The 72089-nt window shown below is 31.1% G+C and overlaps 3 protein-coding genes, 1 long non-coding RNA gene and 1 pseudogene across 9 annotated transcripts; 2 read left to right on the plus strand and 3 right to left on the minus strand.

The window, feature by feature from the left end:
• The first annotated feature begins 12367 nt into the window (after positions 1-12367).
• Positions 12368-13895, plus strand: LOC123214419 (transcription factor bHLH61-like). 2 transcript variants are annotated; one of them, XM_044634182.1, is made up of 4 exons: positions 12368-13035; positions 13144-13314; positions 13404-13571; positions 13660-13895. In XM_044634182.1, exons 1-4 carry the CDS (start codon positions 12427-12429, stop codon positions 13744-13746), a joined length of 1035 nt encoding a protein of 344 aa, XP_044490117.1. In that variant the 5' UTR covers positions 12368-12426; the 3' UTR covers positions 13747-13895. The 2 variants fall into 2 exon arrangements, with proteins under 2 accessions (XP_044490117.1, XP_044490108.1); XM_044634173.1 differs by having other exon boundaries at positions 12372-13044.
• Positions 13896-15898: 2003 nt separating this feature from the next.
• LOC123220873 lies at positions 15899-18792 on the minus strand (annotated as a pseudogene).
• A 12583-nt stretch (positions 18793-31375) lies between these two features.
• On the minus strand, positions 31376-32368 carry LOC123214876 (uncharacterized protein At5g65660-like). The gene is made up of 2 exons (XM_044634887.1): positions 31825-32368; positions 31376-31746 (listed from the first exon to the last, which is right to left on the minus strand). Exons 1-2 carry the CDS (start codon positions 32056-32058, stop codon positions 31579-31581), a joined length of 402 nt encoding a protein of 133 aa, XP_044490822.1. The 5' UTR covers positions 32059-32368; the 3' UTR covers positions 31376-31578.
• A 14399-nt stretch (positions 32369-46767) lies between these two features.
• Positions 46768-53094, plus strand: LOC123220955 (auxin-responsive protein IAA9-like). 5 transcript variants are annotated; one of them, XM_044643588.1, is made up of 6 exons: positions 46768-47012; positions 48052-48723; positions 48834-49060; positions 49183-49324; positions 51281-51342; positions 52423-52699. In XM_044643588.1, the coding sequence occupies exons 2-6, from the start codon at positions 48056-48058 to the stop codon at positions 52458-52460; spliced, it is 1137 nt and encodes a 378-aa protein (XP_044499523.1). In that variant the 5' UTR covers positions 46768-47012; positions 48052-48055; the 3' UTR covers positions 52461-52699. The 5 variants fall into 5 exon arrangements, with proteins under 5 accessions (XP_044499523.1, XP_044499532.1, XP_044499548.1 ...); XM_044643597.1 differs by having other exon boundaries at positions 46815-46960; positions 48031-48723; XM_044643613.1 differs by lacking the exon at positions 52423-52699 and adding an exon at positions 52915-53094 and having other exon boundaries at positions 46838-47012; positions 48031-48723.
• Positions 53095-54027: 933 nt separating this feature from the next.
• On the minus strand, positions 54028-54796 carry LOC123220974. Its single transcript, XR_006503189.1, has 2 exons — positions 54587-54796; positions 54028-54509 (listed from the first exon to the last, which is right to left on the minus strand). It is a non-coding gene; the product is annotated as an uncharacterized LOC123220974 (long non-coding RNA).
• Between the last annotated feature and the right edge of the window lie 17293 nt (positions 54797-72089).

Raw genomic sequence — 72089 nt, forward strand, 5'->3', positions numbered from 1 at the left:
ATGGTCACTTTTTAAATTTCAGGTGAAGAAAAATTATTAGATTTTTTAAATTTAGAGAGGGAGACAGAGAAAATGTAATAAAATTTTAGTTTTTTTTAATATTTATAACTAAATGACATTTTTACTTTTAACTTTAACTAAAAATTTTAATAAAATAATAAGTATTTGAGTTTTTGAAATTTTACAAGTAGGAGTTTGAAAATATACTAAACCTTGGGTAAGAATAAGTCTTTTGGCCTTTCTTATTTGGATGTTATGCTTGATGTGTGGGATTGATTAGTTTACACGGTTTTCTATTAATTAAACTTTGTATTACTTTGAAAGCATTGTTTTGATGATGTATGAAATTATAATTATTTATGTTTATTTTATTATAAATAAAACGTATTTATATAATTAGAGAAACAAAGTAAGAGATACCAACCATTATAAATGATGCATGATGCATAATTATCACATAGACTATTCAAAAATAGTAATTAGATTGTCCTCATTTGATTTTTTAATTTATTTTAATTAAATAATATTATTGAAGATGGGCACTTGTACTACTTTTTTTTTTATAAATTTTGAGATGATTAATTTCAATTTAAGCATTCATCTACTCATTTAATATTGTAACTATGAAGACGTAAGATTTAAGAATCTACTTCAAAAATAGGAGTTGGGATGATTTCTATTTAAAATTGTGGTAAAATCCAACATGTTTTCTATTGGGCCAATACATGATCCACAAATCAACTGGGCCTGGCCTACTTTCCTACCAAAACTTGAAGAATTTTCCACATGAACTAGATTCTAAAACACGAAGATTAAGCACAACTAATTAGACAAACCATCGGCCAAAATGAGCACTCTATTTTTAATTTAAAAGATAAGATATGGACGATTATGGTTGGACTTGGATGAGAAGAATCTTGGGGTTGAATGAAGTCATGCTCTTAGCCATATATTATTCAAAAATAAAACCATGCATACAAATTGTGATTAAGTGATGTGATTATTCACTTTTTTACTCGCTTCAAAATCACTTAATCAGAGTTATCATCTCAGTTTATACATATAGTATTACGCATTGTTTAATTATCTCATTTCCTTGTGGTTTACTATTGACTCCATCTTTAGAGATTGTTTCTATTTCCATCGTCTCTAGTAATTTTTATTTTTTTGTTACAAGTAACTTTAGTTGAACCGAACGATCTTTTTAGGATGAACTAATCGGTTTGAATAAATAAAACCTCATGTCCAATTTTGGCTTTACAATATTTTGCCACTCAAGTTATCTTTTGAGAGCTCACGGTCTCTAACTTCGCTGAATCTAAAGCCTCGCATGACTGCAGTTTGAAGGTAAATGTCAAAATGTCCTCACTAAATCAAAGTTTTTGTGCAAGAAAATGGAAATTCCCCATTCATCATGACGCATCAGCCCATATGAAGAATAAGCTTTTACAAGATTCCATAACAACAAATAATTCAATACGACCAGGTCATCTGGATTTTAATTCTTTAATTAAAAAATCAGCAATCTCATAACAAAGGATAATATATATAACTAAACCCACAGCTGATCCAACAAGCCCAAAAATATAAAAACGCCCAACTTTTCATAAAGAAAAGGAAAATGTTCACTTTCGGCATTGTAGGACACCATGAATCAATCATTTAGGAAGCCATAAGGGCCACGCATGCATCCCCAGCTACTTCAAAATCTAAAATCTTTTTCTTCAGCTAATATTTTTTGCGACTAGAACCTTTTGGAAGACACTTTGAATATTTATTTTCTCAATAGCTTTTTTTTGTTATTTTACTTTTGATAAATATTTAAAATTTTGGGTTGATAGTACTAGCCTGTAAACAATAATTAAAAGTGTTTAGCAGCAAGACCCCACGCCACCGCCGGAGACACTCTTCACATGACGATTGTTGGTATATAAATTCCAGGGATTCAACTCTGAAACCACAAGTGCTACTTCTCAGAGCCATTTTTTTCATTATTCATGTGGGAGACTTAATTCATTAAGGGAATTGTCATAGAATAACACTAAACCTTTATTAATTTAATGATTGAATATGGGGTATGGTTGATTTTGCCACGTGAATGGAACGAAAAAGACATGGAAGTTTCATCAAGAATTGACAGAAAGTTTTTATATGAACAGTATAAAAGATTTGGCAATTTGCGTGAAGTTTTTTTAGGGTTTCGATTGCTGCTTGGTGGCTACCACTCTAGGAAATTCTCAACCACAAGAGATGGTGGTTATATATTCATTTATTCACGAGGTGAGGAAAGTCTTCTCTTTGTTAATAAGATGTGTCAAATGAGGAGTAAACAACAAATTGAAAAAGGTCGTCAGACAAGTATAAAAACAAATTTACAGTCGGGGTTTTTGCGGACATAGTAATGTGTTTCATGAGTACCCCCATTGAAAATTTCTTTATTTTTTATTTTTTCTCTAGAGCTGGCTATTGAAATTGTCGCTCAGGCTTAACTTAAAAGCAATTCTGAACACAATCTTTGATTATCTTTGTGAGCACATTCCAAGGCCTCCAATGAAGAAATGGGTTCAATGTCCAAATTCCAATTATGAAACCCACGGAAAAATAAAGTATTAAGGTCGATCGCAATAAGAAAAATTATGTTTAAAGGAGAAAAAAATAGTGGTTAATTTACAGTTGACTTGTAAATGGAACTTTAATTTGGTATAAAAAACTCATACTTTGACCTCTTTCCTTTTTAATGTACTGTGATCAATCTTTCCATTAGAAGGTTGGTGTGTCAATGCCCCACAAGATTACATCAAAATTCTTCTCATCATTGCTAAGCATATAAGAATGCATGATGGATTCATTCTGGTTCTTCCGAGAATTTCATAATAATTGCTCCCACTTCATCATCCATCAGAATATAAGAGCCTGTTCGATCTTTGAAAGCCTATGGGTAACCTAAAAACATGATAAGCGTTTGATATTTGTCTGGGATGTTTAATTAGGGTAATTAATTAGCTACTATTCGTCATCTAAAAGTGAAATAAGCTGGCGAGATTTGACAGCTCTCCCCTTTAAAAGAGCATGTTTAAATTAATAAATAGGCCAAAGAACTATTTTCCACCCAAAGTATTCTCCAATTTAGTGTGATCCCTTAACTTTAAAAATCTAATTTACTCACCTATAAACTATTAAAATTAACGTAACTTTAACCACTTAAAATTTTATTTCTTTTTCCTCCCTAAACTCTAAAAACTAACCATTTTCCTCATAGGCCAAATTTTAAAAAATGACATTCCCCCCTAATGTTTAGTTTTCAAACTTTTACGCTATTATCAACTGTCTCTCTCTCCCAAAGTTTCTTCTCTTTCCTACAATCTCTTTCCTCTCAGTTAGATGCACGACCAACATCAAATCAAACTAAACAGAGGAAAAGCTTTTGTCGAGAAGATGAAGCTCTTCGTCTTCTCAAACATCTTCTTCTAAGAAGACGAAGAGTTTTATCTTCCGACGAAACTCTTCATCTTTTTAGTTTGATTCGATATCGATCAAGCATTCAACTGAGAGGAGAGAGATCGCTGAAGGGAGAGGAACCTTCAAGAAGGAGAGACTGTAGGCAATGGTATTGGAGTTTGAAAACTAAACTCTAAGAGGGAAATGTCATTTTTTAAAACTTTATCTATTAGAAAAATTGTTAGTTTTTAAGGTTTTGAGTGAAAAAAAAGATTAAATTTTAATTTATTTTTAAAATTACAGATAAAATAATAATTTTGTTCTTAAAACTAACAAACTAAACTCTTTATAGGTAGATATTTGAAATTTTTATAATAAAAAGGTAAAAAATTGGGATTAGAAGATACTTTGGGTGGGAATAAGTACTTTGGCCTAATAAATAATACTACATTGCAGTGTGATTGCTTTCTTGATTCTCACAGCATTACTTGTTTTTTAGTGCAATTATAGCTACTGTTTTTATACTTAAAACCAAAATGGTCGGTTCTTTTTCAAATAAATAAAAGATTGATTCTGAAGAATTTTCCAATTGCCCCAAAAACTCTTTGATACATATTCATAATTCAGGTCCATAATTCAGACATAACATAGACCTCAAGAGATTACCAATGATCAAAAAAAAGAAAAAAGAAAAGCTGAAGGAATATCATCAAATCCTGCCAGGTCTTATCATTAACATCAATAAACTGCAAATTCAGATTCTGCCCACATTTCCATATTTTCTATGCATTCATAAGTACCTATACCCTCTCAAATCAAATCACTAAACAAAACTGAATCCTTTCAATTTTCAGTTGTGTTATGATGATGCAAGAATCTCTACCCAAGCTCTGTCTCTTTAATGAAAATTGACCAAAATCTCAAATGTTGATAGCAATCAACTTCATAAAAAATTTAACCTTGTGTTGTACAAGGATATTCAATTATTCAATGAAAATCAATCACTTCAATTTTCAAATTCTTTGAAAATTTGCATAAATTGCACACTAGTAATCTTACAAGCCAACTACATTTAAGAATCAATGGCCTTAGCACGAGTTGAACAAAAGACGAATAAACTAAAAGTACAGCAAATTAAGTAGGAAGAGTGGTTCCCTTTTTGAAGTGGGAGAAAATGGTAATTGAAGGAATGGGATTAATTACGAAGAGGAGTTTGGTGATAAGAGTAATAGTAATTTACACGCCTTTTGATGGAGGTGGGGTTTCATATGGAGTCCCCTCGTTTTCTTGTGTTGATTATGACTGATGAGAGAGACATCCTTCCTTTCATCTCTCACTTCTCTTTCCTTTTCCTCCAACACCTAACCCTCTCTTCCCATCCCTTGTCTACGTCACCTTCACAATATAAACCCATCCCCACGCGCACACTCAAATAATTTCATCGCTAAACAACATAAGGCATTGCCATTATTAATAACACCATTACGAATCAAACACATGGACGAATTTCAGTATCATCATTTTGCATTTTTCAAGTAAACTGTTCCCAGAAGTTACAGATTATTCTCATATTTACCCAGAACCTAAAATACGCTTACCAATTGAGATGAGTGAAGAGTTTCATAGATTATATCAAAAATTGTGAAAAATCGTAAGAAAAAGACGTTGTAGTAGCAGAAACACTTCGGACCCCTTTCCATGCAAATTGAAATTAAAGAACAAAATAATAATAAGAATAAAATGAGGTGCAGGGGTGGGGTCTTCGTCATGGAAAAAGAAAATAAAAAAGTGAATGAAAAGCGGTTTTGAAGAAGGAAATATAAATGTTAAAAATATTGTGGGCTGCTGCCTGCAGGATTCATGCAATGCAAATTGAACTAAATGACAACTTACGTACGAATAATTTTTCACATCATGCATTATTTATATATATATAAATGTAGAATTATTGTTTACTGCCAACTTCGCCTCCATCTTCACAAAAGGGAAGCTCACACTCTCTTTGGTTTTTGTTTGTGATTTCAAATAAAATAATTACAGCTTGGCTTTATTTTATATATATATATATATATATATATATATATATATATATATATATATATATATATATATATATATATATATATATATAGACACACACACAGAGACATATATCGTAGTCTTGTCATCTTCTAAAATCATGGGGCGCCAAATACTTGGCTCTGTCAGACCATGTTACGCAAACAAAGGACACTGTGAATTGATTTGATTAATTATATATCATATAAATTACTTGAAAATATACCCAAGGCATGCTACTGCAGCCCTCTAATTTTTATGGCCTGGTTTAATCAGATGCTTTTTCTAGGAAATTAGGTAATTTCAGTAAAACAGTAGGAGGGTTGGATGATAATATTACTAACATTATTTTTTCTTTTCATTATTATTAAATAATATAGCCCTGTTATACAGTGTACAAGAAGTTCAACCTGGGTGAACAAATAAGAATAATAAGAAGAAGATGGGCAAATGACTATTTCCCACCCAACATTTAATAAAATGACATATTTTTTCTTGTTTTAAATTTGCAAAAGCTAATTTCTCATTCATTTATTAAAATCAACTATTAGTCATAATAGTAAAAGTGTATTTATGTCATTCTATTTAAATATTATAATTAAAATATAATTAAAATTTATTTTATCCCTAATATTCAAAATATTACAATAACACTTATGGCAAATTGTATAGTAAATAATATTGTAAAAGAGCAAATTTTTTTTTTTTTTAATATAAGGGGAAAATGAATATTTTCCTCTATCTTGATTTAGAAACATATTCACTCTCATAAATTTTGAAAATATAGTTCCAATAGTCTGTAATATGACATTTGCACCATAATATTTATAATATTCTATTTGATTCTTTAGGGTGAAATTTTAATTTTTAAAACTTATAGCATAAAATTGATATTATGTTTAAAATCAGTACCCCTTAGAAGATTTTTTTTTTTTTTTAAGAAAAAAACAAAGCTTAGAGTATAAAATAGTCTGAATGTAAGATGCAATTGTCATTGGATCTCTTGTGAAGATTATGGTTGTAGGATTTGCAAGATAGATAAGATAGATTTATTTTAGAAATATGATTTTGATTGAAGATGTCTTTGTCTTGTCACCATCTCTTGAAGAATTAAAACTCCAATTTAATAACAACATTACTAATTGAAAGAAAGGCATAATGTGAAAATGGGTTGGGCAAAACCACAATCCAACCTAAGTTTCTCTTGGCAGCTATGTCAAATCAACTAAACAACATCACTCTTTAGATTTTTCTTTTTCTTTTTTTGGCGCATTAGTACATCACTATTTTGTTAATTGTGAAATTAATTTGGCTTTATATATATATATATATATATATATATATATATATATATATATATATATATATATATATATATATAGGTTGCAATTAAGGGATTTAATTCTTTTTCATAAACCAAAATAACTCTACTAAAATACATCTAAATTATGAAGTGAAATCGATTAGTTTGATTGCAACTGAATTATAATTTTTCATGTAATTGTGAGACATTTTTTTTTTTTTTTGGCTTGATGAGAAACCCTATTTAGCAAGACCGATCATCTCTTTGAGGCAACAATCTGTTAATTATCTGAACCTCTCACTTCAATAAAGATATATAAAAAATGCTAAAATATAAGTTTAACTTTATTTGAAGAAGTATAAAATCGAACCCGAATCCTTAATGTATAAGTTCGAAATTGCACACCTTTAACGAAATGTTCTACAAGTAATGGGTTAGTTGAAAAGGATATTATTTAAGTGCCTATATAGTTAATTATCTAAAATTAGTTGGGATGATTAATTACTTCTAAGGAAATAAATTATGGAATGAAAATCTAAAGGATTGCCTAGTGTTTTTAGTGATTAAAGCTTTGTTGGTTACAAATTTGGCAGATATAGAAAATTGATGTGCATAATTAGATGGAGGATTCACGTGGTCTAGGGTGGGCTGCTTTGTCTCATTTTAACTTGATAACCGTGTTTAGTCTTTTGCTTTCATTGCATTTCTAAATAAAATTATTTGAAATGAGTGATTTACATATTCCAAATCAAGGTTTCTCTTAAAAACAATTTTTTACATCTAACATTTTATCTTCCAAAATCAAACTTCGTTCATAAAACATATATAATAAAAGAGTAAAATAATCAATTTATTTAAATTTGACATGTCTAAAAATTAGATTAAATCAATATATATAAAAAAATTAGAAAAATAGAAGAGAAGAAAAGGAAGTCATTGTTTCTCCTTGTAAATCAAATGGTAGAGGCATAGGATAAGAGCTGGATAGGGTAACTGTGTCAAATAACAAGGGTAATGTAGTAATTGTAGGCTCTATATTATGCTATAACCCATTTTTTGTTAATAGATTTTAATTTTAATAAGAAAAACCATCTCCATAGACCTTCTTATCGACTTTTCTCAGCCAACTTAATTTTTCTCTCTTCACCAAAATGCAGTCATGCAAGAATTTATAAAGAGCTTCACATGCTATCCGAAAATTTTTCCTTTCTTTAACTTGAGTTGCTTCCAACAACTTTTTGGCATAATATGCGAGAAAAAAAAAAAAAAATAGTCCCCTCTAACTATTTTATTTCCTTGGTAGGAATCTAATAGAAAGGAAAGCAAAATCAGATCCCAAAACCAATTGACATATATTGTCAAAGGTGAAACGCTGAAACACTTCTTGCAAATCCAACGTGTTTTTTCAACTCTGAGGCATGGTTAATAATTGGGAATAAAACATTTCCCATCTCTTGTTTATGGTTCTAACGAACACGGACCGTACTTGTTGTTCTTGATCATATCAATGAATAGAGTACTTTCCTCTGAATTTTCCACATTTTGTTGTTGGCATTGAAAATACCATCTCCCAGGGTTAAAAAATCTCCCTAAATTCAGGGTTAGGGTGATGGAAATGGTGTTCATTATTGGGTGATGGAGATGGTTCCTGCATTGCAAGAACATAGGGCAAGGAGAGATGGGGTTGTGAAGAAGCAAGATGAAAGAAAGGAGGAAGAAAAAAGTAAAATTACTCTTTTGCCTTTTTCAAGTAAAGATTGTTAATACTGAAAATGAAAAACGAATAGATAAATAGATTTTTTTTCAAATTAAAAGATGAAAAAAAAAAAGTTTCATCAATGTTTGGGTGAAAATAGTCCTTTGGCCAACGAATTAAAATCTAAGAAGAAAGTAGAACCTCTAATATAAATAGATTGAAAAATTTATAGAATAAAATAAATACATAAGTAACAAGAAAATTAGTAGTATATATAATCCAGTTTAGTACGGTTTAAAGATTTTTTCAAACCAAACTGAAGAAAGCAATTTAAAAAAATTTTAAATCAAATTAAAAAAGTATTATTTAGATTACAGTTTGTACATATTAAAAATCATCTATTTTAAATATTTTTTACTTAATAAATAATAATAAATTTTAGTTATTTAAGACATGAATTAAAAATGTAAAATAGATATGAAATTTATATAAAATAAACATGCAAAGGAAATATCAAAATAAATACAAAAAAATAAGTGACACCAACCCCTAATTTGTTGTATTTCTTTGGGATATCTCTGTTATTTTTAAAAATTTTGAAAGACATATTAAAAGTTAAATTTTTTTTTTTTGAATTTCTAAAAATTCTTTGAAAAAATTTTAATAACCCTAAAATTTTTAAAAATTACAAAGCACCCCCAAATTTGATAAACCAATTTATTAAATAGGTTATTTTGCACGCGATACAATGCATTTAATCCATTACTAAACAGGTCTTAGCATTTAATTTTTTGTAATTATTTGAATTTTTTATTTATTGATTTCTTTTAATAATTAAAAGCATATATAAATCAAATCATGTTAGTGTATTATTGTATTACATTGTTTGGGTACTTAGCATTGCTACAATATAATATCAATCTATAAATTTTAATTTTATTAGCAGTTAAATGTTAATCAGGCATTTCAATTTAATAATCAAAATTTATTGATAATTCAATTTGAAAGAATTAGATTCTTTCATTTTATTATTGATCAAATTAGTCTAATTATTATAAATATTTTTTAAATATTAAACATATTAGTGGGTCATTTCATGTATAATTATATTAAGAGCAATGCTATGTGTACCTATTTTTGGTACACAATTCATGTACACAGTGATGTGTCATCATGCAATTAGGTGATTTTAAAACATGTGTCACAATATGATAAAGAAATATTCAATCACATGATGACACATCATCTATATACACAAATTGTGTAGCAAAAATGGGTACATATAGTTTTATTGTTATATTAAATGGGTCCCTTCACATATAATTAGATTAAATAGATTCGAATCAATCTGTTAATCCATTTAATTAAATCGGTTGCATGTCTAAATAGATTATATGGGTTGATCTATCAAAGAAATGTTTTTTTTTTTTTTTTTATCGTAAATGGTTTGCCCTGATTATGACCTGAACATATTTAGGCTTATGATTTGGGGACTTTTAAGCCCTAACTCTAGTTTTCAATGTGTTTTTCAACTCCAAGGCATGGTCAAGAATTGTGTATAAACCATTTCCCACCTTTTTGTTTATCGTTTTAACTAATGCAAACTTGTACTTGTTGTTCTTGATTAATGAATGGACTAATTTCCTTTAAATTTTCTACATTTCATTGTTGACATTGAAGATACCATCTCCTAGGGGTTCGAAAATCTCCCTAAATTCAAGGTTTAGAGTGATGGGGAATGTGTCCATTATTTGGCGATGGCGGGTTCATGCATTGCAAGAACAGAAGATCAGGAGAGTTGCTTATTGGAAGAGAGATTTGGTTTTGAAGAAGGAAGGTGAAATTAAGAAGAAGAAAGTAAAAAATGGCCCTTTTTACCGTTTATGTAATAATTTTTACCAATTGAAATAGATAGCGGTTTGACAAATAAATTTTACAAATTTACAGGATAAAAAGTCATTGTTTCTTCATCAGAGTTTGGGTGAAAATAGTTATTGGGCGAATGATATAAATGTAAAAGAAAGAAGTTAAAATGGTCATTAGGCCAATAAACTAAATTTAAGAAGATTGAAAAACTTATTGAATAAAATAAAAATATAGGTAACTAGAAAATAACTAAAAGATGATCAATTTACAAATTCAGAAATGATTACAGAATCTTTCATTAAACAAAAAACATTATGAATGCGGGAAAATTTTCTTAAACTAGGAATTTTAAAATGCCTAAATAATGAAAAATTTGACCCAATACAAACGAAATGATCAAAGACAGTTCACAGAGAAGAAATTAGGGAATATTATTTCTTGAAATAGATTCTCCAGTGTCGTCATCCTCCCCAAAGCTGCAAACCCTTCTTCCCCCGCCATTATTGCTCTGACAAATGGGACTCTATACATTAAAGGAATTGCCTTATTTACCAATCATAATCTTAAATTATCCTGCTAAAATTAGTTGATTAAAAGAAACGGAAAGGAAAACTCTTCAGTATTTTTATAGTCTTTTATCTTTTCACATAAATAGATGTAACTTGTTCACAGCCATAATAGAGTAGGAGATTGCAGCTTTTCTCTGAAGGTGATCACATGCAAGCATCATCAACAGTATTCATGCAGAACCCAAGTAAGCTTTTAAGGACACAAGAAGACATAGTTCCACTGCATTGCCGCCAAAAATTACTTTGACCCAGGAGATTAAGACTTTAACACAAGTAATTAAATTAACTTCAAAATCTTCACAGACTTCTCTTATCAAAGCTTTCGTTATCAGTTGTCCGCAAACTGGTGAATACAGCTTAGGGTTACTTGGTTATTTTGTTTTATGCATTGATTTGGTCTCTGTGGCATGTGGTTTGTGATAATTATATTTTGTAGGCAATGTGGGTAGCTCCCCCTCAACTCAAAACATTTCATGTTTCTTTGTGCAGAAATCATGCGCCACTGTTTATGGTTTTCATATAAATTTTTGTGTAGGTAAGCCCTTTTTTATTAAAAGGTAAAAAGTAGGATTATTTAATTTACTTGTTTCATTTTCATCTCTATGTATGTTTATATTATATGTGCTAGGTTCTTTGTTGTCTCACCATGTCAAGTATGAAAAGATTTTAATCATTCATTTGATGATGTTCGTGAATAGTGGTAACTCAATCTCCATTATTTATCTTTCGAATCAACATAGGTCACATAAATTATAGTATTAAAATCAATGATTAAAAATCTATCATATGTGACTGTTGAAAGGCTAATACAAATTATTTCTTTAGTTCATATTCATTTATTCCTTAGAACAGACAAATGAAGAGAAGTATTTCTGTACAGGAAACAAAGAACTTTATGTTTGATTTGATGTCTTCTATCTTAAGTTGGCCTTGTATCTGAGCAAGTCGTTTTTAGGGTTTTCTTTTATATAGAGAAAAAGAATTAAAAGGGTATTAGCAATATTAATTAAATAAAGAGGTAGTATAACTATAATAATAATATATGAAGCAAATAAAAAATAAATAATTCTTGTTGGGATGAGACAGATTTGTGGGTCAAAGCTTTGAGGCAATGGAGATTAATTAAATATTAAGTTTGTCTGATTGGTAATTTCGGTGAAAACGACATAAATTCACCTTGAGAGAGGAAGAAAGAGAGAGCTAAAGCAGATTCCATTTCCATCGGTTTTTATATTCTATAATTTTATAATAAATATTTCTTTTCTTTACACTTTTATACCAAGTAGAAGTAGAACGCTTATATGGTACTTAAAGTATATTTACGGTTTTTCTGAAGAAATATACGTAGTTGTAATGAAATTGGGGTGTATTTCTATGAGTGGATATATTCCTTCAGCTTGGTGCAACTATATGTTAAGATTAAGCTTGAGACTCTTTCATTTACAGACAGAAAGAGAAAAAAAGAGAGAGAGAAAGAGAGAGTGAGAAAGAGAGAGATGGAGCTGAGTCCACATGGTTTCTTGGAGGAACTACTAGGTCCAAAGAGAGACACATGGGCTAGTTTTCCTCCTGGAATGAACGATCAGTTCTTCTCCAGTGGATGGAACTTCAATTCTCTTGATGAAAGTCCAACTTTGGCTACTTCAAATCCTAATTCATTTCTGGGATTCTCATCTCCCGCACAAATACCAACTTTTGAATGTAGTCCTTTCGTTGATCCTCAAGCCTGCTATCCTTTTGTTGATGGATTCACTATTCCGGAGATTGACTCTTCTTCATATGTGAAGAATGAGACATCTGGTGGATTCCCAGTTTCAGAAGATCAGCATTACGCTTCAATGGTGGAGAATGATGAGTTTGGCCTACCACTCGACACCGATCATCATCATCATTATAAAAGCTTGGAAGAAAGGAAGAGTACTACTAGCTGTGTTGAGATGGAAAATCTTGACAACCTTCAGGGTTTCAACATGGGCTCATGTGCTGAGAAAAAGAGCAAGTCTAAGAGGCAAGAAGGGCAGCCCTCAAAGAATCTAATGGCCGAGAGAAGGAGAAGAAAGCGCTTAAACGACCGTCTTTCAATGCTCAGATCAATAGTCCCCAAGGTCAGCAAGGTAAATAAGGAATAGCTAGCTTGATGTTTTTGACAGTGTTTGATATTTCAAGTTTTTGTTGGTTTGATTATTAACGAGGGAAAATGTGAATATTAACAGATGGACAGAACTTCTATACTTGGAGACACTATTGATTACATGAAAGAGCTACTGGAGAGGATCAATGAGTTGCAGGAGGAGGAACCAGAAGTTGGTACAAATCAAATCTTGGTGGCCAATAACTTCAAGGAGGCAAAGCCAAATGAAGCATCAGGAAGAAATTCCCCCAAGGTACAGTTTTTTTATATCAGAATCTTTGAAAATTTAACAGAATGTTTAATTAATAGTACTATTGTCCCTAATTGCTCAACGATATGCAGTTTGAAGTGGATAGGAGAGAGATTGATACCCGGATAGAAATTTGCTGTGCGCCCAAGCCCGGCTTGCTGCTTTCTACAGTGAACACATTGGAAGAATTGGGGCTTGAGATTCAACAGTGCGTTATAAGTTGTTTCAATGACTTTTCAATGCAAGTTTCATGTTCAGAGGTAAAGTCTTTTTTAATCTTAAATTTGTTGATATAATGTCGAAGTTTTTCTCTTTGTAATGAATTTTTATGTCATTAATCTGATGCAGGCGGCTGAACAGAGGACACTGGTAACTTCTGAAGACATCAAGCAAGCATTATTCAGAAATGCAGGCTACGGAGGAAAATGTCTGTAGAGTAAGAAAAATAAGGAAAATAAGCCTCTTCCCTTAACGAATCCTAATGAAAAATTGCGGTTTATTTCTCTGTTTGTTCTTCTAGGAATTGTACAAGCAAGAAGCTGTAATAATATTTAGTGTTCTAAATAAAAATGGTTCATCTATCAGATCCAGTTCCAGGATTATACATTCCCAATTGGGATATCTTTTAATACTAAGTAATCATTTATTCTTCCTTCCCCAGTAGTCAATAAAGAAGAATTTGATTGTGAATAAATTTAATTACATGAGAATGTTTCTGGAATATATCAGCAGAATTTAGGGGTTAATTAGTGTTATATTTTAGAAGTTTAAACAAATAATTATTGATCTATTTTTGCCACATCACATCTAAGATCTAACTACAACAATAATTGAAATTCAGGCTTCAGCAGGGACATAGTTGCCCCAGAATCCAGAAGTAGTCTCTGAAATACCATTGTTAATTTACACAGAAAGCATGACTGCAACAAGAGATATTTTATCTGCTGAGGGAAAAGGACCACTGTGTTTTGACATATTTTGCAAATTGAATATCATAATATATTCGTAGATATAGCAATTAGAATCCCATGAGGGCTCCATGCTCTTGTGAATTGGGTGAGTTTCATATCGTGAAGAAAATTATGTTATCAGCAATATTACTGACAAGGAGAAATTTCACTTTCAAGCAGCATTTTTGTCCACCTTTTAGGCTAACAAAGTGTCATGTTGAAACTGTTTATAGTAGTGATAGGATCCCTTCAGATAAATTGAGGTAGAGAGAGTGGTATCAGATTCAATGTAATTTGATTAAACTACAAAAGAGAATTTGTTGAAATGGTTGAATCTTAGCATAAGATTTTGTTGTCATTTGGAACAAGAATGACGACAAGGCTACTCGTGGACATTTACCATCAAGAGGGAAAGAAAGCTAATCAGCTGAAGAAATAGAGACAATTGAAGCTATCATTTCTGAAGGATTTGCCTGATTAGAATTTTTTGTCTACGCTGTTGGGCAGCCATTGAAACGTTTATGGTATGAGGTATACAAAGTAAGCTAAATAATGACAGAAACTCGATTCCCAGAATCCATTTTCCCCAATAAGAGAACGAAAGGTATAACATTTGCAGTATCATTAGTGGCACTCACTAATGTTTCTTGAATACATTACTGTCTTTTCAAGAGAAGATACTAATCTTAGGATCAACAGAAAACATAATTGCTAAAAATAACAGTCGGGGTTCTGCAGATAATCAACCAGAAATTCTTGCATCTTCTCAAAGGGAACATTGAATCTAAGAGATTATCAACCAGAAGCTTTTGACTGAGTCGCACAGTTTTGAGAAAGAATACATGTTTTGAGCACCACCAAGAAAGGTAAAGAGAGCAACTGAGTTTCGTTTCTCTCTTAGTTTATTTATGCAATCTGGGAAGTTAAGGACTCAGAGATCTGCAGCATTGGATTAAACAGATTATGACTATCAACTTATTGTTTGGATCAGGTTTCTGTATTATGTTTGTGCTGATTTTATTTGTCCAATCAAGTTGATCTTATACCCAGCAAAAGGAATAAACAATTTATTCAAAACTATTAAGTTAGCATATAGAGGTAAATATTCCATGACTTAAAGATAATTTGGTGTTTCACTTTCACGTAATCAATTATATCAAAGAAAAACTTTCATTTTCTTCTATGGCAAAAAGAATGTTTTAAGAGGTACGAGATAAGGCATTTGAGTTTTCTAGAAATTCAACAACAATTCTTTAATCATGCAAATTGATAATGTGAGGACTCAAAATACGAATTTATGAACATTCTCCAAGATGGTGACAGTCACATCTTGTTCTTGCCCATATTTTTGAAAATTAGGACATGAAAATAAGAAAAAGACCATCTTGAACTAGAAAGCAAGTTCAAAAGCTGAATTGCCTGATAAACTTTATCAAGGCTAGCACAACTTCAACCAATATTGTGAGTTCCATAAACTTTAGCCTAAGTCAACAATACAAGCTAAAGCTCTTGATTCATGGTTTTTAATATGTTAACAAAACAACAGTTATTAATCATCATCACTTAGATCATATCAGATATGGGTACAAACCTACAATGGTCATCTCAAATCAATCCAGTTCAAATACAGTGGACAGTGGAAACTGATTTAAATACTCGTAAATTACCAAAGAAAGATCATGGACAAAACTCGCTGGATTCACAATCTCATTCAAAATAATATATACATTTAAGAAAAATAGGACTTCTAACAATGGGTTTAAGCTATGTGTGAAATGATACAGTTAAATGGAAGCTACAAAAGATTGTTATTCAGATTCAACTTCATTTTCATCACAGCTAACACCATCACAATCAAAATCAAAAGATTCTCTCATGGTATTTGCCTGGAGATGCTGGAGCTGATTAATGGCATTTTGTGCTTCAGTAACCAGGGCAAGTTTTGCTACTCTGACAACTTCAAATTCCTGACCAGGGATCTCCTTTTTATTCTCTTTCCCAGTAATGATTCAATCTGCCCTTGCAGATGCAGCCTTTCTCTTAGCTTCCCGGCTATGTAGTTGGTCAATATACTTCTCATGCAATCCAATGTTTTTGACAGGCTTCAATACTGGTGGACTAACAAAAGCTGTCCCACATGAACTAGTAAATCTTGAAAGGGGCTTCTTCTGCCCAAAAGATCTCTCTTGGTATTTCTGAAGAACTTGGTTTTTCTGTAAATGCTTTGGAGTGGAAAGAAAACGGTTCTGCTCACAAACTTGAATAGATGAATAGTGTTGGGCTCAAGGACTGAGAACAAATCAGCTTCATAATTTTTGTCCATGTAACAAATGTCTGACTGTTTTCTGGATAAAATGACTCTTTTGTTTATTGCAACTTGATCTTTTAATCTTCAGCTGCATAGGATTAAGCAGTTTACTCGCAGAGAGTCAAAAGTGTTCAATGGGTGATGAGTTTATTTTGTTTGCTCTAGACTGAGGCCGAGGCTGAGGTGGGGTTATGATCAGAGTGGACTTTATCAAAGCAGTCCTGGGATGACTTTCCAGGCACCTGCAATTGATTTCAAATGATTACAAAAGTTCACAATTGATACGAGGTATAAAGGAAAAACAAAACAAACACATACAGAAAGAAATTGATTCTACATATAAAGTTCAAATTTCCCAACTGACCAAATACTAGGTCTCCAATGACAGTATTCAAATTGTAAGAAACTTAAAAAAACTGCATAATAGTTTCCTTCGCTGTAGGCAACTTCAGCAACTATCATAAAAAATTCGGCATTATGAGTACAATTGTAGCTACATTTTAACATTGATTTTTCAATTTGCCAGCATTGGAAGAATGAAGCTTTCCATGTAGCTTAGACTACTCTGCCACAAAATTAAATGCTTGAACGAATCAGTTATTAAACCATTATCTCAAAGATTTAGTTTTTTGGCCTTCAAATTTTGACCCTTTATAACCTCATGTGGAGACAGCTTCAAATCAAATAACTCCATTTAAATAGTGAGTTTGCTACTGAAAGTCCATTGAAATTCCCAGTGAGTCTTATTTGCGAAAAAACCTGGTTAACCTTGAAGAGAGATAAAAATAAAATTTGTTAAAACTAGAAAAAAACATTGAAGAATGCTAAAGAGCAAGTTGGATTACCAATGAAAAATCATGTTTCCACTTTAATTAAACTTTGTTTTAAGAACATGAAGAGGTGCAGACACCAAACTAGAGTTAAGTAAATACTAATATCTGAGCAAAATAAGGAAGAAAAGAACAAACATCAGTAACTCAAAACCAATAAGTGTCATGGTTCTCATGAAACAAGAGTGCCAAGCTTCTTTACACCCCCTCATCAGGTTGAGTCTGCTTTGACTAAAGGCAGATATAACAAATAGAAAAGCACATAAGACCAAATTGTGAAGACCATTCAAAGAACCTACTCTCGGCATGTTAGTTTCAATCCCGTAATTTCACTCTTAAGCGGATAAAAATACGAACTGCTTAAATACACACACACATCAATATTACCAATGACTCAAATTCCATTTAGTCACCAACAACAAAGTTTTATGACATGAAATAGCTCATGAAAAATTTAGTTCTACATAGCTGAAGTGGCAAACGTTTATTTGCTTTTTCACTATCTAACACATTAGTAGGCAAATCACACGACTTCCAAATAATTTTTTACTGATAATTATTCGAAAGAAAGATATTCATAAACCAAAAAGGAATGACATTAAAGCACAATACCAGCTTAGAAACCTTCTTCCAGAAATGACGAGTGGGCTTCGTAGCGAGATAAGCTCTCTGCAATGCCACCTCTTGTTCTTTTGTCCACCCTTCAATTGTTATTTTACCGCTCTTTTTAACTTCCTCGTCACGGTTTCTTTTTCTCTTTAAATTAATCTCTTTAGTTTCTTCTACAATTTCTCTCTCCCTCATCTCAATTCTTTCAGCTCTAGACGCCTTCAAACCAATCACAGTACTGATCTAGGCGCCCCAATTTCCACACCCAAGTTTACACCCACTCCACTTTTTCTCTTAATTTTCTTAAATTTGGCTTCACTGGACTTCTTCTTCGACTTCTTGTTCCCGCGTTCCCTGACCAGATGTTTGGCAATTGGGTTATTACAAAATCTTGGGGAACGCCTAAGACTATGCGAAGAATCAACCCCATGGTTTAACACAGGAGTTTTTCTGGACCCATTACTGGGTCGAGACGGTTCTTTCGAAGCTTTGACTCTGCGGGTCTGGGTTTTTGGTGTAGAATCGAATTTGGCAAAGCTTTGACAATTGTTTGTGATTTTGGAGTTGTGGGTGTTCGGATCTTGCGGTTGTGGTGGTTGGATATTGTTGATGTGAAGAAGCCTGGCTGATCTGCCGAGAGGGGTATTGATAATGGATTTTGATTTAGAAATTTTTGTAAATGGTTGTTGGTGGTATTTTGGGAGGGAAAATGCAGTTAGGGTTTGAGGATTCAAATTTTGAGAAGAGGACGAAGAAGGTAAAGTAACTCCGGGAACGACGTTTGAGGCCCAATTCTTACTGTAACAAGTTATGGGCTTTCAACAGACGAGGTACGAGTAGAGTGCAACGAATCAAGTGGCCTTAATAGAGTTGGATTTGAGCAGAGCCAACTCAGTCTCAAAATCCAACTTAATTCAGTGTAGCTTGGTCAACATTCATTTTTGATAAACTTAGATAGAATCTGAGCCATAAAATATGACTCATTTAGAAAATGAATTGAATTCAAAATAGGTCAAATTTAACTTAATTTGGCTTGTGAGTCAATCATTAGCTCACCTCAGAGCAAGCTGAGTCATGACTCACACGAGTTAGCTTGAATGACTAAAAAATGTCACCATTTTCATTAAAATATCTCCACCATTTTTCTATCAATTCTAACTCCCTATCTTTTTATTTTTTTATTCTGACTCTCTTTTAATTTTTCATTAAAATATCAAAATTTCTCTCTCATCAAAATTTCTCACACTCTTCTCCACCATTTTCTTCCTTTCTCTTTTGTCACTTTCTCTCATACTCTTTACCTCTCTCCTTCACATAGGTGAGTCATAAAACCATTTTTTACATCCCATTAGCTCTCTCTCTGGGGTCTCCTTTGCTGTTATCTTCTCTCCAAGCATCCATTTTAAGATCGAAAACAATTCAAAAAACTTAAATTAACAATCATATCTCTCCTTTAAACTTTTCTTCTTGTTGTCTCTTCAATTTGCCGGTTAAGAGTTTATCTCAGTTGGTCACAACTTCGATTACACTTCTTTGTGTCACTATCATCAATGCACCATAGTTATTTGGTGTTAAATATTGCTAACGAACTCAGGTTAAAAAATTGAGTCACAAATTCAAACACAAACCTCAAGTTATGAACCCGAGTTATAAGTTTGAATTACAAATTTGAGCTGAGCTATAAACCTCAAGTTTTTCTTCTAAGCCAAACTTAAACCTTCATTTAGATTAACTTAATAAAATCGAGCTGAACTCAAGCTACCTCTAAAGTCATTCAAGTCAAACTTGAGTCAACTTATGTTTGGGCTCAATTCAGTTTGAATCTACTTGTTAAAGTGTTAGGTTTAAGTTCAAGACAAAAATGGTTGACTTAAGTTCTATTCAAAAAATTACATTTTAATCCTTTAATTTTTAAAATATATAACTTATATAGTTATCAGTTATCTCAAATATTTAAAGTTAATATATAAAATTTTAAGGGTATAAGTGTAAAATTTGAAACTTTTAAAGACTTACTGATATTTGATTCGAATCAATTTGTGAGCTTATGAGTTCACTAAGCCAACCAAAATCAAACTTGAGCTTTGCTTGAGACTATTCGAATAATGAACTACTTTGTGAGTGGTTTGAATTGTGAGCAATTTGATTTGTTTACAACCCTAAATACAAGCAAACCCCAATTCCAAATTTAGTGAAAATAAATTAATGATGAAATTTCCCCCTTTTTATATAAAGTTGGAGTTAGCCAAACCTGTTGATTTTAAAAATATTAGTTTTTTTCTTTTAAATTTTTTATTTATGTATCAATTCTTTTTTTTTATGTCTTAACACAAATAAGATGGATAAAAATATATGTTGATAAGATTTCTTGTTATTAATTGATGTATGCAATATAGAGTCATATGCGAAATAAGTTATGGTTACATCATTAAAAATCTAATAATGAAACATGATCTTCACTACTATGGTATAAAATAAATGAATTAAATAAGTGGACACAAAATAGTTATTTTTAAGATAGTTTGGTCTGTTACTCGAAATTTTATTACTACAATTATGGTATTAATATCTTTAAGGGAATATTTTGACAAAGTGCATGTGCAAAAATTATAATAAAGTGTCTTGACTATGACACAATGGATGACAAGAGTCCCAGAAGAAATTGTTGGATTTTGGGGGAATATCCTCATCTAATGTAGGATTAAACTAATCAAATCTAAAGCATTTAGTGTATGTTTTCTTATGTTTCATTGTTGCTCCTTTGTACCTTCCTTTCCCTCTACAATCATTTTCTCTATTTAAAAATATGTGAGAGGGCAATTACAATCCTATTGGTTATATATATAGAGAGAGAAGATAACGATTGAAGTTGATGAGGTAGGAAGTTACTATTTTTCATCATATATAGATAAAGGTGTCAACTAGCAAATCACTATTTTTGGGTGACGGATATCCATCAATTAATCGTTACTTATAGGGATAATCACTTTTCAAATAGATATTCTATAAGTAAAAACCTACCGTATAACAAATAATATCTAAAATGGAAATATCAATATTTTTTTAATGATAGTCTTAAAATAATAAATATAGACGAAAATAATATTATTGAAAGGACTTTTAATAAAAGAGTCACTTATACTTTCTTTTGGCTTGCAATGTATTTTTTCAAATATATAAATCAAAATTTTCCACACAAAATTTAATTTTATTAACAGAAAGTAAGTTCAAGTATAAAAATTATATTTAACTCTTATTGTTTGATTTTTGTTACTAATTATTTAAAGACATGTAAATTAACTAAAATAATTTTGCTCATCAATAAAATTTTTAATTTTAACTTTGAATCATTTGAGAATAAAGAAAAGAAAAAATGACATTAAAAGGAAAACATGGTATGAAATGGAGATACAAAGAAGATTATGGTTGTTGTGACTTAAATTCAAATATTAATTAAATCTATCGACGATAATAAAGGTGACTGTAAATCTAGAAATTGAGATCACAGCTTGGTTGATGTGATTTTGACCGCCTATTAAAAACAAGATTACCATAGCTAAAGACAAGGCCTCAGTTGTTGGCTAACGTCATCAGAACTGTTTGTCCTCAAGCTTTCATAAGGCTTCATGCCTTTCACAACCATCTAAGAACTCCATTGACCTTTCCTAAGTCACAAGTCAACTCAGTCATGGGCAAACCCCACTTATGGCTCACTTCGGGGTTGTTAGCCAGAACAAAATCAACCAACAAATACCCTCAATCTCTACAACCAAAGGAAAACATTTCCTCCTCCTTCACAATCTAAAACCCCAAATCCCAATTCCTATCTATCAATCGCCATTATGTCCAAACCTCTGATTTTGTGTTTGTTCAAGCTCAGATTTTGTGTTAAACATCTCTTGTTTCATCTCCTTTTTTGTTTCTGTAAGCGATATCAATACATTTTCTTTGTCTCGAATAATCTGAAACAACTCTTCTCACCCCTTTTGAAACCAAATCTTTTCGATACTCAATTAGAGATTGAGAATTTGAAGCTGAGAGAAGCTCAAAAGTAGATTTCACTACTTCTGACCATTATGTTTTTACTCAAATTCTTTGATGATTATTTTTATTTTCTTATTATTTTATATTGATAACATGTTTATTATTGGCAGGAATGCTTCAAGAATTACTATGCTGAAGAAAAAACTGAGTGTAGTCTTTGCCATGAAAGACTTAAAGCTAGCAAAGTGGATTCTTGGCATTAAAATCACTTATGATAAAAGTTGTAAGAAGCTTTACTTGTCACAAGAGAAGTACATTGAAATGGTGTTTCAGAGGTTCAATACAAACCAAACAAAAGTTGTTAGCTCTTTCAAAGTTGAGCTAAGTTCCAAACAAAGTTCATCCATAGATGAAAAAAAGAAATGTATGAAAAAGGTTTCGTATGCATCAACTGTAAGAAGTTTAATGTATACAATGGTTTGTACAAATTTCTATCAAATCTTGAAATGCAGTTAAGTGGATCATGAGATATCTTAGAGGTATTTCAAATTTGAGTCTTTGTTTTGGAAATGGAAAACCATAGTTAATTGGTTACATTGATGCTAACATTGGAAAAGATATAGATAATCACAAGTCTATCTTAGGCTACTTGATGACTTTTGTAGGTGGGGTTATGGCTTAGTAATCTACATTTCAAATAAGTATTGCACTTTCCACCAAGGAGTTACTTTGGGCTATAAAATTTAATGTTGGAACTTGGGTTTAAGCAACAAAATTATGTAATATTTTGTGATAGTCAAAGTTCCATTCACTTATGTAAGAACTCCACTTTCCATGCAAGATCAAAACACAAAGATGTAGGGCATCATTGGATTAGAGATGTTTTGAATGAGAAATTGTTGGAACTTGAGAAAAATTATATTGATCAAAATGGTCTAGATATATTGATAAAAGGTTTACCAAGAAAAAAGCTTAATGTAGATAATTTGATTGTCGACATAACATTCTCTTTCACATAATCAGAAAGGGGGAAATTTGTTAGAATTTTCCTCTTATGTGAGAAAATGACCCATTTATTGTGTTATCTACTTTTGACCATTTAGTTAAATGTAGATAAAGGCTTTTTGAGTCTTTTCACCAAGTTTAATGAAAACTTCTGAATACTCATTCAAGTGAGAATTAATTGAGTTGCAATCCGATTGAAAATATAAAGAGAGAAAAGGAGAATAGGGGTCACCTCTATTGTTTTGTTCATACTCTAATAGTTTTCATAAATCTACATTTTCAAAGTCATTCATAGTTGATCGAGCTAAAATTTTATGGAGATGTTCAAGACACAAGACTCTACATTTTGAATGGTAGAGATCTAATTTCAAGTTGTCTAGTTGAATCTAAACCTATAAACAAAAACTCCATTTTTATGATTTCTCTACATTAAACTTGTATTGTTTACTTCTTTGTTCCCAAAAATGGTTGTTATTCTTGTATTGTTAATTGTATGCCTCTAGTTTCACTAGAGAGAACTTTATTTGTACATATTATTATTGTTGATAGGTTTAACCTATCCACGTTAGGGAGGTTTTCCTTGTAAAAAAACTCGGTATCCATTGATTTATTTTAATCCTCTGCTATAATTGCTTTGCTTGCGAGTTCCTAATAGGTTTGCACAGAAAATTGAAAAGTGTTTTTGATCCTTCGTCATTGCTTTATTTTGTTTGGTCATTAGGCTATCGGATTTTTAGTCATTTAGTAGTACTATTTGGTCATTGTGTTACTGTAATTTGTCACTATGCTATTCCGCATTCTACACTTTTCGAATTTATTTCTCAACACATTTTTTGTAAATTTTGGTTTTGAGAGGAAAAAACCAAATTTAGGTTTTTACTATTCAAAATTTGAAACTATCACAATTTCATGAGTCGTTCAGGGATTTATGCTTAGTTGATAATACAATAATTAGCTTCAGCTTAAATAACAAGAATTTTGTTCTTTAAAAACACACCTAACCTAATATTATAGAATGCACAATTAACAAAAGAGTAAAATTTAGTTGTGATATAAGACTAGGAACCTCATCACTAACAGTTGCAACTTCTACTTCATTTCATCACATTGAACCATTATATCCAGTTTGAGTATTTAGAAAATATATCATTAAATCATATGATAATATATTATTTAAATGTCAAATAAAATATTTAAAATTGGATACAAATAACTTGCTCTATAAAATGTAACAATAATTTTAAATATGTGCATCATTATATGTGCTCAACATCTTGGGTCCAAATGAACTATTATTACTTGATCACATTCACATTAATTAGCAAACCAAAATTCAACACCATTCCAAAGAGTAATATTATGTTTACGCAATTTTAGATACATAATTGATTATACAATTGAATATCATTATGTAATGATTAGATGTTATTCTATTTTTAATTTAAAATCACTTAATTATATAATAATACATTAAATATATACTCAAAATATATATACATAATTTTATTGCTTCCCAAATATCTTTTACATTTTCAATTTCATATGATGCATATCACATTATCCAAATTCTAATAAATCATACATAATATCATTACATTATCTACTAAAATGTATTATAATACCATCAATAAAATATATATCAAAATGCACTAAAGATGTAATTTTTTGAACTGATGCCATGATTGACACGACATGAGGCTAAAAAACCTTATCATTAAATAAGGATATATTTGAAGCTATGTAATAAGTTTTCATTCATCTCACTTCCCACCAGGGGCGAACCTGGGCTTATGTGAGGGTAGACCTACGCCTACCCTGAAATTTTAAAAATCTGAAAATTTATTGTAAACCCATCTAATATTTTGTGAATACGTAAAGGTCCACCGTTACTTGCGCTAAGAACAAGAATACATATGAGCCTAAGATAGATACAAAAGACTTAACTCACTTTTTTTATTTCCTGGATAAATATTTGGGTTTGGGTTTGGTATAAAAAACTTATTTTAATGCAATATACAAAATAAGCATTTGGGTTTGTGTTTGGTATAAAAAGCTTATTTTAATGCAATATACAAAATAAGCATTTGGGTTTGTGTTTGGTATAAAAAGCTTATTTTAATGCAATGTACAAAATAACCATTCGGCTTTGGGCTTGTTATAAAAAAAACTAATTTTAAATCATTTTGAAAAAAAAAAATTGCTTGAAAAGGGATTTTGGGTTCCATTTGTTGTCAAAATGAGGGTTTTTAAGAAAGACAAAAACATGATTCCAGAAAGCAAAAAGTAGGTGAGTTTTTATCTTTCTTCTATCTTTTTTTGGTTTTTTTAATCTTGTGGCTTTTATGTTTCTTGTTAGAATGTGGCGTGTTACTACCATTTGCCTGTAATTTAGTATTTTAGAATACATTTCTGGCTTTTATTGAAACATGCGAGTTTGTTTTCATTTTGTGTTTTATGAGAACATAGAAAATAGTGAAAAATGAGAGTAAAGGTGAATTTGAATAATGTATTTATACTATTTGTGAAAACATTTGATACCGTTGACCTACAATACTATTTGAGAATGAAAAATAATAATAACCCAAAGAACTTTATTGTTTGAAAATAGTATTTCGAAAATAAAAATAGTAAAATATATTTAATATCAATTTCATGAAAACACTAGCTCTAATGAAATCTTTAACATTGGTTGTATCCTCATAATGTATCGGTGTCATGCATGTCTCATCAGCTCCATTGTATTTTTGTTTTGTTACTTATGAAGTTATTATAACTTAGAACATGTGGTTATTTTAATAGCAAAAACATTTTTTGCTTTTATGTTTCTTGTTAGAACAAGTGGTTATTTTAAACATCTATATAAAAAAAATTTTATTTCATGTTTCTTTAACACTTGTCAAAGTAATTGTTATCAATGTTCATGTAAATGTTTAATGGTGAATTTATTTTCTTTATATACTGAGCATATGTTTCTATAGAAGATGAAATAAAATTTTAATACTATATGTTTTATTATTATTATTGTTAATATGTTTTCTTTGCATCAATTAAATAGCTATGATATTCAATTATTTTAAGATATTAAAAAAAAATCCAATGGAGAGTGTAGATATAGACTCTACTAATAGAGAGATTAATCAAATCTTATTAGAAGAAGAAGTTCCACAACAACAACAACACCAAATACAAAAAATTTAACCTTCAAACAGAGTGTTCAATTTAGACGAGTTGAAGTTGATCTAGGATTGAGGATCCCAATTAATGAGATTTATTATACCGACAAGCCAAACAAGGAGGTTCAAAGAGCACGCTTACTTAAAGGTCCTTGCCAACCTAAATATCATAATTTTCTTTTCACTCTTTTTAGAGATAAAAAAACTTAGGATTATACTAGAGTGGTACAAAGAGGATTCTAATTGGATGGAATAAAGTGTGACAAAAGATGCTATATATTGTTTGCATTGTTATATTTTCAAAGGTGAAATAGTTGATTATAGTGACCAAACAAGTGGTGAAACATTTGTGAGCAAGAGATTTAATAATTGAAAAGATAAAACAAAAGTAAAAAAAACATGTTGGGGATCATTCTTGTACTCATAATCGATGTCATGCCAAGTGTGTTAATTTGATGAATCAAAATAGTACGTCGATGTAAATCTTGCTTGTGTTGAGGAAAAAATCAAACTGGACTATTGAATTTGCTTGAATGTATCAATTGATTGTATTAGATTTCTTTTACAATAAGGATTGACATTTTGTGGTCATAAGGAGTTAGTTAAATCTAAAACTCAAGGTAATTTTATTGAACTATTAAAGTTTCTATCCAATCATAGTGATGACGTCAAAAAAATTGTACTTGAAAATGTTCTAGAAAATCATAAAATGACATCCCTAAGATTCAGAAAGAATTGACTAATGTCTGTGCTCATTTGACGACCATGAAAGTTATTGAAGAAATTAAAAGAGATAAACAACCATTTTCATTACTAGTTGATTAATGTCGTGATGTGACAGTGAAAGAACAAATGACTATTGTTTTTCGGCATGTGGCCAAAGCAGGTTATGAGGATTGTGTATGTTAAGAATACTTTTGCACACTCTTTAAAAACTGCAATAGATTTTTTTTTTTTTGTAAAACATGAATTAAGTTTAACAAGTTTAAAGGGGCAAGGATACAATGGATCGAGCAATATGAGGGGTGAGTTCAATGGCTTGAAAAGTCTAATATTAAGAAAAGAATAAATCAACTTTTTACATTCATTATTTTTCTCATAAACTCTAACTACCATTGATCAAAGTTATGAGTAACCATTTAACATTGGGTGAATTTTTTCAATCTCTCTCAATGTTATCGAACACCATAGCAGCATCTTGCAAGCGCAAAGATCTTTGACGAGATAAACAATATGAATATGTAATATCTTTGAATTCTAATAGTGATCTTCAGATGGGACGAGGTTTGAATAAAAAATGCACTATTAAATGACCACGAGATACACGATGGGGTTCACACATGAGGACAATTCATAGTGTTATAAACTTATTTTTTTCTTTTGTTGATGTGTTGTAGATGATTGAAATTAAATGAGACAATTGACAAAATAAAAGTCAAGCAAGGAGTTTATTATGAATCATGGAAAATTTTAAATTTGTCTTTTTGTTTTTTTTATGAAAAAAGGTATTAGGAACCACAAATAAACTGTCATAAGTATTATAAAGAAAAAATCAAGATTTGCTTAATGTTATGCAATTTGTATAAATTTCAAAAGGTTGATTGCATAAAATGAAAAATGAAGACATTTACTTTGAATCTTGGTGAAAGAAACTTCTGACCTGTACAAAAATAATGACATAGGAATACCATAAAATATGGAAAATAAATTTTGAAGGACAAAACGAGGGATTACAATAGTTACAAATAAACATCATTATAAGGTGGAGTTTATATATACAGTTTTAGATAATATTCAAGAAGAACTCAATAACCATTCAAATGAAGTAAATATAAGGTTGCTTCAATGTATGACATCTCTTAATCCAACTCTTTTGTTACATTTAACAAGGACAAATTACTCGAATTTGTAAGGTTCTATCTTGTCAATTTTCCTCAACATGATATTTGGTTACTTGATTATCAACTTGAAAACTATTATGAAGATGTTAGCATCAATGACAGTTACACTTATATTGATGGGATTGCCAACCTTGCTAAAAAAATAATTGAGTTTAAGAAAGATGTTATTTACGATAAAGTTTTGTTTCTTGTATGAAAGAGTGTTCTTTATAATGAATCCTGTAAAGAATAGTTTGCGTAATCGAATGAGCGACTAGTGGATGAACAATTGCTTGGTGGCTTACATTGAAAATGAAGTTTTTGCTACAATTAACAATAAAGATATTATTGAACGCTTTCATAATATATCCAAACAAAAACTCGTGTTAAAGTCAAGATCTTTTTATATTGAAAGGTTTTTCCATGTAAACAATTACTTGTATTATTATATATTTTTTTTGTTTAATATTCAGTGGTTTTATTTTAAGTTTTCACTAATTAACTAACAAATAATTATAACGCTGTGAAGACCCTCTTGAGCAAAAATCCTAAGTCCACCTTGATTGGGTTTCAACCTCTGTTATGTATATAAAATATGATTTATTTGATATACTATTTATAAGTTTATTTACTGTACTTTAAAGTTTATCTATTTAATCAATCTTAATAAAATTCTCTAATTAACCAAAAAAAAATTACTTAAAAAATAATCTGCCGTGCAACTCATCCACAACTTATATAATAAGGAATGAAAAATCTTTCGTTACTTCAGATAATCCCAGTAAAATAAACATTTGATGTAGCTCTAATTACACAAAATCTTAGTTTATATAATCCACTAAGGAAAAAATTGTATAAACTAAAGTCAAGATGTTATAAAAATAAAAACCCAACTTTATATACAAGGATTTCCGCTGTAACTAATATTATTATTTCCTTTTCAAATATGATCATAATTTTGTCTTTATAATATCAAATGCCTACTGATCAAAGTAACAAATTAGAAATAATAAAAAAAAAAAATTATAGTAATTAAGTTAAAAAAATACTATGCCTCTTCTTTTAGTTTGTGTTTTTTCAAGAGAGGTCCAATTGATTTGCAGTCTTCATATAAGATAATCTAAAAAAAAATGCATATTAATTGAGCTACTCATTAAAAAAAAATGTATTGAAATATAAGTGTGCATAATTCAGTTCAGATTATAAAATGAAACCGAATTATTTAAAAATTATGGATTGATTTGTAAAATAGTTTGGTTTGAGTCATCTTCTCAAATCACACAATGGGTTGGGCAACAAATCATCGATTTTAAAAAAAAAAAATACATACAATACCAGGAATGCTCAATACATGAGGCGATTTCCATGGTTTTGTGTTGGAAGAAACCAGACACTGATAAGATCAAACAAAATAAATCCACATGATGGTATTTTACTTTATTACAGCCAAATCTAATAAAGAATTAAAATCATAATTAGCACTAAGAGAGAAATAATTAACGGCTTAGAATTTTTTTAAAAAAAAAAAAGGTTACATCATGAAACAATGTTGAGATAAGCGCATTAAGAGAGCACTGGCACATGTTGCCGAACCCATGTGATGAAAAGGGTACGAGTAGGTCCCAAATTATTAGAATTTTTTTAAGATATTAATTTTGATTTGAATATTGAGGGAGGTTGAAACAGGCTGGGTCATGTTTGAAGGTTGGATTTGATTTCATTTGTGATGAAAGTTTTGCACGTTGGACATTAAGATTTTAATCTGTGGGCACCTTGAATATGGAGGGTGGAGAGACAAGTAGAGAGGAGCCCACTTGCAATAGGTGAACAGTCAATCAAATCTAACTGGAAATGGAAACAGAAAACAAAAAACAAAAATAAAATTGGCTTCATCATCCTTACGGATGAGTACAATAAAAAGTGGGAGTACAGGGGAAGGGTTTTGATTTGGCCAAAAGACTACCTCTTATCCCAAGTTTAGGTATGTCGTTAAAGTTATATTTATAAAGTTAAAAAATTTTAAAGTCTTATATATTCATTTAAAATTTTAGTTAAAATTAAAGGTAAAATTGTTATTTAATAAAAAAATTTAAAAAATTAAAATTTTATTACATCTGTCTCCTTCAGTTTGAAAATCTCATATTTTCCTTTATCTAAAATTCAAAAAATCAATATTTCCCTCTCAAGAATTGCAAACCATCATTAGAGACGATCATCTCTGATCGCATTGGCTTTCTCTCCCAGTTTAACTCTCCCTATCAATCACATCTTAACTACTAGTGAAATTTATTTCCTCTAATGAACACAATTTCATCTTCATTGGAAGAAATATGTTTTGTCAATGATTGAAATATGATCAGTAGAGAGAGTTAAGTTGAGAGGGAGAGTCAATACGGCTAGAGACGACAAAGTTCATTGTCTCTGGAGATGATTTGCAAACTCTAAAGAGAAAATATTGATTTTTCAAATTTTATGTAGAGGAAATTGAGAGATTTTCTAATTAAAGGGGTAAAAGTAATAAAACTTTAGTTTTTTTTTAATTTTCTGTTAAATAACAGTTTTACCTTTAATCCTAACTGAGATTTTAAATAGATGAATGAGGCTTTCAGTTTTTCAAATCTCACGAGTGTGATTTTGAAAATATATCCAAACTTGGGATAAGAAATAGTCCTTTGGCCTTTTGATTTGATTAGTTTGCTTGTGGGTTGAACAGTGACATCATGGTGACGTGTTTTGATCATCAGATTAACAAAAAATTGTAGATCCCATTACATGGAGAGATCAAAATAACATATAAAATCAGTGATATGCAAAAAAGCAGATTTTTTTAATTTAATTTCTATTCCTCTTTCTCTTTCTTCTTACTTTAAAGCAAATATGGAATGGGTGTCTACCAATGATGCAAAGAGTGTAACTTCTTCCCTCGATATTTCGTGAGTTTCTTAGGACAAGAAAGACCACATCATTGAGCGGATTATGAATAAGCTTTTCGAACTTCATTTTCTCTCTTTGAATTAAGTATTAAAGCCCTAATAATCCACCATCATTAGCTTCCCAAAATCTGCTTCTCTTGTTAGCTAGGTAACAGTGTAAAACATTTAAAAAAAAAAAAAAAGCAGTAGGGCTGCCTTGATTAGGACACATACCTTATTTAATTGCCCTTGGCCGCTGGTCATTCTGTAAACAATTTTCAATTCCAATCTTACTTAACCGATGCCATTAACATTTCTCTTGAAAAGGTAATTAGTTTATTGGTATAATTTACTATGACCCCAACTGCAGAATTTACAGAGGGCAAGTTTCTTCAACATAACAGAGGGCAGACTGCCTGGAAAAGATTGTATTTTCTGTAATATGGACATGAAATGCTGCAAATGATAAACTTAGGTGACGAAAACAAATTGCAATACTATGCAAAATGACTTGCAATTCTTCCAAATTGGGGAAAAGGGTAAACAAATGGTAAAACTAGCTTAATTTATCAGTAAATGAAATTGTATATACGCCAAATGATCGATCTTACTAATGCTAATACAAAGGTACCGGGAAACGTGGCGATTTGGGCGGCTTCTGCACTTTGACAACAATATTTTCTTCTCGAGGGGGTTGACATGGACATGGTAAAGCTATGAACTTTGGGATCTGGTCTCCTGGCATTAGTACTGGCAAGCTCTGGCTCTGGTTGTTCTTCCAATTCTGAAAACATAAAACAATTCAGTCTTACTATTAAGAGATTACGTAAAGAAAAGGGAATAAGACCCTAAACGAGATTACCATGTCTGCAGGCTTAGTTTTGGAGGGTGAGGCTTCAATGTCAGATTGAGGATTGATGTCGTCGGATAAAGAGCGACGGAGGGATCTAAGCTTGTCCCAGTGATAGCAGCAAGAGAAGATGCCACTTAAGCTGAAAATGATAATTAAAAGGATGGCTGTGCCGAGAGGGAATCCGAGAGAGGGGCGAGAGGGGTCTCCTCCGTGGGATGGTGAAAAATTCGGACTCTCCATCATACACAATACACCTGCAACAAGTCTTCCTTGGTGAACAGTCTCTTCCTTCTCTCATATGTTGTATGAAGAGAAACAGAGAAAGAGTATGAAAAGGAGGAGGAAAAAGAAAGTAAAGGGTAAAAGCTGGAGATGTCAGTGAATGAATGTTATGGCAAATGGAGAAGGAATTAGAGGAATTTATAGATGGAATGTAAAGAGGATTATAGGTACGTGTAAATGTACAGGTTAATGTCCTGGAGGCAGGGCCATAGTACGGAAGGAGTAGTGCTGATTTTGCAGGGCGGAAAGCAAGGAGTTTGTATAAATTTGAAAACAGGACTGGAAATGGGACCATGGTTTGTTAGCTGTAAGGCTGCTTTTTCTTTTCTTATTGATTATGGCCCGGCTATTATTATGTTTTCATGTATTTCTACTACTTGTCCTCCAAGCATTCATTTCCAATTGGTTTTTGGTTTACCCATTTGTAACCCCACTTCAATTTTGTTATTTATATTGGAGTGTAAATAAATAGTTAAATATTTAAATAATATATAATATATTATTTTAAATATTCAATTAATTATTCAAAACCGGTATATATATTATTACAGTTCATGCTTACAGCTCTTTGAGCACAAATAAGAATGATAGGATTTACCCACCTATGGGCATTCATACTCCACACAAAATTGACTTACTTTTATTAATTTCTCTTTATAATTTGACATGTTTTAGGGATTAATTGATTTTAAATTAGTAACAAAGTAAATGAGAGGTCCATCTAATCATATTAATAAACTTCACTTCTATAGATAAATTAATGTGCAGCATTAATTATTCCATACTAATGTCTGTCCAAAATTTATATTTTACTTGGGAAAAAGAAGAGAGGAGTGCTTTAGTTTCCCAAGTTGATTTCGATTCTACCATTGAAAAGAGGGAATTGAAATGGGCCAGAGGAAAACCGGCATTTTCGACCTCCTAATGGACAAGAAATGAAAGAGAAAGACAACACTCAACAGAATGGAAAAAGCAGAATCAAAAGAATTTTGCTGCTCTGGTTTTTCCAAGTAAAACCAGATGTGAAAATGAAGAAAGTCCAGCATAGAGCCCAAATATTAGAAAGAGACTGGTGTTGATACCTTACAATACATGTCGTGTCGAATTCAACTTTTAATCACTTACGAAAGCTTTTCCCTTCTTTTTATTTTTAATTACAACAAATTTCCCACCATAAACAATTGAAAAAAAAAAAAAACGATTCAATTGACTTGTCTGCATTATCACAATATTATCCCAGGAGATAAGAATTAACTGTAAAAACATGTGTTTGAATATGGCAGCTGGATTCAATTTACAGGATTTTGGTCAGGTAATAGTTAAAAGGGGAGACATACGTGTTTGCAGGTCATTTTCATTGCTATTTTGTGGTCTCATGGGTGCTCTTTATCCACTTGCTCTGTCCCAGCAAGGCTGTATGAATATCCTTCTGGCCATATCTGATGTGCAACTTCTTCGAAGTTTCTTTTTAATCTTATCCAGACATTTTAATACCAGCAGTTGACCCATGATGAAAGGAGAGATTGAAGATGAAGATCTTGGAATTTGTGCTATTGCAAATGCGTAGATTAACATTTCCGGTCAGTTGTACAAATATTTTTGAAGTGTTGGATTCTTGGCTAGTATATGTATGGCCAATACACTTGTTTCCACTAGTGATATAGTGAATTTCAAAGTCATATCTATCGATTTTAAAAAATTTAAGCATTCATCTGCCACCAAATTTTTATTATATTTTTTTGTTATAATAAAAAATAAAATTGTTATTTTATCGATAATATTAAAAAAATTATAATTTTATCTCATCTTCTCTCTTTAATTTTAAAAACTAACAATTTTCTTATAATCTCTAATTTTTTAATTTTAAAAAGTGATTATTTACCCCCCAACTCTAGAGTTTCCTCTCTTTAAGTTTTTTTGTCGTCCACCCTAATTTTCTAAAAATTTTATTTCACCCCTAATGGTCTATAAATCCTATTATGTGATGAAGCTCCTCCATATTTGGTCACCTTCTCTATCCAATGTCAGTCATACTTTCTCTCCAATGCCTAAGCCGATGTCCAACCAAAACTGCACATTTTCAATAAAGAAAATCGCAAACCAAAACCACAAAAATCATAGTAGTACAAGGCATGCGTCACGAATAAGATGACAGAAACATGCAAGAGAGAGGCCGAAAAACAAGAAAAATAGAGAGAGACGATGTTGTCAGCAAAGAAAGGATAGAGGTCCCTCTCTGTTGACGTCTCTGTCTCTTCCGAGAGGAAGAGATTGATGAAGAGATGACGTCTCCTTATCGGATGACCTCCCACAATGATCATCCAAACAATTCCAATAGTGAGGGTAGGAAGAGGAAGACGTCAATGACTGAGTAGTGGTTGGAGTGGAGGGAAAAAAAACCTAGGTGTAGGGGGAAATAGACACTTTTTAAAACTTGAAATGTTTAAGTAAGGGTGAACTTGTTAGTTTTCAAAACTTGGGGAGAGAAATGAGATAAAATTATAATTTTTTAATATTCTTAGTAAAATGACAATTTTATTATTGACTCTAATGAAAAAGTTTAACAGATTTTGAGTGATAGATGAGATGTTTAGGTTTTTAAAAGTTGAAAAGTATGAGTTTGAAATTTAACCATACCTTGGGTGGGAATAAGTCTTTTGGCCTTAATGTATTTTTTTTATGGGAAATTATATTAAATGTCCATTTTACCTTTTTATTAAGCAAAAATGCCCATTTCTTCTATTCCTAAGCAAAAATGCCCTAATTTTTTTTAAAATACCAAAATTACCCTTCATCACATTTATATAAACTCTCTCACTCTCACTTTCATTACATACACTTCTTATATCACTTAAACACTCACTATCACTCTCATTTTTACTTAATATCAATTACTATGGGTTCGTTCAAAAGGAAGAAATTCATATTTCTGAATTCGAATCGAAAAAAATCAATCTGTCAAAACTACACTGAAAATAACATGTTAAGAATAAATAGATATATTAATATACCTTAAAATGTCAATAATAAAAAAATCACTCAAAAATCTGAAAAAACATATCTGAATTTTGAAAAATATACGTTCAAATAGCTTATGAACGAGAAAACCAAAAAATCGATCTAAAATTTTGTAATTACATTGTAAAACGTGTCTAAAAAAGCACATCGTAATTACAAATATCAAATTTGAAAACTACATATCAAAAAAGTCTAATCTGGTCACAAACAAGCTCAAAATCATAAAAACTGAAAATTCTAAATTTGATAAAACAAAAAAACTATATAATACACATTGAAACAGTTTTATTTTGGCCTCCAAATTTGGTGTAACTGGCAAAACTAGTTGTCGTTATAAAGCTTGAAACGCGCTTCGTGTTGATATATTACAGACCCTGTAACTCTTCATAGATCAAAAGTTATGGTCATTCAAAGTTTATCTTATATAGACCATATAGTTTTAAAAAAGTTAATGTCCACCCAACCCACGGTTTTCACGGACTACCCAACGGTTCAGTGTAAAATTTTCCACGGACCCCTGTGGATCTCTCCCTCTTCCCCCTCCCCCTAAAATTTTGAAAACGTTAAATTTCCCCCCCACCCCATAGGCGCCCGTGGGAGGTTACCGCAACGTTGATAGATCTAACCCATTTTTCGGCTAAAAATCGTCATTTCAACCTCTAATTTTAGCACAAATCAAATCTACACATCCAATAACACAAAACCCCTCAAGAAATTCAAGCAAAACAACCAAGAATCAAAACATTTTACGCATTGTTCAAAATCGAAACCGTAAACATTCAAACCTCAAAATCTCCCTCAAATCTTAATAATCCTAACAATAAATTGATTCAAACAAGAAGTGAGATGATGTACTATCCTTATTTGTCATTTTCGGTTGCCAGAAAATACGAAAAGTCGACGAAAAATATGAAAACCCGTTGCGCTCGTGGGAGATTCGAATTTTCTCTGATTTTGAACAGTAAATCCGTAGGAAATGTGGGTTTATATATAAGGGCAGTTTGGTCATTTCTCAAATTGAGGGCATTTTTCCTTAAACCTTAGAGTTTTGGGCAATTTCGCTTAACACCCTTTTATTTGTCATTTTCGGTTGTCAGAAAATACGAAAAGTCGATGGAAAAGATGAAAACCCGTTACGCCCGTGGGAGATTTGAATTTTCTCTTATTTTGAACAGTAAATCGTGGGAAATGTGGGGTTTATATATAAGAGCAATTTGGTTATTTCTCAAATTGAGAGTATTTTTGTTTAAACCTTAGAGTTTTATGTAATTTCACTTAACACTCTCTAGTTTTGGATATTTATTATAATTTCCCTTTTTTTATTGTTACAAAGAATGTAAATCATAATAGGAATAGAATAAGATTTTTATTAGAAATAAAATTTTAGTATCATCAATAAATATAGGGGTGAAAGTCAATTTATGGCCATAAGAGAAAGATGGGTTACACATGATACATAATGAAAAAGGTTGTTTGTGTTGCGTATGTAAATGGCTTTCCACAAAATAAGCTTATTTAATGTGAATTCATCTAAGTCACGGTAGCTACATTATTGTGCTGAAGAAAGAAAGTCTTGGTGAGGAAGGAAAAATGGAGAAGAGCATTTAATGCTCTTTATGAGATTAAGTTAAATTGTGTGAATATCTTGGAGGAGTTGATGAAAATTTTTGTATAAATACCCCCAATCTCTCACATTTAGAGATACCCAATTTTCCTTATTAATAAAAAAGCTTATTCACTCTCTCAATTTGTAGCTTTCGCATCTTTCTCATATTATCAAACAATATCAACTACATAAATCCTCCATCTTGTCATTTGTAATTATAAATTATTCTAATTATATTTATGATACATTATTAGCACCAATTGTTCAACTATATTATAATATTAGTTATTTTTTAATTATATTATTATTTTGTTTGTATATTATAAATACGAATATATCAATTATGATATTGTCTTGTTTGTGAAATACAAACTATAGATATTTTAATTTCTATTGTTCTTCTATTTAATTTTTCATTTATAATTATATCATATTTGTAACCCAAAGTTTACAAAATTATAAATTTGAACCTGAAGTCTTGAATACCATGAATTTAGCCCTGAAGTCCTAATATCATTTGTAACCCGAAGTTTACAAAATCATGAATTTGGCCCCGAAATGATAAATATCATTTGTAACCTAGTTTATAAAAACATAAATTTAGGTCAGAATTCTTAAATATTATTTGAATATTTATTTTTATTATAATAATTGCATCCAATTTGTAACCTAAAGTTTGTAAAATCATGAAAATACACATATAGGTCCAAAGTCTCAAGTTTCATCAAAGTATTTATTTTATAATAACTATATTACCTTTACGATTTGAAGTTTGTATAAATTGTGAAAAATATGGATTTGAAGTTTTTAAAAATTAATTTCAATATTTTCTCTATAAAATTAGTTGTTTTGTAAATATGAGATAATATTTGAACTTGAAGTTACAAAGATTAACTCATATATATTGTTAATAAAATCAGAAATTTTATAAATATGATAATATTTAAACCTCAAGTTCATAAAATTAAATGGATAATATTAAATAGGCTTTTCATACCATTCTCCACCTAGAATTTATAAGCTTTAAGAAAGTGATTAAATAAAATGTTTTAGAAAGATAAATACAAAACCACTATTTTACTAGCATCATATCTCTAAAGTATTGCAAGCCGAATATATGAATATAATGATGATCCATTAAATTCGTAAAGAAATTTGAAAGATAAATTTGAACATCAGATTCAGTAATAATCCCAACGACTTTGTAATTTAGTACAACTCTACAATGTTCAAAATTTTTCCATGAATAAGATAATGTGGAAGAGAAAAAAATTCTCCACCTTTTATTTTTTTTATAATATGCTCTTGTAGTAGCAAAATCGAGAAAATAAATTCTGAATTAATATTTTCTCCTTAATGAAAACTATCAAATTCGCCCCACAAATATTACATCGTTCACTGAAGTGAATGCAAATACTGGAAACAATTATCATGGGTGTGAGTAAGACCATGGATGGAATAATTTTTTATCCGAAAATGGTTATAATAGAAAATCTCAGTCTAACCATCAGAAGTAAATTAAGACTGAAACAAAATAAAGAATAATGCAAAGTAAACCACAAAACAATAGACACGATCATAAATGTCATTAGTTATATAGTTGTAGTACACATAAATATTGGATGGATCTATATTAATCACCGATAAAAATTAAATTTATTAATGATTTAAATCTTGTCAATTTAATAAATCGTGATGTTTCAAAACTTCTTTCAAAAATAAAATATGGGTCACTTGACTAGTGACATGAGTGCACAAAATTTTTATAATTAAAATCCATCATATATAATTATTTTGGAGTCATGATATTATTTTGTGTTTTATTATCATGTTTTATTTCCTTTCAATATTTTGTGTATGTTATGATTAACGTAATTTTTAAATGAAAGAAAATAAACTTCAAAATTGAAGTGTTAAGTTCAAAAGCTAATGATAGAGATATGTGTTTGGTATATAGTGCAACAACACTCATAATGGAAGGAAATAAATTAAGGAAATGAAAATTTTCTTAACTTTAGCACTAATTGAAGTTAAAGTAAATATTATATCAAGATAAATAAATCTGATTGAAGACTTCAAAAAAGCCATAATTTTGTTAAAAAATGAGACCAAATTGAACATAAATGATGTATTATATTCAAGTAGATTCAAAAGAAATCTACTTAGTTTTTAAATATATAAGAAATAATAGTTATCACATTGAAACCAGGTGTAAAAATGGTGTAAAATTCATCTAAATAACTGGTAATATCTCTAAAAGAAGGCTTATAATAGAAAATTTTTCTGTTTTATCATCTGGATTGTATTATATAATCATAAAGACAATTGAAACTTATGCAGTATCGAATCAAAAGTTCTCCAATCTAAAAGTATTTATGTTTTAACATGACCGTTTAGGTCAATCAGAATCTACAATGATGGGTAGGACTGTTAAAAATTCACATAGACGTGCATTAAATAATCATAAGATTTTATTGTCTAGCAAAAAATTATGCATTGTCTATACATAAGACAAATTAGTAATAAAGTTTTTAATGAAGCAATTTAAACACATTCAACCCTACTTTATAGGACATTAAATAATTAAAATTCTCTGTTTTGGCTTTTATTCCATTGAGTTTTTTCTTAGCAAAATTAATGTAATTATCTGTAAATAGTAAAAATTCAAGATGGAGTGTTGTGCATTGAAATGGTTTTCCACAAAATTAGCTTACTTAATGAGTTGTATGTACATGATAGCTGTATTATTGTGTTGGAGAAAAAAAGTCTTAGTGAGGATGGAAAAATGAAGAAGAGCATTTAATACTCTTTATATATAGAACTTTAAGTTGTTTTTATCTATTATTAAGTCAATGGGTCAAGCGAGAGAAATCATCCTCTAAATTTTTGCATGAATTCTCTTTATGATTGATACGTTATAAAATACGATAAGATCAATATATGTTTTTCTATTTTCATTTAATATGAAAAACATGAAATTTAAAATTTATAGGCATGATAATTATTTCTTTACGAATGTAAGAATAGTTTACATTATGAACATAATTAGCTTACATTCTGGGAATAATTAATTGTTTTTCTTTATATATATAGTAATGACTTACATTATGAGTATAATGGTTTAATATTTAATTGTTTCTTCTTAATGTAATTATATTTTACATTATTGATAGTTCAATGTCATGAATATAATTATAATGGGAGAAGGACTATTTCCCACCTAACTTTTGATGTGTTTTCAAAATGCCACCTACGACAAATGAAAATCCACTTTTCCCACCCATGAGCCGTTAATATGGATGATATCTGTTTGCATAAAGGTAAAATATCAATTTTACCCTTGTTAGATGAAATGACAAAAATACCCCTCAATTTAGTCTGTAAAATTCATCCCAAAATTGATGTGAGGGTTTTACCATTCACCCCCCTTAGGTTTTAGAAACTAACATTTCACCTTACCTAAAGTTTTTAAACTTTGAAAACTAACATTTTCACCCCCAAACCTAGGGTTTCCATATTTTTCAAAATACAGCTGCCCCCATAACTTTCAAAACTAGCAGTTTCACCTCTATTCTTCAACTTCATCTCCCGACATCGTCTCCGGCCTCCTCCTTCTCCTGGTGCGACGGCGGTGGTGTGATGAAGAGATCTTCATCTCCTCGTTGCATGGTGCGACGAAGAGACGGAGATCTCTTTGTCACACGATGCGATGAAGAGACAGAGATCTCTTCGTCGCACCACTGTGCGACGAAGAGGTCTGTCTTTGTCGCTCCACCCAGACGACGAAGGACGACTCTTCGTTGTCCTTCGTCGCTCGTCGCGTCATCCAAACGCTACGACGAAACGTCGTCCTTCGTCTGTTCTTCCAGATCTGGACGACGCTTCGTCTTCCAGATCTGGACGACGCTTCGTCGTCCAGATTTGGGCGACGAAGGGTCGTCCTTTGTAGTCGGAGATGGGAGATCGATCGATTGCATCGGTCGTCAGTGGTGGCAGGAGAAGGAAGCAAACCTTAGGGGTGAAATCTAAACTTTTCAAACTTTGAGGATAAGTTAGTTATTAGTTTTTAAAACCTGGAGGGGGGAAACGGTAAAATTTTAAAGTTTTAAGGTTTTAAATAGTAAATGACGATTTTGCCTCTGTCCCTAACTGAAAAATTGGACGACAGTTTTGTCATTGGTGAGAAAAGTGAATTTTCATCTGCCGTGAGTGGTATTTTGAAAACGCATCAAAAGTTAGGTGGAAAATAGTCCTTCTCCCAATTATAATTTATATGAATTATAGTTTGATATTTACTTATTTATGCTTTAAAATAATTATTAATAACTTACAAGCAATTGCCCAAACAAGATATCAAGTTCAGAATCCTGACGGATTCCCAAAATTTTAATAAATATTTGGTGTTGCAAGATCTCTACAAAAATCTTTCACCATTTGAACTCATTCAAATAATATCCATTGGGTCAAAATCCTTTTCAAAATTACTAAAAGAAGGTGATATCCGCTTGACTCACTTACAAGCTAAAGCAAGAAAGATAAGAGAAAAACACAAAATTCTTTGAACCAAGTTGTAAAATAATAATAATAATAATAAATAAAAACATATTTCATAAGGAATTGGAAATTGCACAAAATGCAATTTACGCATGTCCCTTACCAAGGTCACTAAAGTTAGTTGGTGAAATGAATGCCCCTGCAGAATGCTCTGCCACACCAAACCATTAAAGCGAAAATGAGTATTTCTAACAAAATCAAATCTTCGCCCACAAAAGCTGAAAAATTTTTGCAAATATTCGCCTGCAAAGCTAAAGATCTTTGCAAAAGCCATGTTTCCCACTACAAAAGCTCAATAATTCATATAAATAAATCAAAATTTGTATTCATTATGTTTCTTCAATAGTTCAAAAAAATATAGTATAAATAGATGTATATTCTCCAAAGAGAACCTAATTTTTTGTATTAGTTATCATTTGATATCAATACAAGTTTTTTAACCCAGATTTTATGAAAAACTTTAGATTAACAAGAAGTAAGTGCTCAAAATTTCAAAATTTTAATTTCAGTTGTATCACATCAATTATATACATATAAACATGTACATGTATGCATACATGTATATATGTGTATATATGTATACACACACACACACATATATATATATTACCTTAACTGATGAAGATAGTGGATTAGACTTTTTATGCAAAACAAATTTGAGTTTTTTCAAATAAGAAGAGACCAAAAAACCAAACAAATTGTTGGTTCTTGGCAAGTTTCAATTTTTATCTGAAACTTTAAGTGATTTTATATTATTTTCTTTAATTTTTTTTTTTTCTAATTTCCTGTTCTGTGGTTTTAGGTTGTCAACACTGTTCCTTGTTCTCAGGCATCGAGCTCATTAGAAGAAAGAAGGAAAAAATTAGCCGGGCAGAGAAAGAGAGAAGGTAGTTTGCGGATGATTCATAACTTCTGTTTTATGATGGAATCTTTAACTTCTTTTTCTCTCTACTCTTCACCAAGTATGCATGGACAAGAATTGAGTAAGATAAGATGACTAACCTCCTAAAGAAGTTTAGGGCTTTTGTTTTTTATAGAGACTTTTTCATTTCTAAGATTATTTGACTTTTGAGCCTTCTGTGATTGCTAATGCTACCTTCCTTTTTCATTTCATGTTGGTTTTCAATAACTGCTCATCACCATGCCTGTAAATATCTATTCGGTATTTTGCAGTCTATTTTGGAGTTCTGCTTAGAAGGGTTTACCTATTCTGAAAATTCAGTCACTTCCTCTGCTAATTTTGACTGGGTTTTCACTTTGCTCACTACCTGTTGTATATTTTAGAAAAAAGGATTCCAGCAGGTAAAGAGTTATTTGAAGCAAAGTGAAATGTAGATGATGATGAAAGAAATCAGTCGGTTTTGGATTGGTTCTGATTCAAGAACTAGTTCTAGGCTTAGAATTTGACCATTTTGTCATATTTCTATATGAAATTTATTCAGTTCATTAGACTTGGAGATTAACAATTTCATTATATTTCTAGGCGGATATGATTGGAAACCAACAATTATGATTTTTATCAGATAATTTGTTCACTTTTAAGATGTATTTAGTTCAATTAATATTTTATTATTGAAATACTAATATATTATTTTATTTATTATTTTAAATATTAATGGGTATAAAAATATTTTCTATATTACTTCTTATTTTAATTAAAAATTAAATATATTTTTATCCTAAAAATTTAATAAATAAAGGTAAAACAGTAATAAAAATTAATATTACTTTAATAATCTTTTAACATATAGAGTGAAAAAGATAATTTGATTATTTTTTATATCATCTAATACATTATTATAGATAATGAAATATTATATAAATATTTTATTATTATACAAATCAAATAAACTAATAAAAAAAATAAAAGATAAAATAAAGCAAACTTTAATTAAGATAGGCTTGGGAGCCATTGGGATGTGGCGAGTCGATCAAGGATCCCAACTGGGACCTAGTGAATATTCCAAGAACTTACACCACTCAATCTTTGGTTTTATTGGAAATGAAACAACACTCTCGTAGTGCTTAGTTATATTGGGCTTATTGGGCTTTGTTTACCTGACTGACCTCAATCTATTTTTATTTTTTATACAAATTAATTTGACTCATGAATAATGTAAAAAAAAAAAAAATATATATATATATATTTAAATTAAAAAGAACCATGAAAGCAAATAAAAATTATTTAACTCAATATTTTTTGGTGTAATATTGAGTTATTAATTGAGAGTAGGCGTCAATTAAAATTTGGGAAGCCTATTTGCATAATTGCATAATTATAAACACTAATATAAGTTCCATATTCCTACATGCTAAGAACAGAGCTAGCTTAGTAATATTCACATACTATCTTTAGTCTGTTGAATAATGTAACTGATTATTTGAAATCTACCAATTTTATTTAGGTCAAAAAGATTTATTCTCACCCAAGGTTTACTACAAACTCAAATTTATATTTGTTAATTTTTTAAAACTTAAATATTTATCTGTCAGTTAAATTTTTTTATTATTATTAATGATAAAATTATTATTTAACAAAAAAATTTAAAAAACTAAAAATTTTATCATATTTTCTCCCTTAATTTAAAAACTAACAATTTTCCCCCACTCAAAATTTGAAAACTTACCCTTTCCTCCCTGGGGTTTCATTTTTACTTATTTTCTCCTATGAGCTTTCCTTGATTGATAGTCGACATTTTTCCTCCACCACGAACAAGCACCAATACTGGTTGGAATGAATGGCTGAAGATTGGCATTTCTCGGAATCTCTGTCGACTCCTTTTCGTGATGAAGATTAGTGCAAAATGCTGATCTTTAGCATCCTTCATCTTCAAGAAACACCAATTAGGATCTTCAAACCATCCATTTCAGTTGGTATCGGTGGTTGTCTATGACAAAGAAGTCGGGAGGGAGAGAGGAGAAGGCTGTTATCGTCTCCGATCATTCACAGTATGATTGAAAAAATCTTAAAGAAAAAAAGTTTATTTTTCAAACTTTGATTAAAAGAAATTTATTAGATTTTTTAAAAAATATATGATAAATTTTTAATTTTTTTAAATATTTTTATTAAATAATAATTTTAATCTTATTAATAATAATAAAATTTAACAGGTAAATAACTACTAAAATTTTTCAAAGTGGTCAAAGATAAGTCTAGGTTTACACCCTACCTTGGGTAAGATAAGCTTTCGGCCTTTTATTAAGTAGTGTTATACCTAGAAGCCAGCAATAAATAATTCACAGTGATAATTAGGAACGACATCATTGTAGTTAGTTTGGGCCCAACTCAAAGCCCAGTAACCTAACTCAATGGTTTATTTTCTTAACCAGAGTTAAAATAAAAATGGCAGTACACGTATACGTCTCGTCACACGTGAGAAAACTGAGACACCCAGCCTGCTAGTTGGACCCCTACGTTATCGTAGATTGACCTTGAATTGCCAACTCTAAACATGTCAGTCACAGGCCTCTGTTGCTGTCATTTAAAAAAACGAAACGTGTCATCTTGTCGATGGTGCGAATCCGAATCCAACGGGTGTGATTAGCTTCGGAGAAAACACACAGCGCAGAAGGATAAAACTGATATGATTATTCTAATCGTGGTTGAAATAGGTTAACCATGGTTAGAAATTGGTTAAATCTAAAGTAAGCGGCAAAAGCGGAGGTCGTCCGTCGTTGGGTCCCTTTGTCGTGGCACAGCCCCGCAATTTCTGTGATAGCATAGTAAAGTTTCCCATTTATTTACTTAGAATAATTGCGGCCACTCATAATGCAGACTATTATTCTAAATACTGTATAAAATAAGAAACTATTAATTATAAAGTAGGTCTGTTTAGCATCGTAAATAGTGCAACTTATCGCAGAGGATTGAGCAAATATTTTGGGAATTGACAGAACTTTTGGTTGGGGATTTGGTTAAGTAGATTATAAAGGAACCGGACGAGGAATTAACAAAACAAAGCTCTTTACTCTTTCCCCAACTAGAAAGACAAATTAAGGTAAAAATTTTGAAATGAAAGGGTGTTTTGACGGAGTAAGAGGAAATGAGATTGGTTGGAGGTGACGAGGGGTGATGTGAAAGCGATGATGGGAAATGAAGGGATTGTGCACAAGCGTGCAAAGGCGGTTAATGATTCGGGTAAAGACTAAGAAAATTTTTTAATTAATTAGAGAGAGAAGAATTAAAAGGAGGTTAGATGTGTGTGTGTCATCACCCGGCAAACCCACTTCAATTTCTGCTTTCTTGTCCCCTCACTCATAATTTGTTGCCCCCCACTCTCCTCTCTTTTCTCTTAATTTCCCTTTTTCTCCTTTTTACTTTCCATTCAACACCTGAAATTAGAAAAATAAATACTTGCCAACAAAGTTAGCCCGTTTCTCCTAGCCTCCAGTTGAATTAGACCAGAAACGGAAAGGCCAATAGACATGCCGTACCATTGCATGTGACAGGAAAATAATTTGACAGAGAATAAGTGGAGTAGTTGCATTTGATATATTTAGGTAAACAGCATATCTTGTTTTTTCATCTTTGAATTCCCTTTTTCTGCTGCTTGATTTTTAGTATAACTCATATGTAATTTCATTATTAACTAAAGTCAGATTAATTTTATGTTCATTCTTGTCTAATATAATATATCACAATGAAATTTATCTTTAATTTATTAATTCATAATTATAAATCTAAGTGACTGTATGCCTTCCAGATTTATCATAAGGGTCAAATTAAAAAAAAAATAAAACAACCCACTATGCCTAATATTTGGTATCTATCTCATCTCATGCCTATAATAAATGAAATTCCATAAAATCATACCTATCTTTGAAAAGGTTGTTTTAGTCATTTTACATTACCTAAAATATCATTCTGGATACTGGCGCTGTTCTTGATTGGTACACATTTTTAACCTCATCTAAATTTGTTCTCATGCATTTCGAATTTTCTCTATAGTTCTTTAAAATTAAAAAAAAATCACTATGTACGTGTAAGTATTCTAATTTTGACCCAAAAAAAAAAAGAGTAAGAATTAATTAATTCTAGTTGTGACACGTATTTTAAAAATATTCCAGTTTTAAGGAATATTCTTCTGTTACATCGTAATTATTAAGTAAAAAACTAATTATTATTAATAATAACTATTGCAATTGTTGTTTTATTCACTAATCCAGATAATTAGGTAACCATAAACATGGTTTATATAACACAATTAATTTAACCAAGGGCATATTAGACATTTCACAAAGTAAACCAACTTCAACCAGAAAGTCGCAAACAAAATCCATCCATACAAAATCGTTTTCTCATCTCCCCAAACAAAAAAACAAATTGAAAATTCAATCATACCACCTACAGTAACGACAGATATTTATCTCTTTGCCTGACCTCGATCAAACGGCCCAGCGTTTTTTCATCAATTAATCTAGTCCGCTCGATTAGATTCCTCTCCTAGAACGGCGCAGTATAATGCGAACAGGCTCAAATTTGTTAACTTGAGCTAATGAGAGTTTTATAACAAGACTAACCTTTAGAATCTAATTACCGTTCTGCCACTCTTCTTTTTATTTTCTCTCAGCTTCGAGTTTCTCGGTGCAAGCTTTTGTTGCTTTCTGCCTGATGGAAGGGCCGTAGATTTTCTCTCTCATCTCGCTGATTCTGCTTTACTTTCTTTGCTGTTCGTGCATTTTCTTGTAATTTCTCTCTGTTGATTGATCTCCTTCACTTTCTATTTTTCATTATCAGGTGCGTGTTTTGAATTTTTAGTTGAGATCTTGTTGGTTCGTGTAATAAGTCTCTTTTACTCAGTTCTGATATGACTTTATTCGTTAACTTGCTTGTTTACTCCTATCTTGACATTCTCTTTTGGAGCTTTCTAATTTTCATGCTTTAGCTAAAATTTGAGGTAAGTTGTCATTACTTTTATTTTTAATCTTATTGTAGCTTCAAGCTTTCCTATCAGTTTGTTAATCTTTAATTAGTTTGGTTGCTGGAAAAGGGAAGTAAGGATAAAATAAAGAAAAATGAATAGCGATGTGTACAGTTGCTAAAAAAACAAAGGCATGCAGTTTTTAAGTTACTCTGAAATTTGTATTTGAAGGTAGATAAACTTAACTCGCAAGAGAAACGATTTGACTATTTAAGTCTTAGTAAATGGAAATTTAACACCGGTATCTATTATTTATAATATTTGTAGCTTTATTTTCCAATTGCAGAGTAAATCATGATGTTAAGTGGCTATCCAGTTTCTTTTCTTTTATTTTTATTTACTAATCTGAAGGTTGTATCTGCGAGGTAGATATTTTGGATAGAAGAATCATTTTGTAAGTATTTAGAGATTCTATGGTCTAATTATTGATGTTTCAGTACGGCTATGGAGTTTATGTAGTGTCAAAATAATTTTTAAATTAATTTTGGTTTTTAAAGAAAGAATGCAGTTCCAAAATGTATTCAGCATTTCTGATTTTGATACTTTCACATGTACTTTCTTTACTGTTTTTATTATGGATCGGTGATCTTTTAATTTTGGTTTCTCTATTTGTCTTTATTTGGTTTATACATTCAGTAGATCTCTTTGTCGGATTTGAGTTGGCTCAGTGCTTCTCTGAGGAAAATATGAAAATTTGTTGTTTAACCTATTGCGTATGTGTATGGCCGTGTGCTCGTGTTTTCTCCTTTAATTTATTTTAGCGTTTCTTATGTAAAGAATGCAGGTTCCTGAAATTAGGCAGTTAATTGATGTTTCCTATGTCTTTGTAAGCAGTGATATTTGATAATTTTGAAGTCTGATGTCTCGACCACCGCCGGCTATAGAGGAGGATGGGCCGAGCAATGTCTCCTTAGTAGCCTCTTCATCCTCTGACTGTATTACCCAAAATGTTTCTGGGCTAAAAGAGCGCAACTATCTGGGGTTATCAGACTGTTCTTCGGTTGATAGCTCTGCAGCCTCAAGCTTGGTAGATGACAGAAAGAACAAACTTAATTTGAGAGCTACTGAGTTGAGACTTGGTCTTCCAGGATCCCTGTCTCCTGAAAGAGATCCTGAGCTTTCTTTGCTTGGCTCTGGGAAGCTTGACGAGAAGCCACTGTTTCCATTGCTTCCTCTGAAGGATCGAATCTGTGCTACGTTACAGAAGAATGTTGTTTCAGGAAACAAAAGAGGGTTCTCTGACACCATGGACAGATTCTCAGAGGTGAAAAGTTCTGTTTATACTGAAAAGAACTGGATGCTTCATGGATCTGGGCCTGATTCCGAATCACCACAATCTGTTGCACAAGGGATGTTTCTAGGTAATTCAGGCACGAATCTGAAGCTTTCATCCAGACCATCTGGTACTCAGCAAGCCATAATGAAAGAGATGACTCCAAAAGTAGTAGCTGAACGACCTTGTGCTGCTGATGGAGCCCACCATAACCAGGCAGCTGCATCTAACAATAGCAGTGCACCTGCTGCCAAGTAAGTATAAATTGCTGAAAGTGGACCCTTTAATCTTGAAGGGAATCAATGTTTGTGTAAGGCTATGATGTTTTTGATCTTGTTATGAAGTTGCATGTACATAATGGCAGGGCGCAGGTTGTTGGTTGGCCTCCTATAAGATCATTCAGGAAGAATACATTGGCTACCACATCAAAGAATAATGATGAAGTTGATGGAAAGCCTGGCCCAGGTGCTCTTTATGTCAAGGTCAGCATGGACGGTGCTCCATATTTGAGGAAGGTAGATTTGAGAACTTACTCGAATTATGGAGAATTATCTTCTGCTCTTGAGAAGATGTTCGGTTGCTTTACAATTGGTAAGCTAATTTGGTTTTCTCAATGTTCTGCTAACATTTTTGGGAGTGCTTGCTTATTATGTTGAAGTAAAATATCCCTTGATTCCGTTTGAATGATTACTTAACTTCTATTACGGTATCAGGTCAATGTGGATCCCACGTTATTCCTGGTAGGGAAAAGCTCAGTGAGAGCAAGCTGAAGGATCTTCTGCATGGTTCAGAATATGTGCTTACATATGAAGACAAGGATAATGACTGGATGCTTGTTGGGGATGTGCCATGGGAGTAAGCTTTGATCAACTTTATCTATTTATCTGCCTGATTGATGTTTCTTTTGTTGCATTCTTTTTCTTAGAATTCCTAATTATGCAGACATGAAAAAATTGTGTTAAAGCTCCGTGATGCTTGTTTCAATTCTGTAGCTTCTGATTTGTTGAGTTGTGACAACAAAGTCAAACAGGGTTTATCCTACAATATGTTGTGTGATAGAAATCTTGCACTAATACAGATATTAAAGATTTAAGAGTTTGGTAGATTTGGTCTTGTGTCATTGAGTGTCTTTTGCACATTATTGACCTTAATAAATGACACAAGTGTGGCTTGCAGAAAGATTTTGCAAGTACCGTTTTAGAATTTCGAGTGCAGTACTAGGGCTTGAAGTTTGACTTTCACCCAAAGTAGATCTTAGATATCGGTCTGAAAAAGTTAATATAAACCTAATATAGGGTCTGTTTCTCATAATTATTCTCTCTTCTTGATTCAGTTCAAGCTTGTGGGAATGTCCAATGCATATTTTGGCTAAAATTTGCAAATTACTTGTAGACTAAGATCAAATTAACTTTGATCTTGTGTGAGTGATGAATAATATAAATTTCTAGGGTTTTTACTAGAAGTACGTATATAATATTTACAACTACTAGACTGTATTGCTCAACATTTATTATTTGAGCATTGGCAATTGAAACTTACCCAACATGAGATATAATATTTAACTATGTTTATTGGTTAGCTTTACTATTTGCGATAAATGCAACTAAAGCTCTAGAATTCATTTGTGTGATTTATTTAATTGGAAACCAATAGTTTTTTAATGATTAAAGTTAGATTTGGTTAGATATGATTACTAATGTATACATTAATTTTGGATTCTAGTGTGTAAATCACTGTATCATTCAAATTTTGTTCTTGTCATGTTTGTTCTGTTATGTTCTGTCTTTCCCAGTTTAATACTGGTTCACTGCCCCTTTTTTTAATGAATATGAAATTGTTTACCATGTTTCCAGTATCTATTCAAAAATGAGAGTTTCCTGGTATTTTTAATATAATGTTTGAAAGTATTCCACTGTTCTTTATATACCAGCTATTCTGTGCAAGAACAATTAACTGTTGCAACCCTTATACCAAGAGCTGAGATAACAGGCATCACAGCTATCAAATTCATTTTAACTACTATATGATGTGCATGAAATGATCTAAACATCACTTATGCAATGTTGCATTTCTGGGTGTTTTAGTGTAGCAATTGCAGCTCATTTTCTTTTTGAAATCTCTTCGCATGTAGAGTAAATTATCAGCTTTTAAAAAGATTCTTCTTGTCAATACTTGAAATTGAACTCCCTTTGCATTTGGTGATCAATATGTGAATTTTTTGTAAGAAATATTACAAATAGAGATGAGTGAACGATATAAAATTAAGTCATGGAAATTCTTTGTGTGTTGTTATTGTTACTTTATAGTAATAGTTGACATATATTTATACAATGATGTGTTATTTTTTTAGCTTTAATATTTCACTAAAAGTTTATATGTAATTCAATGATTGCTGAACTTTAATTTCATTGACAAAGTTAGGTGAAGGCCAGAACAACATAATTTTAAGATAAATTGATATGGATGTTTTTATGTGTTACTCTTTCAAGACCATGATGGATTGAATATGTTCAAATTAGTTTTTAAAATGATTTGAGCAACTGTGATACACTTTTTTAAAGGTCAATTTGATGGAACTAAAGATGACTTGTACATTTATCTATGCCTGATTGCCACATAAGATTGCAATAATATTTTTATCATTTTTATTGGAGATCATTGCAGTTATATTATTCTTTCCTCAATAGACTGGAGTTGTCTTTTAAAGTCACACAAACCAACATTGTTACTTTTGACAAGTTGAAATTTCTTCTCTCATGTTCTTTGTGCATCTGTGCTCCTACTTATATATATTTTTTTATTTTGTCACAGCATGTTTATAGATTCATGCAAGAGGCTGAAGATAATGAAGAGCTCTGATGCTATTGGCTTAGGTATGGTCCTTTTCCTTGGTGATTTGTTTTGATGGATATACAGCTGCATTATTGTTTTGGTGGTCAGAATATAAATGGAATTTTTGTCTGCCTCTTTGTTTTCATGGTAAGTGGAGAATTTATGCAATGCCTCATTCCCTTGCTTGCATCTTTCCAGTTAGATTAAATGAGGCTAATTCAAATGATATTTTTGTGGTCACCTGTTAAAATGTGGAAGGTGGACTATGTTGCCAACAAATAAAGTAGTGAGTAAATGCTGGATGACAGTCTGGGCTTCAAAAAGCGAAACTGGTTATAACTGCTTTACTAATTATCGTTAAACAGTGATCTAGCTAACACTTTTAAAATTGATCTGAAACTAACAATGAACGTCTTGGGGAACTTGATGCTTAATTTAGAAATCTTGTTTGGTAGAGATCCAGTTGTGCAATAACCATAAATGTACAACCTGGACTGGCTGGTACCAGGGAGCAAGCCCAATTCGGGTTGCCTACAGGATTGGCAATTGGATTGGGATTGGCCGCTCTCTAACCTTTGAAATTCCCCAGTTTGCAGTTTGATCACAGTCAAACCGCAGTTGCAGCACAGATCTTGAAATTCTTTTCATAGCCGAGATCAGAATTGGAATAAGCCTATCTTTTGAATTTTGTAAGCGAATGAGAAAATTTTACGGTTGTTACTTGAACATAGAACCATCAATATAGTATCTGTATGACCACCAGTTGGATTGAACTGCCGCTCTCACCTGGTTGATGTGCAGTCCAGCTTTGAAAATATTGACAATAGTGATTGAAATTGGCTTGATATTGAAATGAGATAGCTCAGTGCTGTATGTTGGTTTCTTTTCTCTCCTTCCATGAAATTCCCCATTACATCTATCAAATAGTTGTGTTGTAATGGATTTTGGTCTTAGATTTGGTAAGGTTGATAGTGTTAACTAGAAAGTTAGTTTGTGGTTTCTAAGTTACTAATCCTAGCGAACCTGCATTTGACATAATCCTATCATACATTCATTTATGGCATTTTAATTACTGAGAAAGAGTGAATATGCTTTGACCATCATTTTGGTGTGGTCTACAGCACCAAGAGCAATGGAGAAATCCAATAACGGAGACTAGAAGGCTCCTGGGGAACACGGCAGCTTTAAAGTGGTTGAAGGAAAATGTGTGATAGAATGGGTTTTTTGTGATATGTCGTCTTAGTACATGAAGTTGGCATAACGAAAAGTTTAAGATTATAATGATGATTGTTGGTTGAGAAAATTATTACGGTAGTAATTGTGAAGTTAACCTGAATTGTTTTAACTGGATGAACGAGTTTTAATTTTTGTGAATGTTGGATTACGTTATCAGTCTTACGACGTTTCCCTCGTTCTCTAAATACACTGTATTTGTTGTTCGTTCCACGGTTTTGACGGACAATTTTTATATTCTATTACTACTGATTCCCATTCCCCAATGTCTAGAAGAGTAGGAGAATCTTTAAATCAGAGGCTATACAGAGGTGCCTATTGAGCTTGAAGCAGTTTTCTTTTTCTTTGTTCACTTTCCGTCTTTTCCCCTCTTCTTGCAGACAGCTTTCGTTGAACAGGTAGGAGGCGTAGTTTTGTCACCATGATTTAGGAGTGGGAAACGGTATATTTGTGTCCACAATTGTCCTTTTCCCCTCCAATTATTGATTTCAATAATCTATTGACATAAATATTCATATGTTAGTTTATTGATATGGTGAAGCTGTTTCGTTATCTTTGCATTAATGTCTGCAAAATTCGGAAACCATATTTAAATGTATAATGTACATAATTTGGTATATACTTGCGTGCCTCTGGTCACACGGCCAAATATTTATCCAGGAGATATCTTCATATACGAATTCGCCATAATATTAGATCTAGAATATTTACTGCATCACCGAATTCTCTGAACAACTCGGGAGTTAGAAGTGTATTTCTGCTTCTGACGATTGATAGGTATAAGAGTCCCTCGGCTGATATTTTGAAAGTAAATTTTTGACTTATTGTGTCATTAGGTAGTGGAAGTTAGTGAATTCAAGTTTAAGAGGATATATTGTTACAAACAATAGCACGGTATACTTGCTCTATGGACGATCTATCTTGTGAAGGTAGAAATAACACACAGGGGGATATAGAGTTGCAATGTTCAGTGATAACCCAGGGTAGTAATTTTTCAAACGTGAATATTTACACCAACAATCAGTGTCATGCAAACTGGGAATTCATAGTAAAATATTGATATTCAAAAGAAACGAGCAAAGCTCCAATTTGATTTGTTGCCCGAGGCACTGACTAAGCTTCACTACTTTGCTCCTACAAGCCTAAACATGAAAAAACTCAATAAGCACTCCGCCAAAAGCGGGAAAAATTATGAGCTTTGTCATTACCCAAGAGACTTGAGGCTTCTTCGAAGCCATGTCGCTACCCTAATGACCGCAAGCATAGAAAATAACGAGAAAGCTTATATTTTAGAGAAATCGACAAGTCTTTATGTAATTGGGAGCATCGTAATCTCCCCACACTTGATGTATAACTTGTAATCATCATGAATAGTCAAGTTCTATTTCTCGAAGTACTCATTCTCTTTTGTATGTGTTCGCTAATCACAAAAAAAAAAAAAATAATAATAATAATTAAGATCCTTTTTATAAGTGCGGGGACAGTAAATAAAGTTACAATAAAAATATTTTATTCATGATTTTATTAGCTGTAACAATTTACAATTACAAGTTATGATACACTCACATAAGAGTGGAAAGTGGCTAAAAAGTACATGCAAGTCATTTGTTACAGCGAAAAATGAGTAGTAGACTTTCTTATCAAATTCAAATGCTTGCGACCTACCGGCTCTCGGCCTAAAACTGGCACTATGGATGTTTATCCACCTTGCTTCTTTTCCACATACCACCTTGATATAATGCTAGTTCTCCGCTGCAAGCTTCTCCGTGTAACTTTTTCCCATGAAAATAAGACTGTCAAGGAACTGAATTTGAGCAGGGTACAAAGTGGGAATCTTGACTTTGATCTCCTCTATGACTGCTAGTTTTAACCATGTAGTAGAAACCATTCTCACTCCTCAGCCAATATGGTGCTATTTTGCTCTCGACTTCAAAGGGTCGAATCTCTCCAGGAGGAAGAGAAGACATGCTTGAAGCTACAAAAACGAATAGAAAAATCAATCAAAATTTTCAAATAAAGTCATAACCACTTACCTCATAGGTGTGTCAAGACCTCGAGTAGCCCTCTGAAGTCTCTTTTGAGCGACCTTGCTTAATCCATTCCACCCTTAACACAAGGAACCTGATTAGCCGTGACTCATGGTTCTTCAATACAAATCCAAAACATGGAAAGACAAAGAGCATGAACACGTGACCTCCCCACAATATGGTAAACCTAGGCAAGATCGCTTGTTGCATCCACATTAGAAAAGTCATTACAATGAAAGATACCTTTATGCGCCCATGTAAAATGTGTAAGCCTCATTAATAAAATGATCAAGAAACATGCATCCCTTATCGATCATCCTAGAAAACTAATAGGATAGGATGTCGATCTATTGCATAATCTTCCTTTAAAAAGGAGTCAGACTCCAAACTTGCTTCTTCTACCATGGATAGATACTCTATGTGCAACGTCATATTCTCACTTTCACATACAAACAAAACAAGTTAGCTCGACAATAATGAATGACTCTCAAAGTTGATCAATTCACCATCCTACAAATTAGTGTAAACTGTCCTTCGATCAATCAACAAAAGTAAACTATTAGAATATCAAAGACCTGTGAACCTCAAGACGTAAAGATGACAATTTTGATCCAAATTTAGGATCCTTGGCCCTCTTCGATCATATTAGAGAGGTGAGTCCTTAATAAAAATGGGAAAGGGGATAGAAACGAAAAATATCCTTGCAATCGAGGATGAGCTAAGGGCAGGGATAGATGTGTTCCTTTACCGCCACGCCCTGCCCCTTTATATTGATATTGTTGCTTAAAATACTAACATATGCTTATACTTTTAAATTATTTATATTTTTATTGTACATATTAAAGTCGTTAATATATGATATTTGCAGCATTTGAAATAGTGGATAAGTTTTAATTTTAGTTAATTTTTTAATCTTATATATTTACATTATGTTTAGAGGGTACGAGGAGATAATTTTTTGTCGTGAGGATGCAAAAGGGGATAGGATGGGAAGAAGATTTTTCTTTATAGGGAGAGAACAAAAAATTTTTGTCATCCTCATAACGAAGATAGGGCAAGGATGAGGATTAATATCTCCTGTGGGGACAGTGATAGAGATTGAGATCCCCTTCCTACCTTTACCCATTGCCAACCTTATTAAGATGTGAGAAACTAATGTGAATCATTCTCTTGGCTTTTATAGAAAAAATCAGAGTGAATCAAAAACTGATTATAGTCATTTAACATGATCCTAAGACACATGTCGACTATCTCGTGATGCAAACGGGATACACTTAATCAAGTTTTTTAGAAAGTGTGGAATGACATGACTAGTGCACGATGCAAAACATACAAAGCAATTCTTAAACAAAAAATTGGGGGAAAAGGGTGGGCATTTCTTACACAACATATTCTTGCCTGCAAAATATTTGTCACTTTAACATCTCATTATCTAAATGAGTCTGAGCAATCATAATCAGAACTCTAAAAGCAATTTATCTTCTTACAATGAGATTTGTCCTACCTTGCTTAAAAGAACACGTAGAGTGGTTTTGATATTATTTGTAACATTTCTAATCCAATAGCTTAGTCCACTGTTAAAATATTATCTACTTTGCAACACAAAACATATTTTGATAGGTTAAGAAACTTAGAGTTTTATCTCATCATCCTCAAGTAATGTGTGATGCACATACAAACTTAGTATCTCTTTTGTGTTTTGTCAATATAAAATTTGTCTAAGGGTCTTATAAAGTGGAACCTATCTTTTCCTTTAAGATCCAAATCATGATGTTGATATAAACATTACGTTTTAGTTCTATTTGAATAGGAATAAATCATAATAATTGTATTTGAATTAGAGATACTTAGATACTACTATTGTGATGTAATTTCTCCTCAATTTCCTATAGATATGAAAAACCAATATAGATGAGAGGGAGAGTCAAAGCGAGAGCAAGATGACGGTCATAGAAATACCATTATCATGCTCATTCACATCAATTTCAGTATATTTTGTTTTGTAATATCGATTAATAATACATTATAGATGAAATAGTTCAACCATAGATACAACCAATGTTAAAAATTTCATTGTGTAATTTTTTATACTAGTTTTATCTTACAACATAATATAATAGATATCAGGGTTCATTATCGAATCCTAAATGCTATTATTGTAGTCTATTTACTTATACCAGTTGATACTGAAAACTCTCATTCAAACCTTAGAAGACAAACACTTTGGCCATTCAATGAAAATAAAATGAGGAGAAACAAATTTAGGAAAGGAAAAACCAATTCACTTGGAACATTATAATTTATCTGGTGTAAGACATTGATGTAACAAGATAATTGCTCTGGTCAAAGATGAGAAGAAGACAGGTGGAGCATTAATATTCTTAAGATGGTTTCGTTTTCTGAATTATGTGTAAGGTTTAGTTACGGGCAAAAAGAAAAACAAAAACACTATTTTTTTACATAATAGATTATAGATAAGTCATAGTAAACAAATTATAAGATAATTAGGTAAGGCTAAGGTGGTCTTTAATTATATTGTTACCATTATTGTTTTATTCATTTTCTCCGGTTTGGAAGAAAGTGGGTAAAGAGATGATTAATGAATAATTAATTATAGCATGATGAGGGTGCTATTATGAGTGTAAAAAGTAACAGTAAAAGTTATTAATAATAAAATATCTATTAAAGTTCATATAAAATTGGAGGCAGTAACACTGTAATAAAGGCCCTCGCAATGCTGCGTATCCATTAACCCTGTAAGTTGGCTGCGCCATAAAGCTTCAGAAATGGATTAACATAAGTTTGTGATTAAGCATTTATAAACAATAAATTATAATATACGTCTCTTTTTTCTCTTTGAGATTTTGTTTTTCTGATTTATGGGTGCCCAGATCAGATATCAAGATTATAAATTTGTGTCTTGCTAAACTATTATTATGTGTGTTTATTTTAGATATATAAATACATACATACTTATATATATATTATTATATAATTAGATATTATTTTATCTTTAATTTAAAATTAACCAATCATATGATAACACATATAAAATATGTATCTATTTGTATATTTAAAATAAATACATATAATTTTATAAAAGAATATACAAAATTTTATTATACATTTTGATGTCTAATAAACTTAATGTAAAATATATGACATGATAATTTTCACTATATAATATTTTTTTCCTTATTAAGCTACTAAACAAGAGAAGCTCAAAAGAAGTTACATGAGGTTTAATTTACAAAAATATTATAGACAGAGTTTAAAGGTGCATTATTGTTTTGGAGGCTAAACAAGTTTTCAATAGTGAAGGCAACAAACCCTAAAACTTTAACACTAATTAATGATATTAGCGTAATGAAGATTGTGTTGATAGCCTCCGCATCTCAACCACTTAATTTGTTGGCATGATGTAATTACATGGCCTTGAAACAGCCCAAATCTTATATTAAATATGCTTTAGTTTCTTTATAAATTACCTCATCCTTTTATTATTTCACCATTTTTTTTTTTGTGTGTGTATTTATGTGGCAAAATATTTGAGGCAGAGTAGATGATAAATGTTATAGAGTACAATCTAAAATTTACTTTGTATAAATTAAATAAAATCAATCAATCCTAATCTATAGGATTTACGCATATATTATAAATTATTTGAATTAAAATTTTAGGATTATAAAAATACTTGAATGTCATCTAATAAAAAAATTTGAATTCACAAAACTGTTGAGATTATCTGTATCAAAGTGATTGATCTTTTACTCCTAAAACCTCTCTCGATGACTACTTTTAATGTGAAAAGTTACACTACTTTGTTAGGGGCTTAACTTATATTAACTTTGTATTTATGTATTGTATCCTAATATATCTTTTCTTTATAAAGTTCATGACTGTTAGATTTTATATATATATATATATATATATATATATATATATATATATATATTAGATCATCTTTACAACCACCAAAATCTTGATATTTTGTAAGTATCTTATCATCTCTTAAACCATAACTCAATAATAAAAACTTGGATTTTGAGAGGCATTGATTGAGACAAATGCAAAAGTTATATATGTTTGTACATACTTGTGCATTTATCAAGCTTTCAATAACGCCATCATAAGGGGTATTTCACAAAAATTCCCTTTCAAACTCATTTTATAGACCTTTAGATAATATTTTATGCTAAGCTTATCTCCTTTTATAATAGTCACACAACTTGCCTTAAAATTTATATGTGTTGAGCTTCTTAAGTATACACTTGAAGTATGCATTTAAGATAAGTCAATAAGTTCACGAGTCTTTTTACAACAAATCTCAACACTAATAACAAATGATGTATCTTTAAGATTCTTCACATCATAAGTCTTGGATATAAATGACTTGATCTCATGAAACAAGTGGATATCTGTACTACCAACATAAAACCATACCATGAAAGACAAATTTGCTCTCACTAATTTTCATATACCTATATTGGTCTAGTTTGTTCTATATAAAGTCATGTGAAATTGAAACTTCATCAAAATTGAGACACCACTATCAAAAAGTCTATTTCAACTATAGATACTCTTCTTTAGATTGCATACTAAAGACTTCATTCCTTATACTTTTGATAAACATGATTGCACCATATAGATATCTTTACTAAGAATTCTTTTAAAAAATGTAGTTTTCACATTCTTCTGGTAAAGCTCTAGTCTAAATGAACTACCAATGTTATCAGGTTGTTTATGAGATCTTATATTTTATTATCAATCACAGACTTCATCTTTTTTTTTTTACAAAGTTATAAATGCTTGTTAGATTGATAATTCATGAAGGCTTCAGAACACTTCATTGGATTTAAAAATCTAACTAACTACATAATCTTTCTTACTAAGATACACATAACAATATTTAGTGATAACAAATAATCCTTTTATAGTAGAATTTTCTCATAAGAGTTTCCACAATTATGTCAATTGTATTTGACTTATTTACTATAAGATTAGCTATTAGTTCTTTAGTGAGAACATCCTCTAAAGTGATCTTGGATTCTATAAGACTTTGTAAACCTTATTGACTCTCTTTGTTATTTCAATCATGACATTATCATATCTTATGAACATTTCAAGAAATAGACAGATCTACTTCACTTCCTTCCAAAGTAAAAAAATATTACTTTCAAAAGTTTCAAGACTTGAGGACTTTTCATATTGAAGTCAATCACTTTAGTACCTTGATTGGGGCAACAAATGTTGTATCCTTTCAAAAACTCCAAATGGCTAATGACATAGCAATAACTATTCTTGGATTTAGGCTCTTCTCAACTTGACCGTATATCCTTACTCATGTAGAGCATTTGTAAACTCAAAATGTCTAAGCTTGAGTTTTCTCAATATCCAAAACTTAAGAGAAAATTTTGACATAGGGTTACAAGTAAATTTATTCAAAACAAACTATGCCTTTGAACTACTTTCTCCCATATATTGTTAGTCATGTTTGCTTCTTATCATAACTTTAAGGCTATAACTGAGTATGCTTATGTTGCTAACTTCAATGTCCACATCATTGCCAAATCTAAATGTCGACTCTCTCTTACTTAGACTTCATCTCTTGATCAACTTCATATCCCAAAAACTTTTATCCTTATTTAGGTTATAGGACTAACACTTCTTATTATTGTTTTTTTCCTTTATAATTAGGTCTTAATTGAGCAAATAAATATATTATAATAGACATCCTTTTTTGCTTGTCTTATATAACAACATTTAGAAATCAAACCAACAATACTTAATATTTGATTTTAATGCAAGTCACATGTGCATCTTTGTACTTAGCCTCAAATCTTTTCTTGAATTTTGTCCAAGTCATCTTAGAGATCCTAACTATCTTTTTGGTCAGGTTCCACCATATATTTACATCTAACTTAAAGAGATAGATGACATATCTAATCCTCTCTTGATTTGTCCTTTCAAACAAGGTCATGGTATTCTCAACTGATTTCAACCATTCCTCAATTGTGGATGACTCCATAGCACCTAGAATTTTTGGGGTTGGTGCATTCTTTGAAAATTATAAATAGAGTGTAGTTGGGTTTTTGTTGTTATCAATGCCTGTGTTGATATATCCTTCACTGATCTCTGTGTCAACGATGCCTGTACTGATTCACTAGCCTAAACTGGTACACGTCCCTACTTCTTAAGCATTTCTATGATAAGATTTCTGACCTCATTGTTATTCAACCTTGCCTAGAAGGTTGAGAAAGCTACCCCCTTAAATTGCTCCCTGTGGGTTTTCCCTTTATTCATTTTTTATGGTTCTTCTTGTTCGCCTCATTTTCCTAAAAATCTTACAACTATGAGTCTCAAATATAACTTAGCGAGTAAACATAAAATTTACTTATATTAATTGACTATGAGTACAGTCGATGTAACATGAAACATTTACTTTCTTAACTTAACTTAGCTACACACATCCTAAGACATCTTTTGAATACCAAAATCATGCTTTAATACTTACTTGTAACACCCTCTTTAGAAGTACTATCCTTTGGAGGAAGATATCACTATCTTTGATTATTTAAGCATGCAACCATTTTATATATTAATCCATCTATCATTGCAAATGGTAAAATTACAAAAAATACCCTTTCTTGAAATGAAACTACGAAAACATAACAAAGGATGTCATATCAAACAGAAAACATCACCATCCATAAAGTAATACATAGTGTATAGTTGTTTAGGGCTAGATTTGAGTCAAGCTCGAACTCACTTAGGCTCGACTTTGAGCTCGTTTCAGTACAATCAAGTTTAAGCTTGAGCTTACCAAAATTGCTTTAAATATGTTTGAGTTCAACTCGTTTGAAAGGAGTCGAGCTCGAATCAAGCTTTTGAGCTCAACTTAATACTAAAATGATATCATTTTAATATGTATTAGTCAAAATAACGTTATTTTGGTTTATTTATATCAAAATTTTAAACTAGCAAGCTTTACAAGTTGAAATCCTAAAACTCAAGTTCGAGTTTGAAAATATTAAACTTTAAGCTTGAGCTTATTTTAGACTCATTCAAGTCAAGCTCAAGCTTGAACAAGCTTAATTTGAATCTAACCTTAGCTAAACATTAACTTAATATCTCAAACTGATTACATAAACTGAAACGTATTACATAATAACTAAAATGACTCAGATGCTGTCATTTTGACTATATGCTCGTTGACCACTATTTGCCTTGTGGTCATCATGATCACTTGCACTTACATAAATGAAAAGTAAGGGAGTAAGTGAAAAGTCATTTAGTAAGTAGGACGCTACTATTTTTACATAATTCCCAAGCTACCCTTGGCTCTACCCATCGTAACTTAATCATTCGAAGTCTATTACTAAACTTCTATTAGGATAACATAAGTCTTGTAACTTATAATTGTAAACTTGGAAACTTTTAGGCTACATAACATATCTCTTAGGGCTAACTATGTCTCACTCAGTCATTAAAGAATCACTTTAGAGCCTAAACTAATGTGACCTTATAATCTCTCAAAGAAACCACTATCATACTACAACTATTGTTGTATACTAGGCTAATCAAATTAAACTAATATAGAGATTCGACACCTTGGTTGTGTAAGCATTCATTATGTAATCCACTTGCTTACACCACTATCAGACTATTGAACTGTAACAATAACTATGCTTTACTACGAGCAAATATCCTACTATATGTATGATGTTCTATTATAAATGTGCTCTATTACAGGTGGTATAAGGAACATATACTCATGGTGTCCCTTTGTAATAATCCTAAATATGTTTAGCATGCAAGCATCACTTAAGCCCTATAAACATCTCAAGCTCATCTTAGCTTCCACCCTATGCATAATTCGTGCTATAATATTATCTTATCTCTTGGGTACATTAGGTATTATCATATACCCGAAAAATTTGTACTATCTCTCAAAATAACCCTATAAACATCTAGCCTAGTTCCCTTTAATTTTTGTTACATTTTTCCTTATGAACGGGCATCCCTTGTTAAGTGCATAGGCATTAATGTTCTTTATCACTATGCATGACTACCCTCTCATTGGTGTGTCTCTTTTGTTTACTATGAACAAGCGTCCTTCATTCATAAAAATAGGTATTCCTTGTTTTATAACTATGTATGACCATTATCCTCATTTACTTTCATCGTGCCCTTTATTAGACATGAATGAGCATTCACTTGTCGGACAAATGAGCATTCATCCTAGTCAAAACTAAATTCTTTCAACACTTAGCTATTTTTTATCTATGTACTTCTTAGGTTATTTCTATCATTTTACTCTACAGACTATTATCCTTGTTCTGACATACTTCAGTAGAGGTAATAGCTCTCAACCATTAAAGAAATTTGAAGAAGGTTCATCTAGATTGGAGTCATTGATTGATGTTTATAATGGTATTTTACTTGCTTTTGTTTAGGTTCCCAGACAATATGTTAGAAAATTCTACAAAACATGAGTCTATTCAGAATGAAGCAATTACTAATCATACTATTTTAGATCCCTTATTAGTTTAACTACTTATGTTTGATACTGTATCTAATAAGCCTACAGTTGAAATTCCAGTTAGAATATCATCTAGACTTAGATGACTAGTATCTCAAATAATTATTATGTTTATCTTGGTGTTTCTGATTATAATATTGGTTAAATTATAGATTTTGTGAATTTTAAAAAAGTCATTTCTTGCTCACAGTCAGATAAATGGTTTAAAGCCATGAAAAAAGAAATGTAGTCTATGAGTGACAATGGTGTATCGGATCTTGTAAAGTTATTTGGTGGGATTAGACCTATTAGTTGTAAATGGGATTTCAAGACCAAGAAAGACTCTAAAGGAAGAATTAACAGATTTAAAGTCAGATTGGTTACTAAGGGTTTTATCTAAAAAGAAGGTACAAACTTCAATGAGACGTTTTTCCCTGTGTCCACTAAAGATTCATTCAGAATTATTATGTGTCATCACATGATCCTTAATTCAAATTTAGCCAATCATATAATAACACATATAAAATGTGTATCTATTTATTGATCTAAAATGAGTAAACATAATTTTATAAATAAGTATACATAATTTTGTTGATCTTACTATATATATTGACGTTTATTAAACCCATTATAAATTTGATACAACTTAACATAAAATATACGACATGATAATTTTCACTATATGATAATTTTTTCCTTATTAAAATACTAAACAACAGAAACCCAAAAGAAGTTATGTGAGATTTAATTTACAAAAATATTATAGAGAGAGTTTAAAGACGCATTATTGTTTTAGAGGCTAAACAAGTTTTCAGTAATGAAGACAACAAACCCTAAAACTTTAACACTATTTAATGATATTAGCGTACTGAAGATTGTGTTGATAACCTTTGCATCTCAATCTCGCTGCCACTTATTTCTTGGCATGATGTAATTAAATGGCCTAGAAACAACTCAAATCTTATATTAAATACGCTTTAGTTTCTTTATAAATTACCTCATTCTTTTATCATTTCACGATTTTTTTGTGTGTATTTATATGGCAAAATATTTGAGGCAGAGTAAGTGATAAATGTTATAGAGTACAATCTAAGATTTACTTTGTATAAATTAAATCATTCAATCAATCCTAATAAGCCTCAAATCTTTTCTTGAATTTTGTCCAAGTCATCTTAGAGGTCTTGACTATCTCTCTAGTCAGGTTCCACTAGACACTCACATCTACCTTGAAGAGGTAGGTGACATATCTAATCCTCTCCTAATCTATCATGTTAAACAAGGCCATAATATTATCAACTAATTCCAACTAGTCTTCAACTATAGATGAATCTTTAACACCTAAAATTTTTGGGCTTGGTGCATACTTTGAAAAATTATAAGGCTATAGTTAGGTCTTTGCTATTATTAATGCTTATGTAGATGTCTCCTCTATTGATCATGTGCCAACGGTGCTTGCACCAACTTACTGGTTTAAACTAGTATACCTTTCTACTCTTTAAACACCTCTCTAATAAGATTTCTGACCTTATTAGCATTCAACCGTGCTTGGGAGGTTGAAAGAGTTGCCCTTTTACTAATTGCCCCTTGTGGGTTTTCCTTCTGTTCATTTCTGATGGTTTTTCTTATTCGCCTCATTTTCCTAAAAATCTTGCAACTAGTAGTCTCAAATATAGCTTAGTAGATAATCATAAAATTTACTTATAGTGATTGGTTATGAGTACAGTCAACGTAACATAAGGGACTTACTTTCTTAACTTAGCTACATACATCCCAAGACATCTTTTAGGTACCAAAATCATGTTATAATACCAACTTGTAACGCCCTCTTTAAAAATACTATCATCAGGAGGAAGATATCACTACTTTTGATTGTTTGAGCATGGAACCATTTTATATATTAATCTATCAATCATCACAAATGGTAAAATTATAAAAGTACTTTTTCTTGAAATAAAACTATGAAAATATAACAAATGATGTCATATAAAACAGTAAACATCATCATCCATAATGTAATTCATAGTGTATAATTATTTAGGGTTTGATTCAAGCTATGCTCAAACTCAACTAGGCTCGACTTTTAGCTCATTTCAATGGAGTCAAGCTCAAGCTGGAACTTACTTAAACTGCTTCAAATATGTTTGAGATTGACTCGTTTAAAAGGAGTCAAATTTGAATCAAACTTTAAGCTTAGCTTGATACTAAAACGATATTGTTTTAATGCGCATTGATCAAAATAACGTCGTTTTAGTTTATTACTATAAAATATTCCAAGCTCACGAGCTTTATGAGTTAAACACTCTAAAACCCGAGCTTAAGCTCAAAAATATTAAATTTTCAAACTTGAGCTCAAGTTCATTTCAGACTCATTCAAGCTAAGTTTGAGCTCAAACAAGTTTAGCTTGAATACCCTAGCTAAACATCAACTTAATATCTCAGAGTAATTACATAAACTAAAACATACTACATAATAACTCAAATAACTCAAATGCCCTTACTTTGACTTTATGCTTGCTACCATTGTTTGCCTCATAGCTATCACAATCACCTAGCTACATAACATATTTTTATATAATTTCCAAACTACCTTTGGCTCAAGCCATCGTAACTTAGTCATTTGAAGTCTATCACTAAACTCTAATTTGGATAACATAGGTCTTGTAACTTATAACAGTAAACTTGAGAACCTTTAGGTTAATAAAATATCTTTTAAGGCTAATTATGTCTTACTTAGTCACTAAAGAATCACTTTAGAGCCTAAACTAGTGTGACCTTATAATCTTTTAAAGAAATAACTATCGTATTGCAATTGTAGTTGTATATTAGGTTGATCAGATTAAATTGATACAGGGATTCGATATCTTGACTGTGTGAGCAATTGTTATGCAGTCTACTCGCTTATACCACTATTAGACTATTGAACTGTAACTGTAACTGTAACTATGCTTTACTACGAGCAAATATCCTACTACAAATATAATGTCTTACTATAAACATGCCCTACTACAGGCGGTGTGAGGAAAATATACTCACTGTGTCCCTTGTAACAATCTTAAATATGTTTAGCATGCATGCATCACTCAAGCCCCAAAAACATCTCAGGCTCATCTTAGCTTTCACCTTATATATAACTCATGCCCTAACATTATCTCCTCTTTTAGGTATATTAGGTATTATTGTATACCCTTGGGACAACCCTATAAACACATAGCCTAATTCCCCTTAATTTTTACTTTTTCCTTGTGAACGGGCATCCCTTGTTAGGTGCAGAGGAGTTCAGGTTCTTTATCACTATACACGACTACCTCCTCATAGGCATGCCTCTTTTGTTTATTATGAATAGGCGTCCCCCATTCATATAAATGGGTGTCCTTTGTTTTATAACTAGATATGCCCATTATCCTTATTTACCTTCACTGTGCGCTTTATCAAACATTAATGAGCATTCACTTATCGAGCAAACGAGTGTTCATCCTAGTCTAAACTCAGTTCTTTCAATACTTAGTTATTTTCAATCTACGTACCTCCTAAGGTTATTTCTATCATTTTACTTTATAGAACATTATCCTTGTTCTATAACTATGTACTTTAGCAGAGGGTAGTAACTCTTAACTATTGAAGGAATTTGAAAATAATTCATCTAGATCGGAGCCATTAATTGATGTTTAGAAAATCCTACAAAACATAAGTCTATTCAGAATGAAGCCACTATTGATGATATTATTTTAGATCCCTTATTAGTTCATCTATCTATGTCTGTTACTGTACCTGATAAGCCTATAATTGAAATTCCAATTAGAATATCATTTAGTCATAGATGACGAGCTATCTCTAATGATTATTATGTTTATCTTGGTGTTTCTAATTATGATATTAGTCAAATTATAGATCCTGTGAATTTTAAAAAAACCATTTCTTACTCATAATCAGATAAATGGTTTAAGGCCATGAAGGAAGAAATGTAGTCTATAAGTGACAATGATGTATAGGATCTTGTAAAGTTACCTGATAGGGTTAGACTTATGAGTTGTAAATGAGATTTCAAGACCAAGAAAGACTCTAAAGGAAAAATTCACAGATTTAAAGTTAGATTAGTTAGTAAGGGTTTTATCTAGAAAGGAAATATAGACTTCAATAAGACTTTTTTCCTTGTGTCCACCAAAGATTCATTCAAAATTATTATGGCTTTGGTGGTTCATTTTGATTTAAAGTTTTAGCAAATGGATGTGAAAACAACTTTTCTGAATGAAAATCTTTATAAAGAAGTCTATGTGAGGCAACCAGAAAGTTTTGAAGTTAAAGGAAAATGACATAAGTATGCAAGCTAAAAAAGTCCATATATGGATTAAAATAGGTTTCTTAATAATGGTATTTGAAATTTGATGAGGTAATAACTTCGTATGAGTTTGTTGAAAACAAATTTGATTAATGTGTATTTATCAAGATTAATGGGAGGAGATTGGTCTTTCTGGTGCTTTATGTTAATGATATTTTGTTAGCCAACACTAATGATAATTTGTTTAATGAGTTAAAGCATTTTTTATCTAGAGCATTTGATATGAAAGATCTTGGAGAAACATCTTTTGTCCTCACCATGGCAAGAATCACAGGTTTCTAGGATTATCACAAAAAACTTATATCGAGCAGGTGCTTAAGAGATTTAATATATACAATTGAAAGGGTGGTGAGGTGTCTGTGGTAAAAAGAGAAAAGTTTAGTATTAAACAATGTCCTCAAAATGATATTAAAAGAGCATCCATGTCTCATGTTTCTTATGTTAGTGCAATTGGGAGTTTGATGTATACTCAAGTCTGTACTACGTCGGATATTACATTTGTTGTAAATGTGCTTGGTCATTATCTTTCTAATCCAAGTACTGATCATTGGATTTTAGCAAAGAAGGTCATGAGATATTTACAGAGGACAAAAGACTTCAAGTTGGTATACAAAAGGGTTGAAAATCTTGATATAGTAGGGTATCTGATTCAAACTTTGGTGATTGTGTGGATGATTACAATTCTATTTCAAGATTCGTTTTCATGCTTGCTAATAGGGCTATATCATGGAAGAGTGCAAAACAAATCTTGATAACATCTTCAACCATGTATACAGATTTTGTTGCTTGTTATGGAGTAGCTACATAAGCTATGTGGTTGAAGCATATTATTGCTAAGCTTCAAGTAGTTGATTCCATTTCAAGGCTTTTGATGATTTACTATGACAATAATGCAACTCTATTCTTTTATAAGAATAACAAAATTAGCAATACATCAAAATATATGGAAACAAAATATTTGATAGTCAGAGATCTAGTAAAGAAAGATGACATTATTGTAGAATACATTAGTACAGACTTCATATTGGCTAATCTCCTAACTAAAGGACTAAGACCTATTATTTTTTAGCAACATGTAGAGAATATAAGTGTTTTAGAGTCTTTTGATATCTTAGGTTAATGGAAGGAGTCATTAATATATTTCTTGTTACCTTAACAAGGTTTATTATGACTAAACATTCATACATATTCCTTGCATGATATTCATGGATTGACATAAATATATTAAATATATATGCATATATTTGAACATAGTGTTTTATACAATATATATCTCAAGAATAAGGTTTCTCTTGAGTATGACAATTGTATAGTTTATGATGTTATTGTATAAATATAATATGTCTCAGGAATAAAGTTTTTTTTTAGTATAACAGTTGTATAAACATTTCTTTTGTATATCTTTAAATTATTGGTGAAATACGTAGACTTTGTTAAAAGTTGTTAAGTTCATTTAAAGTTAAGAGATTTCCTTGTTTCTCTCAAAACAAATGTTTAAGAGAAATCATAAAAAGGACCGGCAAGTAATAGTATATATTTATTATGATCACATTTAGATGTTATTCATGCCACACTTCCAAATTAAAGATCCATATTGTATAATTATAAATAATTGTAATTATAGACATCTTGTATTGTTTTTGAGACATAAAGATTGCTTTAATTCATTATTGACAATTATATTGAGAGGATTGTTTTGGTTGAAATGTTATTTCGAAACTATGTTATTTTCTTACAAAATAATAAAATGTCATTTACCCAAAAAATTAAAAAAAAAAAGGTTATTTTTGATATATATATATATATATATCTATACACACACACATACACACATTAATCAATGTTACTCAAGTTGCAGAATGTTGTAATAATGTATACATACATTGATTAAATTTTTCATCATTTAATATAAAACTGAGTGAATATGTAGTCTCTAAATAATTTATTTTATGGGCTTGATATGATCATTCAGACATGGGTCAATACACTTTATATTGTGGTTATTAATTTGGGTTATAAGTGTGGGCTAATAAAGATTGTTGAATTTTTGACAGGAGAGTTCAATTAACTTTTAATATGAAAAATAAAAGAAAAGGGCTAGCTCCTCTTTCTAGTACACACAATTATTTTTGACATCTCTCTTCTTATAGCTTTTGGAACCTATGAAGGAACACTTGCTCCAAAGATCAATAATTGATCTTTTCTGCAATAAAATGGCACAAACAAGTTTGTTTAAGTTCTTCATCCATGAATTACAATATTTTATAGTTTATTGTGTTTGATTGAATTGGAGCAGAATCAAACAGAGTGATTCTGCAATGGTGATATGTAATAATGTTTTAGCTTACACATTTGTGGTACCAAAAACGCTTAGACCCAGATATCATTAAGCCAGGTTATAATTGGGAGCCCAAGACAAGTCAGAAATCAGAAAATGCAGGTGTCAATTTTCCTATTTTGATTTTTGAAATGGTATTATCTGCAAGTGTTTTCCAATAAAATTAACCATATTTTTGCATTGAAATGCCTCACTCGATTGTTATTTGATGCTCAAATCAGTGTGTTGACTATGGGGTATAAACAATTCATAGCCAATCTCTCTCGTAGATTTTGTATATAAAGTAGTATCTTTGAAAGTGGAACACCAATGATTTAAGACCCTTTTAGAATGTCAAAACATATAGAGAAATATTTCTGTGTTCAGGTATGTGCCACTGCCACCAAATTCCATGAAATGTTTTTGTTCTATCTACACTGATAGCTTAAAACCGGTCTCTAATCTACCCTTCTCCATTATTATGATGTCTTTTGGACTTTTAAACTAATAATGCTGTATTTTATTCATTGGCAACACTGTTAGCCTTGTGATTTTTTTCGTCAAGTTCTTTGTCCCATTAGTGGTGTTGATGGTAGACTTATTGCTTCTTTGAAAAATTCTTCAACTTAGTGCGAGTTTAATAATGAGCAGCAGCATTAAATAACCACAAAGATTTGTTTTTGCTTTACAATATGAAAAATCTCCCTTATTTTTAGATTCAGTGTATTATCTTGCTTATTTGATATCAACCCTATAAAGTTGTACAAAGAATTAATGATTCTGTCACTTTCTTATCCAAGAATATCTTTGACAATTTCTTCATTTTGTTCTATTGAAAGACAAGTCATCTTCATTAATGGGTTATCTTCAAACAGTCAAAGTCTGTCACTTTAACTAGATGAAAAGAATAAGAAACTGGGAAAGTTGGAGTGGCTAGCGAGATTAGTTACACTAATTATTTGATTAATGGGATAAAGCTGTAGTGGTTTAAGGTTAGTGAATTGAATTCTGTTGAAATAATCACAATTCTTTTGAAATCATTTGGCCAGGTGACCAAACTTTTCACAGTAATTGCAATCATAAGTGCATCATTTGGGGTAAAAAAATTTGGTTTCCCCAGTAAAAGAAAGATTCAGTTTTGCACTTGGTGCACTAAAAGTAATTAGAAGCAAGAAGTTAACCCTGATTGTGAATCTGGGGCCGTTCATGGTGGATGAAGAATTGGATAGGCACATAGACAATTCAACACAATAAAATTATGTGTATCTATTTTAAGTATATAAATAAATATACACTTAATATATGTTATCATGTAATTTGTTAATTTTGAATTAACGATAAAATAACACTTAATCATGTGATAATACACATAAATGTATATACATTTATATACTCAAAATAGATATGTATAGTATTACTCCTTCGATACACCTGTCTTACCTAAAACTTTGTTTTTAGGATGAGGAATGAATGGATTATGGAGGGTGACAAATTACACGGAGTGTCTGTTTCATGGACACTATAACAAGGAAAATGGTACAGACCATCACCTGGCGCAGTGCCATTTCTGCAAACAAAAGGAGAGGCACATGCCCAACTCCTTTATCAGAAAACATTGCCCTTAGATAGACCACATGATTTTTTGCCCAATACCCATTGCACTCATTTTCAACATCCTGTTAGGCAACAACTCATATCTTAAGTGCTTGAATATGACACTTCAGTATTGGATTATTGAGCCTCTAAACTTTTGTTCTTATCATACAGAAGTGTTTCGCTTCCTCTGTCTGCTATTGAAACGTAGCTGTAACTTTCATTTAAGAAGGTAGAACTTTTCAGAACTTTTTATTAACAGGACAAGTAAACTAATAATGGAAATTTGGATCCAAACAAAGACATGAAGAAGGAGGGGACCAGGTGTAAAGGATTACAGCACTTTGGCTTTTCCAGCAAATGAATACCCATTTCTCTATTTCCATTTTTATGAAATGTAGCTGTAACACTTTCTCCTCTTTTCTCAAAATGCTCCTAACAATTAACAAATGCTCCAAATCAAACCTTCCCGAATTAATTTCTTAGACAGTAACTTCATTATTTTGCGGAGAAAGAAGGAACAGGTTCAATGTTATGATGTTGACAGAGGTACAATGGCATCTTATGAGCAGTAAGTTGCCACATCGCCAAATTCCAGAAATAGGGGTCTCAAAGACCAGCCACCAACAGCATTACTCAATGCAGCCCGATTACACCATTTCTGGCTGCAAATAATTTTGCTCTTTCTCATTGCCTTTCCCCCTGAGACTCAGTTAGAATTTGCATGTTCTATTTGTCAACATCATATACACCACATTCAG

The sequence above is a fragment of the Mangifera indica genome, chromosome 1 (genome assembly GCF_011075055.1).
Source record: "Mangifera indica cultivar Alphonso chromosome 1, CATAS_Mindica_2.1, whole genome shotgun sequence".
Taxonomy (NCBI): Eukaryota; Viridiplantae; Streptophyta; class Magnoliopsida; order Sapindales; family Anacardiaceae; genus Mangifera; species Mangifera indica.

Bases quoted from the DNA above. Each gene is read 5' to 3' on its own strand.
- LOC123214419 (XM_044634173.1), top strand. From the start codon at position 12,427: ATGGAGCTGAGTCCACATGGTTTCTTGGAGGAACTACTAGGTCCAAAG. The intron at 13,045-13,143 runs GTAAATAAGGAA...GAATATTAACAG, and splicing joins TAGTCCCCAAGGTCAGCAAG to ATGGACAGAACTTCTATACT. The intron at 13,572-13,659 runs GTAAAGTCTTTT...AATCTGATGCAG, and splicing joins TGCAAGTTTCATGTTCAGAG to GCGGCTGAACAGAGGACACT.
- LOC123214876 (XM_044634887.1), bottom strand. From the start codon at position 32,058: ATGATGGAGAGTCCGAATTTTTCACCATCCCACGGAGGAGACCCCTCT. The intron at 31,747-31,824 runs GTAATCTCGTTT...TTATGTTTTCAG, and splicing joins AAACTAAGCCTGCAGACATG to AATTGGAAGAACAACCAGAG.
- LOC123220955 (XM_044643588.1), top strand. From the start codon at position 48,056: ATGTCTCGACCACCGCCGGCTATAGAGGAGGATGGGCCGAGCAATGTC. The intron at 49,061-49,182 runs GTAAGCTAATTT...TTACGGTATCAG, and splicing joins GTTCGGTTGCTTTACAATTG to GTCAATGTGGATCCCACGTT. The intron at 49,325-51,280 runs GTAAGCTTTGAT...ATTTTGTCACAG, and splicing joins GTTGGGGATGTGCCATGGGA to CATGTTTATAGATTCATGCA.